Source organism: Onychostoma macrolepis, chromosome 02 (assembly GCF_012432095.1).
Source record: "Onychostoma macrolepis isolate SWU-2019 chromosome 02, ASM1243209v1, whole genome shotgun sequence".
Taxonomy (NCBI): Eukaryota; Metazoa; Chordata; class Actinopteri; order Cypriniformes; family Cyprinidae; genus Onychostoma; species Onychostoma macrolepis.
In genome coordinates this window covers 10,666,021-10,738,109 of record NC_081156.1, presented here as the reverse complement: position 1 = coordinate 10,738,109, position 72,089 = coordinate 10,666,021, and the positions used below count along the sequence as shown (strand labels likewise).

General features: G+C 41.1%; 3 protein-coding genes across 6 annotated transcripts in view; 2 read left to right on the top strand and 1 right to left on the bottom strand.

Moving 5' to 3' along the window:
* Nucleotides 1–7,391, top strand: part of LOC131552062 (gastrula zinc finger protein XlCGF7.1-like) — a 13,051-nt gene extending 5,660 nt beyond the window's left edge. Inside the window, exon 2 of the mRNA XM_058795499.1 lies at nucleotides 6,494–7,391. Coding sequence (XP_058651482.1) covers nucleotides 6,494–7,287 — 794 coding nt within the window. The 3' untranslated portion in view covers nucleotides 7,288–7,391. The remainder of the gene's footprint in view (nucleotides 1–6,493) is intronic.
* A 13,714-nt stretch (nucleotides 7,392–21,105) lies between these two features.
* On the top strand, nucleotides 21,106–25,226 carry LOC131552089 (gastrula zinc finger protein XlCGF49.1-like). The gene is made up of 2 exons (XM_058795591.1): nucleotides 21,106–21,447; nucleotides 24,439–25,226. The coding sequence occupies exons 1-2, from the start codon at nucleotides 21,369–21,371 to the stop codon at nucleotides 25,083–25,085; spliced, it is 726 nt and encodes a 241-aa protein (XP_058651574.1). The 5' UTR covers nucleotides 21,106–21,368; the 3' UTR covers nucleotides 25,086–25,226.
* A 9,730-nt stretch (nucleotides 25,227–34,956) lies between these two features.
* LOC131552074 (peroxiredoxin-6-like) lies at nucleotides 34,957–47,738 on the bottom strand. 4 transcript variants are annotated; one of them, XM_058795568.1, is made up of 5 exons: nucleotides 45,402–45,522; nucleotides 37,011–37,167; nucleotides 36,792–36,938; nucleotides 35,412–35,558; nucleotides 34,957–35,330 (listed from the first exon to the last, which is right to left on the bottom strand). In XM_058795568.1, exons 1-5 carry the CDS (start codon nucleotides 45,482–45,484, stop codon nucleotides 35,187–35,189), a joined length of 678 nt encoding a protein of 225 aa, XP_058651551.1. In that variant the 5' UTR covers nucleotides 45,485–45,522; the 3' UTR covers nucleotides 34,957–35,186. The 4 variants fall into 4 exon arrangements, with proteins under 4 accessions (XP_058651551.1, XP_058651560.1, XP_058651532.1 ...); XM_058795577.1 differs by lacking the exon at nucleotides 45,402–45,522 and adding an exon at nucleotides 47,190–47,738 and having other exon boundaries at nucleotides 34,957–35,558; XM_058795549.1 differs by having other exon boundaries at nucleotides 34,957–35,558.
* Between the last annotated feature and the right edge of the window lie 24,351 nt (nucleotides 47,739–72,089).

Sequence of the window (72,089 nt, the reverse complement as noted above, 5' to 3'; positions counted from 1 at the left end):
ACATATTGTATTTATGTTAAACCTAATCCATATGCAGCGTATAAGTTTATATAATCAATCAAGGAGTAAGCTGCTGCCTGGTGTTGTTTTTTCAGATATTTTTTATCTGTATGTGACAGTACAGCGCATGTCAAGCAGGGTGAATATATGTTCAGACATCCTGGATGCAACTTAATATTTACCGCCTTATTTCAAATTTTTCCCATGGTGAACTACTGTGGTATATCTCCAAAATAAACAGGTGAAACGTATCATTATCTAGACATGACAACCTGGAATCTTTCTCACACTGCTTGAGGATCCACATCATACAAAAAGTTTCATAGACCCCCTCTCAATCTGTCTCTCTGTTTGTGTGGTTAGGGTCTTAGCATGTATTTTGTTTAAAAACAGGAACTGATGATTTTAAGTGTTCATCTGCAAAATTCTCCATTGTCTTTCTGGATTTCCGTGACGCTTTTGGCTCATTGTCCCATGTTGTTATGCTTTATACATTGGATGAAATAAGACGTACCATGGCCGAATGTGTACGTGATTAAGGATGTCTACAATAACTCCTAGGTTCAAGTCATATGTGGAAGTGCCTTAACTGATCCTATACCACTCAAGATCAGTATTAAGACCGGCTGCCCTTGGAGCGCTATTAAAGTGTCATGAAACCCCTCTGTTACTGTCACAGTACTCTGGAGCCAGGGAAACGAGGAGATGAGGAAATCTTCAAACAACACAGTCTTTAATAAATCAACACACGTAGGAGTCACAGGAACACATGAAATGATGTTTAAGACTGGACACAGAGACAGGGAAGCAGCGGACTTAAAAACATTGGGGGAAACTAGATAATTAATGACACAAGGCTGGGGACTAATCAACTAATGAGGAGAACTAAACGAGAACAGGAAACAGACCAAATAAGGGCACGAGAGGAGGGGAAACACAAGACACAGAGAGACCAGGTCTGACACTACTCCCCCCTCCCGGAAGGTGAGTCCCGCACCTAGCAACATCCAACGGGGATGGGGGGTGGGCGCTCTGGAGGCCTCCAGGGCGGCACCCGCTCTAGGAGCCATGGCGGGTCAGGGGACTCGTGAGGCCATGGCGGATCCGGGAGCTTGGGCGGCCACGGCGGATCCGGGGACTCGGGAGGCCATGGCGGAGCAGGGAGCTTGGGTGGCCATGGCGGATCCGGGGACTCGGCGGGCCACAGAGGAGCAGGGAGCTTGGGCGGCCACGGCGGGTCAGGGGACTCGGGAGGCCATGGCGGGTCAGGGGATTCGGGAGGCCATGGCGGGTCCGCCTCCGAGGCCGCGGCTCCAGCCTCCGCCTCGGCCTCTTTGGCTGGAGCCCTACTACCCCCCCCAATTCCTTGGGGAAAGTAGGGGCTCTACCTGGGCGGCATTCTGAGAAGCGGCTCTTGGGGGTGCTCGGGAAATGGAGCCTCTCCTGGGCTCGACTCGGGAACTGGAGTGCACTTTTGTGGAGCTGGCACAGGAGGGCACTGCCGAGGAGAGGGCTCGGGCTTGGAAGGGGCAGCGACTGGCAGGCTTGCCATACTCTCTGCCGGTGGGCTTGCTTTGGTCGTAAACGGTGGCGGGCTTTCGTGGGACGCGGATGGCGGTGTATTTGCGTGGGCTGCGAACGGCGGCGGGTGAGGGAGATCTGCGGATGGCGGGTCTGCTTTGCCCGCAGACGGTGGCGTGAATTTCCCCGCAAACGGCGGGCTTGTCATGTTCTGATTGGTTGTTCTAGTCATGTGTCTTGTTCCTCATTGGTTATTGTCCTGTCATGTGGTTTTCAGTTCTGTTTGCTCATTGGTTGGTTCTTGTCATGTGACCCTTAAGCCCAATTTATACTTCTGCATCGAACCTACGCCGTAGCCTACGCAGAGACGCACAGGCCTACGTCATAGCCTACGCCGTACCTGACGTGCACCTCTCCAAAAATCTAACAGCGTGTCAATTCTACACGGACCGCAAGTGCTGTGATTGGTCTGCTAGAACCCCTCCCTCCATATGTACTTGAGTTTTGTGTGCGTTTATGAGCACTGTAATATAGTTTAATGTTACACTTTCTTATTTAACCCTCTGGGGTCGACAAACGCGTATACGCGTTTTGAGGCAGATTTTCCTGATAAGGCCGAAATGAGCTTGAATTTTTGATCGTACAGATAAGAGCAATACACCATTCGAATCTGTAAGGGGTCTACTTGTATTTGTATACACTCATAATAACAACTAAACTTTGTGCTTTTTGAAGAATAAAGAAAACAAACAGGGTGTGCTCTCTGTCTTCTCCGTCTCCGCGAACTGTTTTTAGAAACGCGTCACTAAAATGAACTGTAACTCAGCAAATACTCAACACAGAGACATGAGAAATATATCTATAGAAATAGTCTACTTTGAAATGAAGCAAGTCTTATCGAAAACAAACATTCTGTGATGGAGTAATCCGTATGAAACCAACACGATGTTCAGTCTGTCCCATCTGACTCATTATCTCTAATGTGATCCCGCCCTGAGCGGCTCGCGCAGTTCATATGTAAATAGCCGCGTGGGACGTGCGCACATGCAAACGCCCAACACAAACAAACAGGAGATCCTCATCGCAGCTACTGTTCGTTTCTGGAAGACGCGCCGAGTAAAAGCAGGATTTCCCTCCAAAGAAGAACACTATTTCATCCAGAAGAGGAGCTCAATCTGATGAGTAAGTAATGTTTCTTTTTTGCGTTAGTTAACGTTTTATTGTGACATAAACTTGAACAGATTTACTAACAGTTAGTTGGGTTTTTCCCAAACGACAACATGATGAATGCTACGCGTCTCAGAATGTTTAGACCATGTTTATTAGTAATACTCTGTTCACAAATAGATTTTAATAGCGTGCTAAACAATAAAAATTAGTTTCTGAGATATAAAATATCATTTTTTATAGTACAAAGTACATCCTTTTATTGTACAAAGCATGTTTGAGTCTGTGGCTACAGAATCATATCATAGGCTACTATAAAATCATACATACTAGACTGTATGACTACAAAATCATAGTTGGGTTTTTCCCAAACTATAATTCCTGACTATAATGTTTGAAATCGTGTAAAACATTTTTAATATGAGGGGCAATTGACTGTATTTAAATTTCTTGCGGCGCGATGATGTTTTCATGCTCTATATAAAACAATAAAAGTAATATGAGTGTACACTGTAACATGATGAATGCTACGAGTCTAAGTATGTTTAGTACATGTTTATTATTAATAGCCTACTCTGTTCAGAAATAGATTTTAATAACGTGCTAAACAATAATAATTTGTTTCTCAGATATAAGATTTCTTTCTCTTTTTTATGATAGTACAAAGCATGTGTGAGTCTATGGCTACAAAACCTATATATATATATATATATATATATATATATACAGATGTTCCTGATATTAACATGCTCACAAATGTTTTTTTGTTTGTATTTTATTGAATCAGATACCAGCACCAGATGTATCCTGATGTCTCTTCAAACTGTTTTCCTCTGAGAGCGCTGCACCAACATCAGATGTTCAACTACACTGATATTCTATGTTAAAACAAGCTCCTTTTCTACTGATTATGTTTTTTTTCTTCTTGAATCCATTGAAAGAAGTAGAAACACTTAAATAACACACGTAAATATCAGGTATGATTTACTTGTTTCACTTGTTGAACAGAATCTGCTGCAGGAATGACTCAAAGTCTGTTCACATCTCTGTGGTTAGATCAGTGTGCACAATAATGTGTCTTTGACCTTCATTATGTATGTTTTGATTATACTGTGTTGTAAATAAAATACAAATAATTTTAAAAACCCTTTTTTTCAATCTCCTCACATTCTCTCTTACCTGCCTCAAAGTCACAGTCACACTGATGGGCCATTAGGGGCCATTAGGGGAGGGCCCTTTGTCTCTCAGGTGAGACTCACTTAATATTCATGGCCATTGCCACTCCCTCGCATATAGACCCTCGATCACAAAACATGTCTTGAAAATTTTAAATCAATATATTGTTTTCTGTGAATGAGTAAGCAGAATGATTTTCACATAATTTTGAAGTAAATATTCTAGCCTACAAGACTGATTACTCAAAAGTCTTTATTTAGTGTGGGTTTTAAGGCCTTATTTCAGCTAAATTTTTTCCCCCCAAAACTTACTAACCACGCATAATATTTTTTTTCTAAAAAATGCAAACATGTACATCCATCTTGGTCACATATTATTGTAGCACAGTTTGTGCTGAATACAAAAAAATTACATGTTGGTCAATAGTATGTTTTAAGTCGCTGAAATAAGCACAAATATCAGGGCATGTCAAAACATCTCAAGGGCCCCAAAATGACCTCAGACCCCAGAGGGTTAAAATAAACAAAGCAAAGAACAAGTGTTTTATCATTTATTATACTACATAGCATTATACATCAGTAGTTGTCCGCGACAAACAATGTTGATCTGCCGTGGTACACGTCCTTGTGGAGATTGAAAGAATGCCATCTTCTCCGGTTCCGTTTTTGTAGTTTTAAATAATGATTTAATGATTTGATATTTATTTGCCGCCGTCACGGCTTCTCTGACGAGCCGCTTCTTCTTTGGCTTTGCCGTGGTACTGCGGGTTACACAAGCAAGATGCCCGTGGACACTGCAGACTAGCGGTCCGCATGTGTACTGCACATCGACGCGGACAACGACGCAGAAGTATACATGAAAACCGCACAGCTTGCGGCGTTGAGGCTACGGCATAGGTCCAATGCAGAAGTATAAATCAGCCTTTAGTGTTTGCTATAAGTAGCCCTCATGTTGCCATTGTAGTGGTGGGCAGAGCGAGGCTTCGTGAAACACTGAAACAATTCCACACCCGTCTCTACGGTGACACCTAGTGGTCATTTTTAAGTATTGCTCTGAAACAGCCTTGACAACGAATCAGTTCAGCGAATTGACGAATTATAAAATATATGTTGTGCTTGAGAATCCACCAAGTGAGTTGGGGGAGTTGTTAGTGTGCTCGACTGGCATGCTGTCAGAGCCTGTCACTCTAGGAATGAATCCTGGGTGAAGCATGCATATAATTATAATAAACATTGTGGCGGGGGTGAGGAATCACACACGACAAGCAGACTTAGAAAGTCAAGAAAAAAACCCTGGAGGGTGGATTTTATTTGTGACGTGATGTGAGTTTGTAGTGGGGTGCTCCGTGCTGTGCTCCAATTCACTCCTCTTGTGTCCTAGAAGTTGTGGGTCGGTGTCATGCTCCTGTGCTCGGGCAGACCAGTCACGCACTGTCTTCTGGTCAGAAAGGAGATAGAACAACATTAGTGACAGAGGCTTCCAGAGAACTCACCCAAATGTGCGTGTACAGCGGCTTTTAAAGGGCGGTGGTTGATGAGTTACAGGTGTGGCGGGTCTGCCGGTAATGCGGGGTGCAGGTGTCCTCCCTTTGTTACCAGGGCGACGCTGATGAAGGCTCGGGACACGTGTCACAACATTTAAAAGTTGTGTTTTTATTGTGCTGTTCTTGTTATGTGTTGTTACATCTGTCTGACAACTGAATGAACTCTTTGTGAATAAATATGTGTTATTTTGGTCATGAAAAATGAACATTAATAAAAGACATCAAGCCACAACGTCTGACATTTTTTACATATAAAGATTTTTATTGAAAAATATTAATTGTTCTGCTGGGTTATTATACTTTGAGTTAGGTTGAGACCGGTGCGATTGTGTGGTTTGTTCCCAACCATGTTTTTCTCGTTTTATTACACAGCATGTTACGCTTATTATTTAATTCCATTTTTATAATGCTGAAAATCAGAAAACAGCCATTAGAATGAATGTGTGTGTGAGAGGGGGAGAGAGAGAGTTGTTCTTTTTATATTTTTATTTAATTTTTTCTTCTCTCATTTATTACTCATTTATTGGTTCCTTTTTTACTTTGGTGGTGGTGTAAATATATTCTGTATTTTACACATCTAAAATGTCATGCCAATAAAGCAACTTGAACTTGAGAGAGATATACACAATATGCTTTGATCTCTTAAAATAGTTTATTCTTTTACTTATTTTTGATATTGTCCTAAAACCAATATCTCTTTCTTGCGTCCATGTAGAGCGACCAAAAACCCTGTGGTGGCGTGACACCTGATACCACGCACATGTGTACCACAGATGTCCCGGACGATTCAGTTCAAAAACGGTCATGAAAAGTTAAATTATGAATCTTGACACAGTCAATTTAAACAAAAGTCATATTTCATCCCGGAGGTCAACAGGTCTACCACGGTAATCCATCTATATTAAAAACAGATGGAGATCATTAAAAGGTCATAGGTTAATACCACAGAAAGGGGGAAAGGTCATTAATAAAATTTTGACATTTGCAATTGCCCTAATTACTACTCTTGGCTGTGTTGTGTTGTTACATGGGGGTAACTTTTATTTCTTACTTCAATTTTCTTGTCAATTGAATTGTTTATTTCAGACCTGATGGAAGTGGAAGAGGAAAGTGAAGCAGAGAGTGAAGTCAAACCAGAAAGTGAAGAACTGAGTGAATGGGAAGAGGAAAATGAAGAACTGAGTGACGTTGAAGAGGAAAGTAAAGAACTGCATGAAAAATCTTCTAAAAAGAATGTGTCACAAAAGAGAACTCGGAAAAATGGAGCTAGAAAGTCGTGCACCTGCTGTCAGTGTGGAAAGAGTTTCACATGTAAAGGAAGCCTGAAGGATCACATGAGAATTCACACTGGAGAGAGACCTTTCACATGCAAGTACTGTGGAAATGGATTTAAACAAAGAGCAAGCCTTACAGAACACATAAGAATCCACACCGGAGAGAAGCCGTTCAAGTGCACTCAGTGTGAGAGGAGTTTTCGACAAAAAGGAAGCCTTACGGGCCACATGAGAATCCACACTCAAGAGAAGCCTTTTACATGCCAGCAGTGCGGGAAGTGTTTTGCAGTCAGTGGAAGCTTACAGATTCACTTAAAAACTCACTCTAATCAGAAGCCGTTCATCTGTCCTCAGTGTGGGAAAGGTTTTAAATTTGCAGCAGAACTGAAACAACATGAGAACGTTCACAGTGAAGTGAAGCCGTATCACTGCCCTCCATGCGGGAGGAGTTTCAGGAAACTGAAAGATCTAAAAAGACATTTAAAGTCCTTCATACATAATAAATACAAGCCACTAGAGAAATTCATGCTCCAGAGTGACTCCTCAGCTCATGGTTTGCCTTCAGGAGTGAACGTGTCATTCACTAAAACACACTTCTTGCAGTGAAGTTCCTGCTGTTTTGGTAAAGGCTGTAGAAGGGGGATGAATGTATTAAACAAATAATTAAAACATGTCTATTGCTGTAAACAGATGCTTTAAAATTCAGGAGTAACAACACTTTTAAATGAATAAAATTACTTGTGTATGTTACCATTCAAATACAAGGTCTGTCTCTTATTTCTACACCTTAATGGTATCATATCGATCACAAGTGCAGTACGGAGTACCACAAGGCTCAGTACTAGGACCGTTTCTTTTCACCCTGTATATGTTACCCTTCAGAGATATCATCAGGAAACATGATGTTAGCTTTCACTGTTGTGCTGATACTCAGCTCTATATTTTCTCTTTACATCCTGATGAAACATACCAATTTGCACTCTAGTATTTGTAAAAACCAAATTTTTCCATCTTATAAATATATCTAAATAATGACCTATGCTCTTAATGTCAAATGCAGAAATGTTAATTCATCCATGTGTGTGTGTGTGTGTGTGTGTATATATATATATATATATATATGATTTTAACTGGCATAGTATCATAGAGCCACATGAAAATAAGTCTCTTATTAATTAACTATTAGTTTGGGGAAAATAATCAAATTTGATGTGAACTGCAGTGAATTTTATATATGTGTAGGTATGTTTATAGGAGTTTTGCAAAAATGTAGTTACAGAAACGTTATTCCAACGAGCCTAGGTTATTTTTGTTAGCATACAGGCAGATCTGTACTATAGACTGATTTATGACCTCAAGGTTAGATTATTGTAATGCTTTATTGGGTGGTTGTTCTGCACGCTTAATAAACAAACTCCAGCTGGTTCAAAATGCAGCAGCTAGAGTTCTTACTAGAACCAGGAAGTATGAGCATATTAGCCCGGTTCTGTCAACACTGCACTGGCTCCCTATCAAACATCGGATAGATTTTAAAATCTTGTTAATTACTTATAAAGCCCTGAACGGTTTAGCTCCTCAGTACTTGAGCGAGCTCTTATCCTTCACGTCCTAGTCCTTCACGTCCGCTGCGTTCTCAAAACTCCGGCCGTTTGATAATACCTAGAATATCAAAATCGACTGCGGGCGGCAGATCCTATTCCTATTTAGCACCCAAACTCTGAGAACAATCTACCTAACACTGTTCGGGAGGCAGACACACTCTGTCAGTTTAAATTGAGATTAAAGGATTAGTTCACTTTCAAATAAAAATTTCCTGATTTGTTTCCTGAAAAGCGTGACCTTTTCAATGTAACTACGTATTACATGACGTCATGAACGCGCATCAAAGAGCAAGGCGAGCATTTGTGTTTATAAAGCATACATTTTTATTTTGTTTTTAAAATGACCGATTGTTTTGCTAGATAATACCCTTATTCATCGTCTGGTATGGTTTATAGCCCTTTGAAGCTGCACTGAAACTGTAATTTTGACCTTCAACCGTTTGGAGTCCATTGAACTTCACTATATGGAGAAAAATCCTGGAATGTTTTCATCAAAAACCTTAATTTCTTTTCAACTGAAGAAAGAAATACATAAACATCGTGGATGACATGGGGGTGAGTAAATTATCAGGAAATTTTAATTTGAAAGTGAACTAATCCTTTAAAGACCCACCTCTTTAACCTGGCGTACACATACACTAATACACTTCTAATATTCAAATCCGTTAAAGGATTGTTAGGCTGTATTAGTTTTATTTTTTATTTTTTTCAGTTACTAACAAGCATTGTTCAATACTAAAGCCATATTTTCAAAACTGTTCATACAGTCTGCATTACCAACATGAATCTTGGCCAAACAGTTGATCTCGCCTCCAAAACTCCCTCAGACCAACAAAACACTTCATATATGTCTCAAAATAAGCTTGTTTCACCATAACACTGGCAAACATTCTCATGCAGAAAACATACATTTCATTCATAACACACTGATCTAAAAAACACTAACAATGACTATATACTTTTATCTGAATGATTTGTCACATATGTATTTCATTATCGGATAAGAATAACATCTTTTCATTTCATTGACTGTATTACAGCACAAAGAATGAATGTGAATGTTTTACATGCCAAAAACAAAAACCCTTGTGGTCAAATGAATTTATTCTTTCAATCAATCATTACACAATGGACAACAAAACAAAATACAGCTATCAATATGAAATATGATATTTTTCAAACTCAAATGCTGGAAAAACAAACAAACAACAACCAAAGGAAACTTAAGGGTGGAAATATCTTAAAAAAAAAAAAAAAAAAGGGCTAACACTTTAAAATAATGTTCAGTTGTAAGTCAATTATAAGTGATTAGTTAATGATGAACTAATCATTTACAAAACATTCATAAGCGATTAATTATATGTGATATGCTAACAATTTGTATGTTTTAATTCATTTAAAAGCTATTAGTTAATGATGAAGTAATCATTTACAAAACATGATTATGCGTTCATAATTAATAAGTGATATATTATTTTTTTCTGTTTTGTAGATTGTTATAAATCATTTACAAGTGATTAGATGATGATGAACTAATCAGATACAAAACATGACTATACGTTCACAAATGATTATTAAGTAATATGCTAACGATTTACAAATCTTTCGTAAGTTATCTTAAAAAATAGCATCATGAAATAATCAAGCAGATCCTTAGTAAATGGTAAATATTTACTAGTTAAGTTACTAGTTAATATATTATTAATCACTTATAAATCATTAAAATGTTAACGTACTATTATCTCAGTAAACATTTGTTAATCACGAACAAATGATGATCAAACCATTAGTAAATGATCGGTGTATAATGTAAGTTTCATTAAATTTGTAAGCTGATCTATTAAAAAGCACAAAAATGCAATTATGCTAAACCTATTATTATTATTATTATTTTAATAATAAATTATTTGCTGTCAAGTGAATAAACGTGTAAATGTGTAATAATAACAATAGTACAATGTTGACATTTCAATGAATAATAAGCAATTAATAATATATTAACTAGTAACTTATTAACCATTTACTAAAGCTCTGTTTGATTATTTCATGATATGCTACTTGTTTAAGATAACTTATGACAGATTTATAAATCGTTTGCATATGTTAATAATCATTTGTGAACGTGTAGTCATGTTTTGTAAATGATTTATAACTTAATCTACAAAACATAGATACAAATATTAACAAATCACTTATTAATAATTTATGAACACATAATCCTGATTTGTAAAAGATTAGTTAATCATTAACTAATCACTTATAAATGACTTACAACTGAACTTTCTTATAAATACTAAGAACTTCACATTTAGTCCTTTCGTTCCTGACAATTATGCCACAGGTTCTCATGAACATTGCATTGAATGTTTTCACTAGCAGTGCAGTGAGGGAAATACCTCCTTGCATGGCGGATCCATCCCCGGTGATCATACACCTTCCATCTCCAAGCAGAGAATAACTCAGAAAAGGAGGAACTGCATCATCATACGAGGCTGTGCTGCAAACCATTCATTCACAAGGTGACAGGTGTGGAAGGCAACATTGTCCCAAATGACGTCATGCCAGGCCTCAACAGCCTTCTCTCTTCTTGTTTTTCTACGTGAAGCTGCTTTGAAACAATTTGCGCTATAAAAAATTAAAGGTTACTTGACTTGAATAGTTCATTCAAAAATGAAAATGTGCTGTAAATGTGTTCACCCTCAGATCATCTGAGATCAGGATGAGTTTGTTTCTTCATCAGGTTTGTAGAAATGTAGCATTGCATCAGTGTCTCAGCAATGGATGCTCTGCAGTGAATGGGTGCCGTCAGAATGAGAGTCCAAACAGCTGATAAAAACATCACAATAATCCACACCACTCCAGTCCATCAGTTAACATCTGGAGAAGACCAAAGCTGTGTGTTTGCAAGAAACAAATCCATCAAGCCGTATAAACTGTCACTATAATGTCACGTGGAGCACCCGTGCACATATAAGGGCGTCTGCCATACATATCATCAGATCTGAGTTGTCTGAAGGAACATGTACAGGCATTCCCAAAGCATCTCGTTCCCTACTCACATCTGTAACCCGACACGTTCCCTTTCCTTTCCAGCCGGTGGCACTGTGGAGACGCTGCGTCATGCTGACCGCCGTCCGTCTGTGAGCAGAGAAGGCTTTTTATTTGCCGAGCACAATCTCCTTAGCATGAGCACCTAAGACAGGGGTGTCAAACTCAGCTCAGAGGCAAATCTGAAAACAGGGTTATCATTTGTTCACAACAGCAAAACAAGGTGAAGTCATCATAATTCTTGAGTTTCAATGTGAACATATTTCATAGAATCTGAATGTTGCGCCGCATTCTGTAGTCTTGTGTTCCATTCAGGTAAAACCACCTCTTTATTGCAATATGGGCAATACTGACATACTAAAATAATACACAATGATGACAGCACTTTAATGAAATCATCTGTCTGTTGACTGGTTCGCTGGATCTCAGTAGAAGTGGTGTCTAGTACGTCTTCGCTTGCAACACCAGAACACACAACACTTGTTTTTGAAGTTTGTATGCATATTGTTTGGCTCAGGCTAGTTACAGTTACTTACATAATAGGTTTAGCAATATATTTAATTAATTGTTATTTTTTAAATATCTGACATTGTGATTAATACTGTGGTACAGTTTTGTATTTCGATTCACTTCTTTGAGTCTGTAGAGTTTGATGCAGGTGATCTGGACTTTATCTTAAGTTAAACACGTGAATTATCAGCTGCTGCTGTAACCAGTTTGTTTTAATTCAGGTTCAGTGAAACAGTCTAAACGGTTCAACTGTGATACAGTTAATGACAAACCCATAAGAGATCAGTGTCTCTGATATAAGTACATGTGTTAAATAACATCTTTGTAAAAGTACTGCTAGAATATATTTAGACTGAACAATTATATTTGAGAATAATACAATGTACATCTGCCAAAACAGACTTGACAATATATCAGAAAAGATCAATACATCTTAAGAAAGCGACTGGTAATATATGAGCTTCCACAGCTCTCTGGTTTCAGGATATACTGTAACTTTGGCGAGAAAGAAGCTCTGGATTATTGTTCTTTGGCTCTTCTGTGTGATATTGTTTGTGGATCACCTGTCCTCCGTCTGTTCTGGATTACATCTGCTGGATTTCGGACTGTTTGGTTTGTGCTACTTTTAATAAAGCTGCGGTCTTGTAGTCCATACTTGACACAGACTCAAAGTAGTACACAATCTGTACCACGCTATTAACACCAATGTTAGGTATTTGACTTTAAATTAATTATTTTAATATATTGCTTAACCTATTTTGTAAGCGACTAGCCTGAGCCAAACAAAACACATACAAGATTTGGTCCCACTTTATATTAGGTGGCCTTTACTACTATGTAATTACATCAGAAAATATGTACAATGTACTTATTGTGTTCATATTTTATTGCAAAACACTTCTGCTGCTATTGAGATGGGTACGGGTATAAGGTTAGGGACAGATTTGGTGGTATGGTTAGGTTTAAGGGATTTTAATTAAATGTAATTACAGAAATTAATTACATATGTAATTATATGCAAGTATTTTTAAAATATAAGTACAATGTAAAAACATGCATGTACACAATAAGTGCATTAATATTAATATTTAATATTATTATTTATTATTTATAATATTATTTATATTAAATATTAATATATAGGCCACTTAATATAAAGTGGGAACCAAAATGTTGAACCATGTAATACATGTCAGTTCATGTGGTGTGGCAAGATAAGACATACTAGACAAAGCCTCTATAATACCTGGTGTGTGACAATACCCACAATAATAAAACTTATTAAACCTTAAATCAGCTACTTTTACCCAACAGTGGCCCCAGAAAGATAACTGGTGAATAAACGCACTAAATGAACTTATCAACAATAACAAAAAAGGCTTTGTAGCATAACAAGAGGGAAGGAGCATATACCTCACAAAGCGCAGAGATGTGAGTCTGTGTAGGGTGTATGTGTGAGTACTGAGATCAGGTGAGTATAATCAGACGTCCAGCGATGTGTGAGTATTCTGGGATATGGAGTCCGGCGGCCATGTTTGAAGTCTGAGGTGCGTGCTGTGAATTGTAGTTCACTGACCTGACAGTCCGTAGCGTTTGAAGCAGGTGATCTGGAACACCAAACCGCTGGTTTAACACATTTAAAAAGTCAAAGAAAGTTTGTGTTTTGAAGAAAAAGTCAGATCTGGTATCTAAATTAAACCACTTTTTTACTGATTAATGTGATAGAAAGGTGCTGAATATTACTGCTTCATGTACTCACTGGTTACTGTGTACATATTCAAGAGAAAGGCATAACTCAGCTGTTTTAATCAATCTAAAGTTTTTAGTCTGTCATTCATTACCAACATCTTAAAGAGAAAAGTCTTCCATGCATTCTATTGTTATTTGTCTCAGGACTCTGTTACATAAAAACCAATTGAGTGTGGACATTAATCCTACATGAAAGCTAAAAAAGATATTATACATTACATCTTAACACATTTGTTTATGTAAGCTATACAATATAGCCCATTTGTTTTTATTTTAATAAATAAATATTGCAGTGTGAAAATAATTATGTTGCATTTAAACTGCATAGAGAGATGGTAGGCAACCTTGTGTCAAAAATTTGATTAATTGCCGCCTCATAAAAATTCCACCCCTCACCCCCTCCCTCCCACCCATGACTGGACATCTGTTCGGACACCTGTGTGCGTCCACCCCCAACCGTCTAACCGGGGGCCGTGTGTTTTATCCAGTCCAGCGATCGAAAGGAATTTATGACATTTCTCTTATTGTTTGAGAATGTGTTTTTCGTGTGGGCCGTTGAAAACTGTTAAAAAACTATGTGCTTTTAAACTTTAAATTGTGAAATGGTGTTAAACGGGATCAAGGGAAGTCTTTATTAAACAAACAGAGGTAACGACATTAAACGGGTGGTCCAGCCAGAAAAGAAAATCTCTGCAGACTAGCATGTTTCTCACCGGTAGAGAGTCAATCTGTCTAATTACCAGAAAAATTTTGGATGTGATGTCTGAATGTGAGGATGAGATGGACATTAACGAGGTTCTCTGTCTGTGTACGTCTGTAACAGATCAAATGTGTATAATGGCATGGGTATGACAGGTATTACAAGGAGAAGGTGATTTATGAGGATATTTCCCCATGTCCCTATTTCAAAAGGCTAATAAATCATACAGAGTGAGTTTTTTTGAGAAAGTAAAAATGCTGAAAAACGACACTCACTTCTCCAGGTGAGTGTCGTAAAAACAAAGAGGGGGGAGGGAGGGGGGGGGGCATCCTTTGATCACTGAACTGTTTGTCTGACATTCTACCAAAGTTCAGAATGCCAGACCCTCACAAGCTCATCAGATTACAGCAATAAAACAACCGTTGTTGATTCTGATTCTGTATCACACTCTTGTTTCATCGTGCACCGAGACGAAATATTTGCATTCCATATGATGTTGTATGTTTAATTACATACACACACACATTTTATTAATGTAGTAGTCCGCAAGTTTTAAGATTGCCAAAAATCAAAGAGTGAATAAAGGAATAACTAAATTAAGTGTGAATAACTAAACAAAATAAACTAAAATAATACATCATTTTCCTGTGAGTTGATTGTTTAGAAGAAAACCTATAAATATTTCTGTCATGGCTAGTGGGTGTGGTTTAACTCGACGGCCCGACTTCATTCAGAGTGTCATCGATCAGTGATTTCACAGAACAGTGTCAGATAAACTGATCTTCTTTTCTTTTCTTTTCTTTTCTTTTCTTTTCTTTTCACCTGTATCAGTAACAAACACTATTTTTAAAACTGTAATGTTAAAAGATCCTGACAGCTGCCGATGCTATTGTTTTACCTGTGTCTGGTAGGCAACATTGTTTTAGACTTTTCACCTTTTAAAAAAAATTGTTTAACAATACACAAATGCCCGTCTTGACTTGATTTACCATTTCTGGAAAACACAGTCACTACATTGTGTCACTCTCTGTCGGAGATGTGGATCAGAGAAACAGTCTTTAATAAATCCAAAACAAGGGGTAATCCACACCATGAACAGCTGTGACACACGGACGTGATGTTATGAGACCCGACCAAGACAGACAGCACAGACTGGGACTCAACGGCTTGGGGAAGTGAGGACAATTAACACGACACACCTGAACCAAATGAACACAATCAAACCAGGGAGAAACTGGGTCACGGGGAGCACACTTCACTTGATCATGCCATTTGCAAACCAATATGTCTTTTCACATTTGAATGTTTTAAAGCATATTGTTTTTGATCAGTTTCAATGTCCCACACAGAAACACATTCCCAAATAACAAGATTGTGGTGTATTGCGTCACCGGAGGATGAACAGGTGTTCGGTTGGGTGGGAGGGGGGTGGGGAGGGAATTTTCATCAGGGGTCATCAGTCACATTTTTACACCCAGTACACTCTAAACTCTCTCACGGAGTATTTGAGCAGACTATGGTCCATAACTCCAGAGTGTGTGTGTGTGTGTGTGTGTGTGTTGGTTTTTGTGGTTTACGGGGACAACATTTGTATAATAACATGGGTATGACAGAGGTATTACAATTTGAAGGTGGTTTATGAGGACACTGTCTATGTCCCCGTAAATCAAAAGGCTTAAAAAACATACTAAATGGTGTTTTTTTTTTAAATCTATAAATACCTGTAGTCTCCTGTAAGGGGTAGGTTTAGGTGTAGGGTTGGTGTAGGACAATAGCACATACAGTAAGTACAGTATAAAAACCATTACGCCTATGGAGAGTCCACACAAGGATAGCAAACCAGACATGTGTGCGTGTGTGTGTGCGAGTGAGTGTGTGTGTGTGTGTGTGTGTGTGTGTGTGCATGTGTGTGTGCAGTGAGTGTGTGTGTGTGTGTGTGTGTGTGTGTGTGTGCATGTGTGTGTGTGCGAGTGAGTGTGTGTGTGTGTGTGTGTGTGTGTGTGTGTGCATGTGTGTGTGCGAGTGAGTGTGTGTGTGTGTGTGTGTGTGTGTGTGTGTGTGAAGCAGCAGCAGGATGAACAGCTGTCCGCTCCCGAGGTGCTGGAACTCATTTTATGAGCGCTCATCAATCACATTAACACACATAGTGCACATTTACTCTCGTGCATGCATTAATATCAACAATCAAGTCTAGTAAGTTTTAGCATATATTGTATTAATCTCAAATATAATTGTCAGAATATAGTTAAACAGTATTTTTACAACAATCCATGTTGAAGGAACAGCAAGCATCATAAACTAAAACCAGCTGATCATTCGTCTGTTTGCAAACTCAGGATAAATTCCAGATCTCCTGCTTCAGTGTCTACAGACTTAAAGAAGTGAACTGAAATACAAACATCCGTGCTGTATTAATCACTATATATCTTATTATAGCATTATTGACTGTGATCCAGTGAATCAGACGGATGATTTCATTGCTGTGTTTCAGGGTCACTGAAGGGGTGGACTGAATAAAACACAACAGAATGCTGCATCATTCAGACTCTATGAAATATATATGAACACTGAAACTCAAAGGTTATCATGACTTCAGATCTAAAGCGTGTGTGAAGCGTCTGTGGCTGGGTTGAGTATGAAACAGTCAGAAAGCTTCATCAGCCTGATTTATTGATCCTTTCAGAAAACCATCAACAGTCACTACATCCACAATATAACAAACACTACTGGAGTAAAAACTAGTAATGTTAAACATTTGTTAAAAACTGCTTGTTTGACGTCCTGTTCATTTGTCAGAGGTTTTGAGGCTCCGGGGCTTTTGTGAAAACTACAGATCATATTTACACTTTTCTGTATCCAGTTGGATTGAGTCCAGTGCATTATGGGTGTTGAAGTTTTCTCTGTTTAGTCAAATTGCATAGTCAAATAGTCAACAAATTGCTTAAATGCCTGTGGCTCAGTGGTAGAGCATTGCGTTAGCAGCACAAAAGGTTGTGGGTTCAATTCCCAAGGAACACACATACTGATTAAAAAAAACAAACAAAAAAAGTATATCCTGAATGCATTGTAAGTCACTTTTGCATCTGCTAAATGCATAAATGTAAATTAAAGCCCATCTTGCCAGCAGTAATTTCCCTATTTAAAACTATTCAGTCATGGTATTTAGGCAACTTTTCAGACCACAGTCACTGTTATTACAAATTAATAATCACTGCAATAGAGAGAAAAGAGAAAACACTCAGCCTTCACTAATGCAGACAGTCGTGGTATAAGAAAAACCAGATGAACTTGCACAACCAGTCAAGGCTGTCCATTACAAACTCAGCATCACCTGCTGCTCAGCCGGATTTAATTTCCTCATGCTTTCAACAGAATAAACTGAATTAATTTCACAATTAACAGATTTATGTTGATTCTACTGTAAGCGTTTTGAACGCAGCATTTTGAAAATGTTAAATAAAATCAATGATGCATGTAGTTTTGTATATAATAGAGCAGATGCTCTGAAGTGAGGCGAGTGTAAACAGACTGAGAGTGAATCTGCTGCTGATGTCTGTGTGAACGATGTCCTGATATCTGAGAGCCGTCCCTCGTTAAACCTAACGACACGCCGTCAGACACAACGACTCCTTCATTCACCGCATTACACCAGACCTCCGGCACTTCAATGAGATCTTACACGTACCCTCGGTGTTATAAACACAAGCATATCTGTTAAATATATACACTCAATAAAATATTTTGACCTAAATTTAAGATTGATGTATTTGAATTGCATATAATATTCCATCCATTTGGTGTTTTAAACTGCTACATTTAATGTGATGCATACATGAAACAGATTTCTGCCTGCAAAAAAATCATGGCAAGCTTTATTATTAACTATTTTCAACTATTTGATTTTATTTAAATACTCATATTTTCAGAATGTATTTAGGCTATTCAAATGGCATAAAATAAGTATAAATCTGTTCATTGTGAAGTCAATTACATTTATTGAGTTAAAAAGTATGAAGATAGTTGTGTAATAAGAAACATTAAGTTAGCTAAAATATATGAGATTGAAACAAACTGGATTTAGTACAAATGATGACACACGCAGAGAAATAATACAGGGCTGCTTTAATTTAAACACGTTTTGTTTTTGGTATAAACCCTTTGTTCAAATGACTTAGAATGATGTTTATGTTTACATTTATAATTTTCACTGATTTTTGCCTCCCTTATTTTACATATTTGTGCCAGTTTTCCCCCATTTTCTCCATCTTTTAACTCTAATGTGATTAAACACATGTAAATACAGCTCTGAACTCCTCAGACAGAGCGTCTCCTTCACAGAAGAGAAGAACAGCAGGATATCTGACGCTTCAGAAACTCAGAAACAAGGTGAGATGAGATGAGGGCAGTTCCTCTCAGTAAGTGTCTCTGGATCATCTCCAGATCTCTGGTTTCTGGCTGATCAAACTGTGATGGGCTGTAAGATCTCCTGCATGTGAGGATCCCTCCTTCCTTTAGAATAATGTAAGGAGTTATGTAGAAATGTATTGTTTTTGTGTTACCGCTTATACAGTTTGTTAAATGTCTCCTTATTGAGTGTTGTGCCACTCTGAATGTAAGGGTGATTCTTAGACTATGGGCACTTTTATGTTCTTTGGTCATATTTTAAAAAATACATATAATTTTGGACAAATTCCTCTTTCTTTGTCAAACTAACAATAAAACCACCTTAAAAACTTTTTACTACCTTTCTATTATGATTTTTTCATACTTTTCAACCTCCTTATAGGTGTCAAAATCACTGTTTTCTCCTTTCACCCAGACTTTTAAACTTCAACAATGAAAGTACAGTTTAAAAATATGACTTATCTGGTAACTAATGTACCTGAACCAGCTGACCTTCAAAGACCACATTGCAAAGACTGCTCGATCTTGCAGGTTTGCTCTACACAACATCAGAAAGATCAGGCCCTTCTTGTCCAGGGCCTTGTCATTTCTAGGCTGGACTACTGCAAAACTCATCTCTTTTGACACTACTTGACTTCACCCTACACTTAAAAAAATAAATAAAAAATCTTTCTCTTTATTTATTCGTTCCCTTGCTAGCTTGTAATTATTTGAACAATGCCTGAGACTTGGTGTTGCAAGCACTTCTTGCCTCTTCAAGTTGAATCGCTTTATGTATTCCCCAATTGTAAGTCGCTTTGGATAAAAGTGTCTGCAAAATGAATAAATGTAAATGTAAGGACTAGTAAAATAATTAAAATGCATTATAGTATTTAATGTGAGACCACTATCAATATTACTTTTTATACAAAATATAGCTGTCGCACAGTATTGGTGTCATTTCCAGCACAACACTGTACTGTCCCTTTAAGAAGTCTGTGTGAAAGATTGTTTCGGTGGTTTCTGTGGAAATGTTCAGTGACATCAGAGCACATGCTGGACATCATCAACAACAAATGAAGAAAAATCAAGTTAAATATTGCTTGATTAGTTAATATATTTATTCTACGTCATTTTCAAACATGCTGTACCTTCAAGGGTGTTTTTAAAAAGCTAAACATTTCAAGTTAAATAAGTAAGTTAGTATAAGCTAAGTATTAATTCAAAGCTAATTAGTGAAGCTATCTTCCATATTTTCACAAAAACTACAGAAATGTCATTTCCACCGCAGTCTCTCACACACTGCCTCTGTGCTGGAAATGACATTTATGGTTACAAAGTACAATTGATATGTTTAATGACTTTGTGAATTGAGTTTAATGAGTGTGATGAGTTCCACAACATCCTGTCATTTCCATCACCACACATTTTTTAAAAATATTTAAAAAATATTCTCATCACACATTAAAAATGTATCCACAATTTATGAGATCATGCTCTACTTAATATAAAAATTCAAGTTATTTATTTTCTAATAAGCTCTTACCCAAACCAATATTATATTTCAGAGTGTGACAGGTGTACAGTTCAGCATTTGGTGCTTAGAGCAGTTCATTTATCTCATTGACAAATGTATAATTATTGCACATTGTGGAAAAACTGGTAAAACTAGTTACAAAAATGATCTTAGACAATTCTTATTTATAAGTTATTCTATATTTAAATAACAGCTGTATATTGAGATGTGGTGGAAATGACATTTGTTCACTGCAGGTCAGAAAAATGTAAAATATTAACAATTTCTCTTGTAATCTAAGTTTGTCCTCTTACAGACCTTAAAACTAGACAAATTATTTAAACTTATGAGACTGTGTTACCTGACTTTTCAACAAGTTTTTTTATTCAACTTCACAAGGTTAAAAGTGCCCCTAGTTGAAGAAACGCCCGTAAATGATTCACAGCATTATCTCTTGGTTAGATTGTTTAGCTTTGCACAACTCCTTTTCATTGTTATTTCTTCATGTATTTTGAAGATGATCTTTCATGCAGTGTGTAACAGCTCTAAGTGAATGAAAACATCCTGCAAAGTTTTAAATCTGAAAGTGCACCGTGTATAAAGTTATTGTCTCTCAAAAGAAAGAGTCGACTCTGAATCTTTGAAACGAGTCTTTTTAAAATCGAATCCCAAGCCGTTTCAGATTGAAACGATGTTGAACATGTTGAATGTTCAAAATGAAACATTAGCATATTGCCCGCCCACTTGTTGCCACTAGGTGCCGCTGTTGGAGCGTTAAAAATAAACAAACACTGCTTTAAATGAAATCGGCCCAATCAGCGCAGATTAGCGTCACGCAGAGGAGGGGTCTGGAATGAATCATTGAGTGAATCGTTTGGGAGTCACTGAGCAAATAAGGGGAAAAATAAATGCATGTTATAAGAAAATGAAAGTGTTTTTTGACCTTGCATGCTTGTCAACCTGTTGTTGAGGACTCCCAAAATCAAAAAAGTACCTTTTATTACCCATAATAGGGGCACTTTAATAATGGATTCACTAGGATCTTGGCGATGGAGATTGAGATCTTCAGGAAGCCACTCCTGCAGCCCTCCAGCAATAAAAGCAGAAACCCCGCTGTCTGATCATTCAGAGGAGAGCAAAACAGGCAGAACAGCTGGATCTGAGTCACACTGCTGTGAAGATGGAGTTTGTTAAAGAGGAACGTGAAGACACTGTTCCAGAAACACGCGGAACCAGAGACGAAGAAACCGAACAGAAAGGTTTGTGTTTGATTCTTCATTAGAGTCTCAGCAGTTCAGCAGATCATCTGTGACTGCAGGCAGAAAATCACAGGAACTGGGGATTATTTATTTAGTCATTCATTCATTCATTCTTTATTTCATGGATCGTAACTTTGTGTTTGTTCACTCAGTACAACTACAGTAGCGCATAAATACGCGATCTCTAAAGCACGTTCATTCTTTTGCGCTTATTATGTGGCAGAATATGATCGAAGGTCAGTAGCAAATGCATTAACTGAGGAATACTGTGTGTGTGTGTGTGAGAGAGAGAGAGAGAGAGAGTAAAGAGCGTCTGTCTGCAGTAACGCGGCACAGTTTGCGTGTTTCTCAGCTTTCGTTACTTTCGCCTCAAACTCACCGCAGCGGCATTCATAACCAACACAACCGCAGATCACATTTCAATCCAGTTACATTCAGGTTTTATATATATAAGTATGAATTTATTGTAAAGAAATGAACGGAATAAAGATATTATATAAATAAATGATATGTATTATAATATATAATGAAGCAATTATACATTATGTAAGGATAATAAAGTATAAAAGTGCACTATATATGCCTAGTACAGTTAGCTAGTAGTTGCACTGGGAAAATAACATGTGGTGTAGTTTCTGCCCCAAGCACTCAATCATTTCTGACCGGCACATAACCAAACTAACATGTGCAGGGTCATTCTACAGAAACCTCCACTTTTGGGATGGCAAAATATCTTAATTATTATTATTTTTTTTACATTTAAACTTGGACCACATTATTAGATTACCTTTTGACTTTATGAATACATATAAATGATAGCTTAATTATTATTTCAAGACCATATGTATCATTTTTTTGTCACTGGTGTTACCTTCTTTAGCAATATTAAAAGTTTTTATGAAATATTATTTCTAAAAAAAAAAAATTCAGCACATGTAGTCAGAGTTACAGAAAAATAATGAAAATGCAAGAAATAAGGAGATTGTTTTATTTATTTAATGTGACAGACAAAAACAGTACAGTAACACCAGTGACATGCATTAGACCTGATACACTGATCGTCACTGGTGTTCTTCATAAGGAAGGTAACACCAGTGACAGTAACACCAGTGACAGTAACACCAGTGACAGTAACACCAGTGACAATTTTCATGAAAAATGCATTTTACAAAATGTCTGCTGCAAGGTATCAAGCCACATGTTGTCAATCATGGTATACTCACTAAATTAAGTAGTTTAATCCATTTGTATTATAGTTTTTTTTACATTTCCCTAACAATAAATAGGTCATACCAGTGACATCAACTAAAAGCTTCATATGAAATCATGAGATAAATGAGAGAATTTATCATAACTGAAAAGAAACAGTGGACTAAACATGGGCCTTTTTTCATAGATGTTTAGAAAATAGGAAGGAGGAAGTCGAGTGACGTCATCAGTGTGATTTTTATTTATTTATTATTTATTTATTCCAAAATAAAAGACTTTTGTTAAGCGGTAACACCAGTGACACAACTCCAGGGGACCACTATTTTCATTATATATTTTTTTGGCATTTTGTTTTATTATGCCATTTATATCATATATTTGATAGTTATGAATATACTTTTGTATTTTAAATGGTAGAAAATCCTGTTTTTGACCTCAAAATAAAGCACTTTCCTGCTGTACATGGCTGTGGGGACGAGCAGATTTGTGGTGTTTGGAATTCTATATAATTAATAAAAAAATAAAATAATGCCACATTGATGCCTCAGGAAGGTGTAATTGTTCAAATAACATATTACTTCATTTTAAAATATAAAAAAATTGTAACCCTAATGTGTATTTCAAATGTAATATTTCTTTAAAGTCTAGGGGCAGAAAAGTGGACGTTTCTGTAGAATGACCCAGCACTACCATAATGTACTTAAAGTGCTCTATTTTCGCACACTTGATGTACTAAAAATTATCCTTTAGTACTTAAGATCATCTAAGTGTACTCAACTGTGCTATTTTGAGACACCATGAATATGGACTAAAATGCGCTTTCAAAATATTATCTTTGTATTTAAAAAAATGTATTTAGTTACCACTTGTAGTACACTTGAACCCATCTTTCATACACTAGTACACTCAAGTGTACTACAAGTGGTAGCTAAATACATTTTTTAAATACAAAGATAGTATGTTAAAAGTGCATTTTAGTTAATATTCATGGTGTCCCAAAATAGCACAGTTGAGTACACTTAGATGATCTTAAGTTTATCTTAAGAAGTACTAAAGGATCATTTTTAATATATTAAGTACAAAATTAGTGTGCGAAAATGGAGCACTTTAAGTAGGCTACATTATGGAATATACATTATTACTTGTTTTTCACCTGGGTAAACCTTGAAGCTGGACAGCATCCATATTATGTTCTGTAACCACAAACATGCTTATTACAAATGTTATCAGAGGTTTTTACTGACCGATGAAGGCCATGATACTGATGTTGTCCAGGAGAGGGAGCCACAGGATAAAGACTCTTTTAAAGGGACAACGATCATTTACTCATGTCCTTCCTAACCTGAAATACTTTCTTCTGTGGAACATGAACACAACACATTCTGAGGAATCTTCATAAGAACAGTTATTTCCTATGACCTTCATTGTAAGGATAAATAATCCAGTGAAAGTCGATGGGAACTGAAACTGTTTGGTGACTAACATTCTTCAAAATATCTTCATTTACACTCGACAGAAGAAAGAAAACTCGTTCAGGATTGGAACGACATGTCAGCTAATGATGACAATGTTCATTTTTGGTTGAACTATCACTTCAAGTCTAGCATGTAGTCTTCAGTTATGACAGTTTGTTTGTTTGTGTAGTATTTTAGCATTACAGTTTTACTATGGTAAAAATATGTTTTAAATGTTTTTTTGTTATCTAAAACAACATTAAAAATTAGATTGTTAACATTTTAAAGCATGTAAAAAATGACATTTTCAACCACTTTTTTTTTCCAGACCTGAAGGAAGAGGAAAGTGAAGAAACGAGTGAAGATGAAACAGAAAGTGATGTACAGAGTGAATGGGAAGAGGAAAGTGAAGAACTGGGTGAAGCTGAAGAGGAAAGTGAAGAAGAACTGAATAAAAACTCTTCTAAAAAGAAAGTGTCTCAAAAAAGAAAGTCGTGCACCTGTCGTGAGTGTGGAAGGAGTTTCACGTGTAAAAGAAGCCTGATGGAGCACATGAGAATTCACACCGGAGAGACGCCTTTCTCCTGCAGTCACTGTGGAAAGATGTTTAAATACAAAGGAAGCCTGACAGATCACGTAAGAATCCACACCGGAGAGAAACCGTTCAAGTGCACTCACTGTGGAAGGAGATTCACACACAGAACAAGCCTTTCAGGACACGTGAAGATCCACACCGGAGAGAAACCTTTCACATGCCAGCAGTGCGGGAAGGGTTTTAGATCTAAATCAAGATACAATGATCACTTAAAAACTCACTCTGGTGTGAAGCCCTTCATCTGTCTTCAGTGCGGGAAAGGTTTTAGTTTGGCTTTACACCTGAGATCACACGAGATGGTTCACAGAGAAGTGAAGCCGTATCACTGCGCTCCATGCGGGAGGAGTTTCACCAAGTATCTGTTCTTAAAAGACATTTAAAGTCCTTCATACATAATAAATACAGGCCGCTAGAGAGATTCATGCTCCAGAGTGGCTCCTCAGCTCATGGATGGCCTTCAGGACTGAATGTGTCCTTCACTAAAACACACTCCCTGCAGTGAAGTTCCTACCATTTCAGTCGTAGATCAACGCATTAAATAATTAAAACATGTCTGTGACTGTAAAAGGATGCTTATCTTTAACATTTAGGACTAACACTTTTAAATGAATAAAACTACTTGTGTATGGTACCATTCAAGAACACAGTCTGGTTCTTATTTCTTCATGTATATCCTTAACAATTCAATGTAATGAATCAAAAGTGTTTGAAAGGAGAAGCATTGAAAACTGAGAATTCTCTTCTCTCTTAGTAATGTTAAGTGCCTAAAAGAGTGCTATGGTGTTTGTCAACTCTTACAATGTTGATGAAAACATCAGTACGATCTGATCAGTCTCGCTTCCCTGTCATTTTCTAGTACAGTGGTTCCCATCCATGTTCCTGGAGTCCCCAGCATGTCTCCTTAATCAAACACACCTGATTCAGCTCATCAGCGAAATGTCAAAATGTCAGTGATGTGCTCCGGGAACATGGTTGAGAGCCGCTGCTCTAGTAACTCTAAAGACCTTAATGAGCTTGCTCGGGTGTCTTTAGGGGCTTTCTAACCAGGTAATAATAGGAACACCGTTATAGGAACTAGCCACCAGGTCGGTACCCCGAGAAATACATTTTCCAGGTTGCGTTCGCAAGTGATGTAAACCGGCTGACAGCAACGTTAAGTATGGCATTTAACATCAACAGCTGGAGGACGGAGAAGTGTCTGTGTCTATTGTGACTGTTTGTGCACTGTTGGTGGTTTCTGCTGTTATGGGGCTGATAGTCTGTATGTAACAGTAGCTATGAGCAATATGTGTTCACACGTTAATGTGAAAAGACAAAACTTTTTTAATTAGCAAAAAAAAAAAAAACTTTTTTAGAAAATAGAAGTAACATATATAGCCTACAGTATGAATCTTTATTAACTATAAACATGTGTGGAGCAGAGTTTTACATATTCATTTTAATGAATAAAAACTTGACAAGATTTTAAAAAAGAGACAATTTTACAATATGCAGAAAATATAAGTTCTTATTATAATCGCAAGAAATATTACTGAGTCTTACTACAGTAAGAACAGAGAGAGGTGAAACACTAGAAACAGAATTGCTTAAGTCTGTTGTCTGTATCAGAAAGTTTTCAGCTGGGTGTTTTATAGATGGTGTGATTTTACAACCTGAATTGCAGAAATGTTGGGACATTTTTTGAATTTGAATAAAATGAAAACTAAAAGATTTTCAAATCACATGAGTCAATATTTTATTCACAATAGGACATAGAGAACATAAATGTTTAATCTGAGAAATTTTACTCTTTTATCCACTATATGAGCTCATTTCAAATTTAATGCCTGCTACAGGTCTCAAAAAAGTTGGCACGGGGGCAACAAGGGGCTGAAAAAGCAAGAAATTTGGAAAAGATTCAGCTGGGAGAACATCTAGCAACTAATTAAGTTAATTGACATCAGGTCAGTAACATGATTAGCTATAAAAGGGATGTCTTAGTGAGGCAGAGTCTCTCAGAAGTAAAGATGGGCAGAGGCTCTCCAATCTGTGAAAGAGAGCGTAAAAAGATTGTGGAATACTTTAAAAACAACGTTCCTCAATGTCAAATTGCAAAGGCTTTGCAAATCTCATCATCTACAGTGCATAACATCATCAAAAGATTCAGAGAAACTGGAGACATCTCTGTGCGTAAGGGACAAGGCTGAAGACCTTTGTTGGATGCCCGTGGTCTTTGGGCCCTCAGACAACACTGCATCACTCATCGGCATGATTCTGTCATTGACATTACTAAATGGGCCCAGGAATACTTCCAGAAACCACTGTCAGTAAACACTATCCACCGTGCCATCTGCAGATGCCAACTAAAGCTCTATCATGCAAAAAGGAAGCCATATGTGAACATGGTCCAGAAGCGCCGTCGTGTCCTGTGAGCCAAGGCTCATTTAAAATGGACTGTTTCAAAGTGGAAAAGTGTTCTATGGTCAGACGAGTCCAAATTTGACATTCTTGTTGGAAATCACGGACTCTGTGTCCTCCGGGCTAAAGAGGAGGGAGACCTTCCAGCGTGTTATCAGCGTTCAGTTCAAAAGCAGCGTCTCTGATGGTATGGGGGTGCATAAGTGCATACGGTATGGGCAGCTTGCATATTTTGGAAGGCACTGTGAATTCTGAAAAGTATAAAGGTTTTAGAGCAACATATGCTCCCCTCCAGACAACGTCTATTTCAGGGAAGGCCTTGCGTATTTCAGCAGGACGATGCAAAACCACATACTGCAGCTATTACAACAGCATGCCTTCGTAGTGGAAGAGTTCGGGTGCTGAATTGGCCTGCCTGCAGTCCAGATCTTTCAGCTATAGAGAACATTTGAAAAATATGTCAAAGACGACCACAAACTCTTCAGCAGCTGGAAACCTATATCAGGCAAGAATGGGACCAAATTCCAACACCAAAACTCCAGAAACTCATAACCTTCATGCCCAGACGTCTTCAAACTGTTTTGAAAAGAAGAGGAGATGCTACACCATGGTAAACATGCCCCCGTCCCAACTATTCTGAGACCTGTAGCAGGCATCAAATTTGAAATGAGCTCATTTTGTGCATAAAATTGTAAAATTTATCAGTTTAAACATTTATGTTATCTATGTTCTATTGTGAATGATATAGTTAATGACAGACCCATAAGAGTCTCTGATATAAATACATGTGTTAAATAACATCTTTGTAAAAATACAGTTAAAAAATATTTAGACTGAATAATTATATTTGAGAATATACAAGTAGTACAAGTAGCCTACACTGGAATACAAAATCTGTACCACGGCATTAAGCCCAATATTACGCATTTAACTTTTAATTAATGAATTTAATATATTGCTTAACTTATTATTTGAGTAACTAGCTTGAGCCAAAAATACACATACAAGATTTGGTCCCACTTAATATAAAATGGGACCCAGCATTTTGAAAATGTAATACATGTAAGTTCATGTGATGTGATGTGGCAAGATAAGCCATACTAGACGAGTGTTCTCAAACTCAATTCCTGGAGGGCCACAGCTCTGCAGAGTTTAGCTCCAATCAGCTCCAAATCACACCTGCTTGGATGTTTCTAGTAATCCTGAAGACCTTAATTAACTGGATCAGGTGCGTTTGATTAGGGTTGGAGCTAAACTCTGCAGAGCTGTGGCCCTCCAGGAATTGAGTTTGAGACCAATGTACTAGACGAAGTCTCTATAAAACTTGAAATTTGAACCGAAGCATCAGAGCTTGTGTTTAGAATAAGTGGGTGTGCCAGATGAAGCCTTGATTTGAGGCTTGTATTTTTAATATAGAAATCACGTGACCAACAAAGCCTCACAATAGGCACGTTCGACTTGAAACGATGCTGTGCAGAATGATCAGTGTATGACATCAGAGTACCACGACATTTACATTTAATCATTTAGCAGATGCTTTTATCCAAAGCGACCAACAAATGAGAACAATAGAAGCAATCAGACCATTGAGAGTGCAGCAGTATACAAGTACCATGACGAGCCTCAGTTAGTCTAGCACAATACATGTAGCTAGTTTTTTTTAGTTTTTTTTTTATATTAAATAAATAGAATAGGAAAGTGTTAATATTAGTTGGTCAGGTGCTGGTGAAAAAGATGTGTCTTTACTGCGAGAGTGATAAGAGAGCAGACGGATCCTTATGCTTTCGAATCGCTCTCGCGGTACTTTGATGTTATATACTGATCATTCTGCGCTGCGCAGCGCCGCTTCAAGTCGAACGCACCTTTTCTGTCCAATCACGTGAGCGGTTCACTTTGCATGTCGGAACGTTCGAACCCCCAGATCTTACTTTACGAAGTTTTCATTCGGACTTATTCAATTATATTTTTAAGTACCCAGTCATACAAGTAATATGAAGAATGCAAATTATATATTTGCCATATGCAATTCATATATGTGTAGATTATTGTTCTACTAGCCTACATCATATTGTTATTCATACTGGCATGAAATGCCACAGTTTAATGGGTAAATGAATTTATCAGAGACAGAAATTTAACAAACAAACACACAAAGCTAGGCTTTTATTTGTGCACGTAACATGAATTGATCTATGGAATGTGTGGTGGCTGCTTCGTCCGCAGAGCTTCTTTCACAGACTTTTGGCTGATTTATTTGACTAACCACCAGATAGCGCTGTTTTCGACACTCTCGAAGCTTCGTATCTTTTTTCCCGAAACAGTCAAAGGAAAGTCCCGATGCTTCATGGGGCTTCATTTGCCCATCACTAGCGTATACTTCACAAAGAGTGCAGAGATGATAGGGTGTAATATTTAAATAGTACAAAAAATATAAAATGTTTAAATAGGGTGTATGTGTGTGAATTGATATCAGGTGTTTGTAATCAGAAGACGGAAGACAGTAACTTGGGGGAGAAGAATTATTGAATAAAGTTGTTATTTTTTTTCTTTGCGTACAAAAAGTATTCTTGATTTGTGGCGGCATATATATGCAGATTAATTCTCTGCCAGCAGGAGGCGCTGTTGGAGTAGAGATCGAGGTTTCCCTGGTAACGCTGTACACAAAGCAGAGCTCCGCTCACAAACGCTGCTTTATCAGACACTACACGAAAGATGAAATGAAAATGACATCCATAATTTTCTGAAGACAGTCGGTTTCCTTCAGAAATACAGTGAAATAAAAACACCCGTACCGGGTTTCAATTTTGAAACGTGTAGTGCTCAACCAAGTGTTCTCCACCCGCCAACCATTGGAATTTCCGAAGGCGGGATTTATTTTAATGGGCCGCTTTGTGATGTCAGTAACACTGGAAAACAATGCTGTAGTCCAAACGAGCCGTTCGTTGTAGTTCTTGAAAAGGGATTTTTAAAAAACGAAATATCTCCCTTTGGAGTGGACTTCGAGATTTGTAACTTTGTAGATATTTTTATGCCCAAACATACACACTACACACTGACTAACATTCAAAAAGGGTCATCGGGAGCGGAGGATGAGCAGGTGTTCTCTAAGCGTGTTGTAGATGAACAGGTGTCCGAACAGATGTCCAGTTGGGTGGGGAGGGAATTTTTATGAGGGTCATCAATCACATCTGGACACACAGTACACTCTAAACTCTCTCACACAGTATTTGAGCAGTTTCAACACATTCCCAGACTATGGTCTGTAACTCCAGCAGCTGTCTGGACCGGATTCATATGGACTTATTTTATGAGCGCTCATCAATCACATTTCCACACACGCTGCTTATTTTCTCTCACGCGTGCATTAATATGAACAATTAAGTCTAGTATGTTTTAGCATATATTGTATTATTCTAAATATATTTTAACAGTATTTTTACAAAGATGTATGTTGAAGGTACAGTAAGTATAAACTAGAACCAGAGACAATGGGTTTGATCTCTTACGGGTTTGTCATTAGTTTTACATATCATGAATTCAAACAGCTTCACTGAATCTGAACCTAACCAGGGGCCTGTTTCATAAAACAAGTTTACCAAATAAGCCAGGCTTATTTCAGTTAGTCTGACTTATTTTGAACCAAATCAACTGACAATAAATCAGACTAACTGAACTAAACCTGACTTATTTGGTAAACTTGTTTTATGAAACAGCCCCCAGCTGATCATTCGTCTGTTTGCAAACTCAGGATAAATTCCAGGGGCCTGTTCCATAAAAGACACTAAGAAAAGCGGGGATTAAAGTCCAAAACCTGACTTGAAATAGCCTAACAAATCAATCGGGACTAAAGCGGTTTCATAAACGACAATTTAAGTTCACGCAATCTCACTAATTCGAGCCAGGTTCAGTGAGTCAGGATAATTTGATGTGGACGCTTATTCTTAAGCAGCCCTTAATGTCGATCATGGATCAAATCGATCCACCATGGCAAACAACGAATATTTGTGCTGTTTAATGCATTTGAGACATTATGTTTTCCTCAGTGTATAACTGACACGTCACAGGTATATTTTTCATCTGTAAATGTTAGAAAGTCATGCAAATATATCCATTTTGCCGTCAGGAGTGGGCTAGGCTTAGCGAGCGAACGAGCGCTGCTGCACGCATGCGCCACACAGACGGAGCAGAATAGAATAATAGCGCAAGAATTCAATACAATATACATTCTGCTAAAATATTTGTTGTTGGACATTAAATGTGACACATAGAATTTGAATCCTACTTATAAGTGTATTTTTCAAATGTAAGCTGGCTAATACAGCCATACTAGCTCAAAAGAGTTAAATGTGTGTTCCTCTTATCAGTTAAAATGTAGTCTGATTTCTATTATTTATTTAAATGTTTAATTCAGTGATTTTAACTTTTGATTTAGTGTTTTCAATGCTTTAAAGAGCCATTTTAGATTGCAATGTTTTAATGTTCTAATAACCATAAAAGGTGCAGCTGTCATAAATTCAGAGAGAAAGGCTGCATGGCTAGAAACCGCTGATCAACTAAACGCGCAAGTAGCAACTATGTTAAAATGTCATTAGACTATTTTGGGCACAATACATTAAATACAGTTGGTTGTAGCCTATTTTTTATTTATTTGATTATTTAAGGTGTATTTTCTGTATAGGCTACTTTTATTTTTGGACTAATAATAAAGTCAACTAATTGTATACATTCCTATTGGTCAGTGTTAGAGGAGCTCAGCTTAGCCGGACAGTTAGCCTGCTCCGGACCAGGTTAGTTTGCCAGCATAAGTTGCCACAGTGACTGAGCTTGAGCTATGGTAATTTTGCTTTCAGAAACCAAATCAAATGAAAATAAGTCAGAATTACTGAAATAAGCCTGGCTTATTTGGTAAACTAGTTTTATGGAACAGGCCTCTGATCTCCTGCTTCAGTGACTTAAAGAAGTGAACTGAAATACAAATACATGTACTGCATTAATCACTATTATATATATATATATATATATATATATATATATATATCATAAGCCAAACAAACACATACAAACAAACAAACAAACAAACAGTGTGTTTGACATGATTTAAGCACGATTGTTTGATATGTTTGATGCTCCTTTGATGTGTTTGAAACATTGCTAAAATACTGTGACGAGTCGGTTGCCTCCCCCTTATTGTCATCACCACCCCGTCCCTTATTCGCCGCCCGTCACCAGGCTCCCGGCGGGAGTGGGTGTGCGAGAGGAGGGGCGTGGAAACAGCGAGGGCTGGCGGCGTGTGATGAGGAACAGCTGGCCTGAATGGAGCATCATCACCGCCGCTGTTTAAATGCCGAGCGCGCCTCTCCTCGAGAGACCGGTCTCTTCCGCCGCGCATGCACGCTGCTGTCCTCGTGGGTCCAGGAAGGGAGCGTGGAGGGACTTCCGTGCCGCCAGAGACGTGAGCCGCCGGACCCGCGGTCCGGACGAAACCGCACCCGTGTTACGGCCGTTGGGCCAGGATGCCAGGCCGACCAAGTCCCGCCGAACGCCGTGGGCCAAGAGGAAGAGCCGCCGCCCCTCGCGCCCCGGACCCGAGCGGGAGCGCGTGCGGCCGCCGGACTCCGCCCCTTACCTGGACCCTCCCTTCCAGAACACTGCCCTCCTTCACAAGCCCCGCAGCACGACGAGGACACCAGACCCCCTGTTTATTTAATAAAAGCCTCTCCGAGGCCTGACGCCACACCCGCTGTGTCTGTCGTTTGCTCCTCCCGCCACAATACATGTTTTGTTTCTACAGTTATGAAATCACTGTTCAACTCTTATAGTTTAAAAACACAGTCTTGTATGTTTCCCCCAGTATGTTGTTTCACGTTTCAAGGGCTGTAAATGCCAGCACTGGGCAGGAGAGATTTTTCTGGACATCTTTTATGAAGGGCCACACACACACACACACACACACATGTTCGTTTTTGTGAAAAGTGGGGACATTCCATAGGTGTAATGGTTTTTATACTGTACTTACTGTATGTGCTATTGCTCTACACCAACCCTACACCTAAACCTACCCCTTACAGGAGACTGTGCATTTCAACTTTCCCCCCAAAAAAATTTATAAGCGTTTTGAAAAGTGGGGACATGGGTCAATGTCCTGAGATGTCACCTTCACCTTGTAATACCTGCCATACCCTCGTCATTATACACATCTATGTCCTCATTTGTCACAAAAACACACACACACACACACGGCGCAGATGCAGAAAATGGTAATATTGAAATAAAACCAAATATAATAGAACAGCAGTGTTAAAGGTCTGTTGAGCAGCGAAGCGAGTGTAAATGAAGGGTTTCAGGGTTTGCACTGATCAGAGCTGCTGCTGATGTCTGTGAACGATGTCCCTCGTTAAACCTAACGACACACCGTCACACACAACTCCTTCATTCACTTCATTACACCAGACCTCCGGCACTTCAACAAACTACATGTGATTTTACACGTACGCTCAGTGTTATAAACACAAGCATATTTATTAAATACACAATTAAATATTTAGTCCTAAACTTAAGATTTATGTATTTGAATTGCATAATATTCCATTCATTTGGAGTTTTTAACTGCTACATTTAATGTGATGCATATTTGTCAGTCATACATCAATGAAACATCCGATTTCTGCCTTCAAAAAATCATGGCAAGGTTTATTATTAACTATTTACAACTAGCCTATTTGATTTTATTTAAATACTCATATTTTGAAAATGCTTTTGTTCAAATTGTATAAAATAAGCATAAATCTGTTCAAAGTCAATTACATTTATTAAGTTAAAAAGTATGGAGATTGTTAAAATATGGCTAGCTGTGGAATAAGTAATATTAAATTAGGTAAAATGAATGAGATTGAAACAAACAAACAAACTGGATTTACTATGAATGATGACATACAGTACATGAAGAGAAATAATACAGGGCTGCTTTAATACATCCTAACCCTAACACGTTTTGTTTTTGGTATAAACCGTTTGTTCAAATGACTTATAATGATGTTCATGTTTACATTTATAATTTTCACGTTTTGCCTCCCTTATTCTAAATATTTGTGCCAGTTTTCCCCCATTTTCTCCATCTTTTAACTCTAATGTGATTAAACACATGTAAATACAGCTCTGAACTCCTCAGACAGAGCGTCTCCTTCACAGAAGAGAAGAACAGCAGGATATCTGACGCTCCAGAAACTCAGAAACAAGGTGAGATGAGATGAGGGCAGTTCCTCTCAGTAAGTGTCTCTGGATCATCTCCAGATCTCTTCCTTCATAATAATGTAAGGAGTTAGTATGTAGAAATAGATACAGTCTGTTAAAAGTATTCTTATTGTCTGAGTGCTGTGCCACTCTGTTATTATTAAGACATTATCTCTTTATAATGGATTCACTAGGATCTTGGCGATGGAGATTGAGATCTTCAGGAAGCCACTCCTGCAGCCCTCCAGCAATAAAAGCAGAAACCCCGCTGTCTGATCATTCAGAGGAGAGCAAAACAGGCAGAACAGCTGGATCTGAGTCACACTGCTGTGAAGATGGAGTTTGTTAAAGAGGAACGTGAAGACACTGTTCCAGAAACACGCGGAACCAGAGACGAAGAAACCGAACAGAAAGGTTTGTGTTTGATTCTTCATTAGAGTCTCAGCAGTTCAGCAGATCATCTGTGACTGCAGGCAGAAAATCACAGGAACTGGGGATTATTTATTTAGTCATTCATTCTTTATTTCATGTTTGTTTGCCGAAACACTCAGTAGCCTACAACTACAGTAGAGCGTAATTTCTAAAGCATGTTCAGAGCTCAAACAAATGAGCTCTGAACAAAAATGGGCCGAGGAACAAGAAGGTCACCTATGTCTTGGATGGCCTGAGGGTGACTAAATTAACAGCAAATGTTGATTTTTGGGTGAACTATCTCTTTAAGTCTATCTGGAATGCTAATTTACAGTGGATTAAAATAAAGCATTAAAAACGAAGCTGTGAGGACTTTGCCTCCTGATTTCCGCTCATCGCTGGTGTTTTTACAGACGGCTCGTCTCCAGTTCTCCGTCTGTAGTTCACTGCTGCTGTGTGTTGGGTTGTGGTGTGTAGCGCAGGTATTTCTTCCCAGACGGCAGGTCTTTGGTGTAGACTCCAGCGGGGAAGAGCGCCGCGGCCTCCGTCTCAGGGATGCTGGGAGGCACCATCACACTGTTTCCAGGCTTCAGAGCAGATCCACACACATTACACACAGACAGAAGAATCAACACAGCTCTCATCAATCTCCAAACAGACGTCCTCACCCTCCAGTCCACAGGCGTAGCCACACGGTTGTGCGCCGTTAACTGTAACGAGTCAATGACACGCAGAATCTCATCAAAGTTCCGTCCTGTTGTTGCAGGATAGAGAATGGAGAGCTTTAACTTCTTATCCGGGCCGATCACAAACACCTGAGTGAAGAACACACACGTTCAGAGCTCATTCAATGCTAGTTTATTGAATTTTATCAAACTTTTACAGAATGTAATGTTTATGTATTTTTAAAGTGTCAATAATTTAAAATATTAAGTCATCTATTCTATTTAAAATGGAGTTTTGACACTTCAGATGAATAATTTAAAAGTTGATAGAAAAACCAGAATCCCTGTAAAAGAGATTCATCTGAAAGGTAAAATTATTCTCTGACTTGCATACAGGCATGTAAATATTTTACATATTTAACTGCCCATATTTTGATTGAAGATATGTCATATGGCCATAACATGAATAGAAATTTAATGATTTTACTCAGTTAACCTTTTTTAATGTTTTAACCTTTTTTTAAGGTTTTAATGAAGCAAAGATGTCTGAAATGTACATCTAATTAATGGAAATATTAAATAATTGCAATACGTATTGGTAACACTTTATTTCGATAGTCCACTTTAGACATTCTACTAACAGTAAGTAACTTTGCAACTACATGTAAACTAGCAGTCATTAGAGTATTAGTAGGCTGTCTGCTTAATATCTTCTAACACTTTATTGTGATGGGTCCACAACATACTGACTATCAGAAACTTTGCAAGTATATGTCAACTTATTCTACTAACCCTAAACCTACCCTACTGAGAGTTAGTAGACATGTAGCTGCTAAGTTACTTAGAGTTAGTAGAATATCTAAAGTGGATTATCAAAATAAAGTGTTACCTAAGTATTAAATGTAAAACTAATACTAGTAACAACATGCCACTTAAGGGCTTCTGTGCCAATTCTAGCGGCCTATCTTACCCCAAGGGTCTAATTTTATCTTTTTACTTCAAATTACAAACTATAATTTTTATTCCACAAATCTAAAAACGTTGATGTGTCCACAGATCCCTCATTAACAGACAGACACAAAAAAACATTGATATCTAACATATAATACGTCACTATTTTCCACAATCTCACAAATGTTGATATTCAGATGAAATTAAAAATATCATCAACATTCATCAAAAGTGCTGAGATGAGATTTTTCAAGGTGAGGAAGAAAACCTTATCATGTTTTACCCTAATTAGTTTGATCTCTGGACAAACATGTTCTTTAAATGCTCACGTTAACTGACCCCGTGTTGAAAAAAAAAAAAAAAAGCCCAAAACTCTTTCCACACTAATTTCCAGCCCTATTTCAAACCCGTATTGATGAATTCTGCGCTTACACATCTCGCGGTGAGAGGCATCCCGCTGCGGTCCTTCTCCTCCGGGTCCAGCATGCCCAGTCTCTCCACCAGCTCCCGCCGGTCATCCGCTATGATGGGGAAGGGAAACTGGCTCCCAGGCTCTGCGTTATTGTAAGCCATGATGTCCTGAAATCAGCCGTCGAGACTCGTTACCAGCTGATCAACAGAAGCACACACTTCAGACTGACGGAGGCAAACCTTGCTCCAGCCGTGATGTTCCTCCAGGCTGTCGACGGAGAGCGCCATCAGCTTCACGTTACGCTTGATGAACTCAGGACTGAGCTGAGCGGCTCTGCCGAGTTCGGTGGTGCAGACGGGAGTGAAGTCTCGAGGATGAGAGAACAGGACGCCCCAGCTGATGGAGAAACACGCTTCACTCATGGAGTCACAATAACAGATGTTTCTGTGCTTTAAATGTTTCAGAATCCTACAACTAGTGGAGTAGACAAGACCACATAAACCGAGACCACATCGAGACCAGACCAGAGTGTGTCGAGACCAAAGTAAGCTGAGTCGAGACCAGGGGCCTCATTTATAAAATGTTGCGCAGAAACCATCCTAAAATTGATCTTACAATCATCTCTCAAATATGCGTACGTGTGATTCATAGAACGAGCGTATGCACAGAAAACACACGCATGCGTCTCTTTCAGATGTGAAATCTATGAATTGCATGATCTTGAACTTGTGCGCAAGTCAGCTCTCTGCTTGTAAACGACTCCTAGTTAATGTCATTAACATATAAAAGATCGCCAGTCATCATCCAAATCCTTTAATTTAGAACAGCGAGCTGCAAGAACAGCTTACATCTCCAAAAACCTGCAGTACTCCAACAAGAATAAGTACACATCTGCTCAGACCCTGACGTGATGCTAAGCACTTTTCCACGTCAAAGACAGATATGAGCGCTGACATGGATTTAAGCGCACGCACACTCTACGATCAAATCTGAGCGTACACACGCTTTATTAATGAAGCCCCAGCACTCCAAAATGGTCTGGAGACCGGTTTTGAGTTCAACACTACCTACAAACTTATAAAGGACCATTAATAATTATATGTCCGTGTTTTCAGTTGGGTCCTTCGATGTTTATTTGGTTTTTGTTTATATGTATTTATTTATTTGGAGGAAATGAGAGTGTGAAACGTCTCGGTTACGTATGTAACCATAGACATAAAATACGCAGACGCCTCATGACGTGCTGGAACGTAAACCAGCGTCGCCACCATATTGGTTGGGTCTCCTCACCTCAGTCAACGGAGAGCGAGCAACTATGCCTGTATTTTGTGCAGCTTACGGTTGCAATAACCGGCGCAGTATCGACACCAGATCGCATGGGATTACCTTTCACAAGTAAGATTGAACAATAATTTTGATTATTTTACCATTTATAATATTAAGTCATCGTAACTAACGTTACTTACGTGTAACGTTATTACAGCAGGAACTGGTCCTCTCTCATTATCTCTTGCTGTTTTTTTTTTTCTTCTTCACATTTTGAAAGTTTTCCCAGTGATACAGGCTTGAGGAGGCAATGGGAAGTTGCTATAAGACGGGAGGGTTTTGTTGCGACTGAGTCGTCAAAGCTCTGTAGTGAGCACTTCAAGCCTGATGATTTTGACAGGACGGGTCAAATTGTCAGGCTTAGAGATGGTGCGACCCCATCTGTCTGCAACTTCCCATGTCATCTCCAAAGAGTAGGTGTATTTTTACTCTACATGCTAACAGAGATGTCTATGATTCATATGTAAAACAAAAGTTAATATCACACTTTGCTAAACATGTTTTTTACCGTTAGTTCTTTCTGCATGTTTAGGAATTAGTGATGTATTGTGTATTACAATACACTGTGGGATACTAAAACCTTTTCAAGTGTTTTTAATGAACTTGTTTTAAAGTATTATGTTTCTTATATTTTAGCCTGTAGTGACAAGGAACACAAAAACGTCAAGGAGAGCTGAAGAGAGCCTACCAGTGGACCTTTCGCCGCATTTCCCTGAAAGTGAACCTCAGCCCAATGATGTGAGTAATTGTAGGCTATTTGATATGTCCCATACAGCTGTGAGCATCATGGCTCTGGTCATATCAAAATCTCTCCCTTGCTTTCTGCAACTCTTTTCAGACATACTCACATATACACTTTTTATATGTTATAAATAAATAAATAAATAAATACACATGTGAACACATACACACCCTCTTTCACTGACACTCTCTCTCTCACACACACACACACACGCACCTTTTCTCTCTTTCCCATACTCATGGTGCTGGCAGTCATATTACGGGTAAGAAATTAAGAATGTGTACCTGCACATATGCAGTGCTATGCACCAAACAACTGTGAATAGTATGATATAAACATCACTGAAAATATTTTCATCCTTCTTTCTACTAGGACCGCTCCTATGCATTGCCCAATTCTCCTACTGGTCTAAAGGCCAGACTCAGTGAAGCTTTGGCTAGAGTGGAGAGTCTAGAGCGGGAGAACCTGAGGGATTCTCTGCATCTTCCCCTGCCACATCCATATACATTGCAACGGTGTAGTACATGTTCTTTTTATTACACTTTTTAAACATACTGGTTAAAATACTTAAAACACTTCAGCCCAACATAATGTACAACAAACAGGGAACTGATGTAGAAGTTTTGAGCGTGTATGTGCTATTTTCGCTATTTTTTTTAAAGTCTTGGAAAAAAGAACAATCTTAGAAAAAAATGAAAAAGTGCCCAAAATAGGGATCCAAGGGTTGAAGCACTTAGATAGCTATTTATTTTCTTTTTGTAAAGGTGGATGCAATCAGTGGATGCCAAGCCTGGGCTCAACACAATGATGTTGGACATGTTGCAGAGAAGACATGAAGAAGACCCTGCTAAATATGGCTCTGTGGCCCTTATGTTGGATGCCATGGCCATCAAAAAACATGTCCAGTACAATCCCTTTACCTAGAAAATGTCTGGATATGTGGATATGGGGAATGGCATGGATGAGACTGATGTAGCCACGGAGGTGCTTGTTTTTATGGTGGTAGGCATACAAGGTCATTGGAAAGCTCCAGTTGCCTACTATCTCACAAAGTCTCTGTCACCAGACACACAGAAGGTCCTGGTTGTCCATGCTCTGGAGGAATTGCATGCACGTGGCATAAGAGTGGTCTGCATGACAATGGATGGGCATGCCTCCAATGTCAACATGTGCAACCAGCTCGGGTGTCAGCTAAAGGGAAACCCCCATGAGCCGTTAAAAACCTTCTTTGAACATCCTATCACCTATCACAACTATCACCTCATGAAGTAACCCACCCCGTAAAGTAAACGGCACATCAGACACCAGTGCGTATCTTTTTATAGCCTACAGCCATATCACCCTGCAGCCCAAGACCGGTTGCCCATGGAAGCTAAGCAGGGCTGAGCCTGGTCAGTACCTGGATGGGAGACCTCCTGGGAAAACTAGGTAGCTGTTGGTAGAGGTGTTAGTGAGACCAGCAGGGGGTGCTCACCCTGTGGTCTGTGTGGGTCCTAACACCCCAGTATAGTGATGGGGACACTATACTGTCAAAAGAGCACCGTCTTTCGGATGAGATGTTAAAACCGAGGTCCTGACTCTCTGTGGTCATTAAAAATCCCATGACACTCATCGTAAAGAGTAGGGGTGTAACCCCGGTGTCCTGGCCAAATTCCCGCCACTGGCCCTTGTCAATCATGGCCTCCTAATAATCCCCATCCACTTGATTGGCTCTATCTCTCTCTCTTTCCTCCGTCTGATGGTCCGTTGTGGTGTCTCACCAAGTGGGTCAGGCAACGTGGCAGCACAAGATGAAACCGTGTCCCTATCAGCTGCAGACATGCACTCTGCTTTAATGGCAGAGGAAGAGCTCCTGTCCCCATTTGCAAACATTTCTGCAGTCATATGTGACCACAGTTACCTGCCCACCTGCTTTGGTGGTCTTGTGGACAATGCCCTTGTCTACATTTCAGGGTTTGTTGTCAGAAAAATTCTGAAAAAACTGTCCTGTGAGGTGTGCCGTGCAAGCCTTGTCACAGCTGCTGTACCCTCATCCTTTGACCAGAGCTACCACCTGCTTGAACTTAAAAACAATGGTGGGCTGATGATCCCCTCAGAGGGAACAGTGAAGGTGGTCAGAGCAGCAGAGCGTGTGATTCGACAAAACTCAAAAGAAAAAGGTGTCAGTGTGTCCTTCGTCAACCGTTTCGTTCGGGCGGAGATTGGTTCAGAGGATGTGTTCTTACTCAGGGAGCACATTGCAGAAACCCAATTCGGAATTGAGAACCATCATTTCATGCTTGTGTCATTTGTGGTGTCTGTATTTCACAAAGTAAGGCTACACCACATCGCAAAATTAACTACCCTGGAGTTACAGAGTGCCAGCATATGCAAGAAGCTGTGCAAAACAGTTCTTTTCCAAGGGTTTTAGGTCCCCAGCCCCAGTTGCAAGCCTGACAGGGTGGTGTAAGATGCAGGAATGACCTGGAATTATAACGCTTACTTTTCCAGGCCTTCAAAAAAAATTTACTGAACTGGTACAGTATATATGGGAGCTTGTGTGTGAGTGTGAGAGTGTGAGTGTGTGTGTGTGAGTGTGTGTGTGTGTGTGTGAGAGTGTGTGTGAGAGAGTGTGTGTGAGAGAGTGTGTGTGTGTGTGTGTCGTGTGTGTGTGTGTGTGTGCATGCGTGTGTGTGTGTGTGTGTGTGTGTGGTTCAGGTAAACCCTATGCTGTGGACAGTGTTGGGAAAGTTAGTTTTAAAAGTAATGCATTACAATATTGTATTACTCCCTAAAAAAGTAACTAATTACATTACTTAGTTACTTTTTATTGAAGGTTACTTTTTAAATCTGTTCAGGGCTTACTTGTTTGCTTTTAATACAAAAAGTTATATTTTTGGCAAATATAAAAGCCCTTTCACACCAAAAGCCTCAGGCTGAAGGAAAAGTGAATTCATGTCTAACAGTAAAACGTAGAAGAAGAAAGTTCAGATATGTTCAGCGATTAACAAAAAAAAAAAAAAAAATGTTTATTAGGATTTGTTCAAACATCAAAATAAACTAAAATAAATAAATAAAATAAAAATCAAAGACATATTGCAAAACATTGAGACATCTGCAATCAAACAAAAACTAAACAAATAAAATACAATAAAATACAAATTTAGAAGAACAAATGTTAGTTTATCGTGAGTCATTTTTGCTTAGTATGGTTGAATTGGATCATCAAAGGTCAGCAGCAAATAAAATGGTATTAAATACATAAAGGATATTTGTATAATTTAACATATTTAATTATTGCAGGTTTGTATAATATTCTGAGTTTGCATTTGTCTGTTTTCATTGATTGTGAGGAACACTGAATCATGTTCACACACAACGCTCTGCTCTTACTCCTGATTTCTCTCAACACCAGAGCTGTCCGTCAATGTCCGTCAATACATGAGTAAGTAACTGCTGTTACTTATCTGAAAAATAACTCAGATATTTTCTTGTAAATTAAAAGTAATGCATTACTTTACTAGTTACTTGAAAAAGTAATCTGATTACGTAACTCGTGTTACTTGTGATGTGTTACCCCCAACACTGGCTCTGGACTAAATGTCTTCACAAGGATAGTAAAACCAGTTAATAAATCACAAGTGTGTCTGAGCAGCACAGATGAAGTGTGTTCAGTGATTTCAGTCCTGCAGACTCTTCTATTGAATGTGCTGCAGTGATGGAGAGGTTTGACAGTAAATGAAGCGGTTCCTCACTGTAACGCTGCTCTTTACTACAGTTACCAGGTCAGACCATCACTCAACCATCGACCATCGCCGAGAAACTGAATGATCTGTGCTTTTGAGGTTTTTCTGTCTGTTTGCCAGTGTTCACATTCATCTCTGATTCAGCCTGACATTCAGAGAATCTTTTACCAACCAATCAATGACCTTGGATCAGTTATTGAATTTCTGAGCACCTCTGGCCATCAAAACGCTCAAAGTCACTGATAAAATGTCTTCAGCAAATGGAGGATATTGACCCTCGTCTCATTTTCTGTGGTCCGTTAGTCGTCAGAGCTGGTAAACTTCTATAGAGGTGAATTGAAACTACAACAAATATAAGTTCCCTATCAGTCAGTCACGTTCGACGTAACGTCAGTGTGACTGACTAATGGGATCTCGCCCGAGAGCCCAATCACCTTCGAGTGTTAACAAAACAAGCCAATGACAGTTGGCGTGCGTGTTTCGCACATCAGCTTTTCGCTTCGGAGCCGAGCCTTCTAGGATGTAACCCTCGTTCCCTGAAGGAGGGAACGGAGACGTAACGTCCCGTCGCCACAGTTGCTGTACCGCCCCTGTACGGCCGAGGCACACAGTCTCAGCTCCTCAGTGAAAAACTGATGTGTGTTTGCACTCTCCTTTTATACCCGCACTGCCAACTGTCATTGGCTTGTTTTGTTAACACTTACGCTGCCTATTGCAGCTGACGTACAGCGCGGCCGCCATCTTGGATGGGTCTCCAATGCGCCCCCCCGTATTTATTTCTACTGAGGAAGGTGTATCCCCAACAGTGATGGGAATAACGGCGTTATAAATAAACGGCGTTACTAACGGCGTTATTTTTTTCAGTAATGAGTAATCAAACGAATTACTGTTTCCCCCGTTACAACGCCGTTACCGTTACTGACAATAAAATGTGGCGTTACTATATTATATTATTAGAATTTAATTGTTCAGTTCATCTGAATGGATGCGCAGCTGTATTTGACGTACTGTAAACTCTAGTGTGAAGCGCACGACTCGCCGTCGCTTTCTCTCACATACACGCATGCAAAGAAAGATACAGAGCAAGAGAGTCTTTCATAACATGCAGAATTGAGGCGCTACATGTAAACGATATTCTTTGTTGTATTTTCCTGTCAAAATAACGGAGTTCCTTTGGAATTCTTCAGCTTTTAAGAACTGCCGGGTTCTCTGGTAGTGGGCGGAACTAATGTGCAAGCGACAATCTCATTGGCTGGCGCTCGCATATTATCGTCCCTGTTTTGATTTCAGCAAATCAATTCGAGCGAACGCAGACAACGTGATTAATATTCATGAACCCAGCAGCTCATTAATCCTTAGTGCGTTTTATATTGATGACAAATATGCATTCATACCTGGTTATTTTAATTACTAAAGTTCTATCATCATATAATATTAAATTATCATAATATTATATTATAATGCTTGACTGACTGATACTAAGTGTCAGTAGATAAATAGTGTAGATTAATGTACAATGTTTTATAATAATAATTTATTCTTTTTAGTGTCCATTTCATTAATTTAACATATTTAATATTGGGGGCATCCAAAGTTATTTGACATTTGAAATTTTTTTAAAAAGTAATGCAATAGTTACTTTCCCTGGTAATTAGTTACTTTTATAATGATGTAACTCAGTTACTAACTCAGTTACTATTTGTGAGAAGTAACTAGTAACTATAACTAATTACTTTTTTAAAGTAACGTGCCCTACACTGATCCCCAACTACAATAATCATTGTAACTCCCCAAAGTTTTACCGGATTTTCACACGGTTTGGTTTGTTACAAACGTTAGAGATTTAGTTATGATACAGGACGCTGTTACACATTGAAAAATACATGCTTTCATGCTAAAAGACTTTGTATTATGCTCTTTAACAAAGACATATGGTAAGCTATGGCATATTGATAAATGTATAAATGAATGAATTTTATAATTTAATAAAGAAACAAGTTTGATTGTTCATTTGGAATTTATTTCTCACACACTTACTGTATGTGCTATTGACCTACACCAACCCTACACCTAAACCTACCCCTTACAGAGACACACACACACACACACACACACAACCCTACACCTAAACCTACCCCTTACAGGAGACTTTCTGCTATTTCAGATTTTCAATACACTCCACTCTGTATGATTTATAAGCGTTTTGAAAAGTGGGGACATGGGTCAATGTCCTGAGATGTCACCTTCACCTTGTAATACCTGTCATACCTTTGTCATTATACAAATCTATGTCCTGACTTTTCACAAAAACGCGCACACACACTCACTCTCTCTCTCTCACACACACACACACATACACACACACACCGCACGCACGCACACACACACATACACGACACACACACACACACACACACTCAGTGAAAGAGTGTTTAGCTGACTCTGGTCTTTATGTGTGTCAGACTCTGTCAGCGTTTTCATGAAGCTGAAGAGGTAAAAATGGTGCCTGACCTACAAACACAACCACGATTTAGACAAAGACAGCAGCTTTGGACACGTACAAACTTTGCATGTTGACCATTGTGAGGACTTTATGAGAGAGACTCGCTTATAGCCAAGCCACACACTCATATCTTATATCCAAGACATTCGTTTCAGTTCATTTCCTTACACAGTTAAACAACACTGAAGAATAATAAGAACACAGAGGACGAGAGAAAGGAGAGGGATATTGTTAGATGTATCTGCAGGAAGTGGACATTGAGAATAAAACCACTGTATCTATGAAGAGCAACACAAATAACACACAACACACTCTCACATCACAACACACTTACGAATCTCCCAGAAAATCATGCAGTTTCATTTTGCCAAAAGTGGAATCGGCTTCGAAGTTGGGAAAGACGTCTCCTAACAGCATCCTGCAGCATCTGTCTGTCTCTCTGTGTCTGTGTTGCATGCTGGGAAGTGTGGTTTGGTGTGTGAGAAGGTGTGTGTGAGAAGGAGTTTTCTTCTCCATACGTATGGTGATTTACTGCAGTGTTTCCCCTCACTCACTGTTACATTAGTGTTTATTTCACTGCTTTCAGATTTTTGCAGATGTTGGTCTTGTCAGGAGAGTTTGTGTCTGTATCACTTCTGTAACACTAAAAAACATGGTTACTGTACTTTTACAGTACTTAGCACTTTTATAAGGGAAAAAAATATGACTCTTGTTCAGTATTAGGATTTTTCTATAAAGATATTGTAATGATGACTTATTATTGTACTAATTTTGACATTTAGGCAATTTCTAAAGTATAGTTTTGTTAAATCTTGAGTATTAAAGTCATGTGAGAGATTTCAGGCCAAAATAACGTGACTGAAAAGTAAATTGGAAGTGAAGGTTTAGCGTGTCCCCAGCCTATTTATACCTTTTTTATGAGATGGCCGTACATACAGTAGGGTTGTCCGTGTTTGAGAAGTAGTTTGGGTGTATGGAGTAGCCTGATGAGTGTGAGATTTTGTCCCAGTCTACGCCTGATTGTATTTAATACTTCTGCGTCTCATTTTTGCTTTCAGTAATGTGTGTTTAGGGTGTTTTGTGTTTAGTTCATGTTGACTGTTTTATCGTAGTGTCATGTGTGTGAATCTGAATCACTCATCATCTGTACACGTTTAGGTTTTATGGATGGGTCGCTTACAATGAACTCTATTGATTTCTATTGTACCACCTGTATTACATTTTAAGGTACGAAGCAGATTTTGGAATTTCAAGTAGTTTGGTATATTAACATTACATCACTTGAAATATATTTGTAAGTTATAAAATATACAGACATCAATATCATTCCACAAAACTGGAAACATTGGGCCTCATTTATAAAATGTTGCACAGAAACCATCCAAAATTTGATCTTACGATCATCTCTCAAATATGCGAACGTGATTAATAGAATGAACGTATGCACAGAAAACGCATCTTTCAGATGTGCTCTGCTTGTAAACGACTCCTAATTAATGTCATTAAGATATAAAAGATCACCAGTCATCATCCAAATCCTTTCATTTAGAACAGAGAGCTGGAAGAACAGCTTACATCTCCAAAAACCTGCAGAACTCCAACAAGACAAAGTACACGTCTGCTCAGATCCTGACGTGACGCTGAGCACTTCTCCACGTCAGTTTTTACAGATATGAGCGCCGGTGAGGATTCAAGCGGACACACACTCTAAGATCAAATCTGTGTACACACGCTTTATAAACGAAGCCCAAAATCACAGTATTTTTGTGATGATTTTCTGGCAACCACAGCTGATGATTTTAATCATAAATGTAACAGTATTTTTTGACGCTGTGTACAGTAGTGTGTCTGTGTGAATCATAATGTCAAAGTGCTGCACTTCAGTCTGTAATTACTTGTGTTTTTGGTTATGTGGGAATATTAGTTCAGGGTTATGTATTATAAAACTCTTTTGGCAGATTCTGGTCCTGTCACGGTTCTTAAATCCTATGCCTCTTTCTCGTCTCGTGCTTGTTGTTTATGTGTGTGTGAGAGTGTGTGGGCGTGCCGACTAATCAGCGCTGATCAACGATCCAATCATCAGCACCAGCTGCAGCTCATCACACCACCTTTAAATACTCACCACTTTCTCCTCTCCTTTGTCAGATCGTTGTTTGTGAGTCTCCGGTTGTGTTGCCCCCGTCTTCATTTCCAGCCTGGTGTTTTCGTCGTTCCTGTTTCGTGTTCCTGTGGATTCACTCTGGATTTGTCACGTACCATCAGCACTTCTCTTCACGGCACTCATCTGACCATCGAAGTCCCTGCACCACTATCCTGTTTCTCTCTGAACTGTGTCTATCATCATTTATCTGATTTAATAAACGGAGAGTATACTTGCAACTTGTTTCCGCGTTTCTATCATAACAGAATGATCTGACCACCTGATGGAAGCAGCGAGTAGCTCTACCGGATCGCTGGAAGGAGTCGTGAACAGCAACCTACTTCGTATGGATTCCCAGGAGAAGAATCTCAACGATACAGCTCGCGTTGTTCAGGCTCTAGTGGTGCAGGTGTCCGAGCTCACCCAACAGCTCCAACATCTGCAAGGTTCCACTGCGCCCCCCGCACCGCCGGTTTCCCTACCACCACCAGAGAACCTCTACCAGGCGGAGCCCCGCCTACCAGTTCCAGAGTGCAGGTGAACCCAACTACTGTCAAGCATTCCTAACACGATGTTCCATGCATTTTTCTCTCCAACCCAGAACATTTAATAATGAGCGAGCCAAGGTCGCCTTTGTGCTAACACTACTGACTGGGAAAGCGGCACTCTGGGGAACGGCGGTGTGGGAAAATCAAGATCCGTGCTGTTCCTCGTTCCAGGATCTCTCCGCAGAGATGAGATGGGTGTTCGATCGGGCCGTTGCTGGTAGAGAGGCAGCAAGGATGTTGGCCGATTTACAACAGAGAGAAAGGTCCGTATCGGATTTTTCGATCGAGTTTCGGACCCTAGCGGCGGAGAGTCAATGGAACGAGGAAGCGCAGTGGGACATGTTCCTGCATGGGCTGGCTGACCGCGTCCAAAAGGAGATCTATGCCATGGACCTTCCCACATCTCTCAACGACCTGATCGCTCTGGCATTAAGAGTGGACGCACGGTTGTCACGAATGGATCGCCACTCACAGCCCAGTCGTCCCACCGGAGGGAGCGAGGGCCAACGGTTTGGAGGCGGGGACACGGTCAGCCCTGTCTACGATCACGAGCCTATGCAGGTGGGGCGAGCTCGGCTTTCCCGGGAGGAGAAGGAGAGGCGGAGGTCCCAGGGCCTCTGCATGTACTGTGGAGGAGCGGGTCATTTTGCCTACAACTGTCCGTTAAAAGGGGTCAGCCCGATAGTAAGTATGAGGCTACTGTCGGGTGGGATCTCCGCCGAGAAGACCTCATCCACATCTACTCTCCTTCCGGTAAGACTGAGATGGTCAACTCACCTTCACGACTGTCAAGCACTTCTGGATTCTGGGGCAGAAGGTAATTTCATGGATTACACATTTGCACGCAAACTCCAAGTTCCCCTCAGACCCCTCACACACAAGATCGCAGTACACGCTCTCAACGGCCAAGAACTCCCCACCATCTCATTCATCACAGAGGACATCACCCTCATCACATTAGGCAATCACACCGAGACTATTTCCTTTTACATACTGGACACCCCCCTTGCACCCATCGTCCTTGGTCACCCCTGGCTCACCCGTCACAACCCTAAAGTGGACTGGCAATTAAAATCTGTGTCGGCATGGAGCAGTCATTGTCATAAGTCTTGTCTAGTGTCTGCCTGTCCGTCTGTTTCTGTCCCTGTGTTTCAGGAGGAGGCAGTGGATTTATCTAACGTGCCCACGGAGTACCTGGACCTGAAGGAGGTGTTCAGTAAGTCTCGGGCTGCTTCTCTTCCCCCGCATCGTCCCTATGACTGTGCCATAGAGTTACTGCCAGGTACATCTCCGCCTAAAGGCAAGTTATATTCACTCTCTGCTCCAGAGAGGGAGGCTATGGAGAAATATATTTCTGATTCTCTAGCAGCAGGGTTCATCCGTCCTTCCTCTTCTCCAGCGGGGGCGGGGTTCTTTTTTGTGGGGAAGAAGGACGGGTCTCTGCGACCTTGTATTGACTACCGGGGGTTGAACAACATTTACATTTACATTTAGTCATTTAGCAGACGCTTTTATCCAAAGCGACGTGCAATATGAGAACAATAGAAGCAATGAGACCATCGAGAGTGCAGCAGTATACAAGTGCCATGCCAAGTTTCAGTTAGCCCAGCACAGTACACGTAGCTAGGGTTTTTTTTTTTTTTTTTTTAAATAGATAGAATAGGTAAGTGTTAGTATTAGTTGGTCAGGTGCTGGCGAAAAAGATGCGTCTTTAGATGTTTTTTGAAAATGGATAAAGATTCAGCTGTTCGAATTGTGATTGGGAGGTCATTCCACCAGCTGGGTACAGTCCAGGAAAAAGTCTGTGAGAGGGATTTGGTACCTCTTTGTGATGGCACCACAAGGCGTCGTTCACTTGCAGAACGCAAGCTTCTGGAGGGTGCATAAGTTTGAACTAGTGAGTTTAGATATATTGGTGCAGTGCTAGTTGTCGTCTTGTAGGCAAACATCAGTGCCTTGAATTTGATGCGAGCGGCTATTGGTAGCCAGTGTAACCTGATAAAGAGAGGGTAACGTGAGCTTTCTTTGGTTCATTAAAGACCACTCTGGCTGCTGCATTCTGGATCAGTTGCAGAGGCTTGATAGCACATGTGGGAAGGCCCGCCAAGAGAGCATTACAATAGTCCAGTCTGGAGAGAACAAGACCTTGGACGAGGAGTTGTGCGGCATGCTCGGACAGGAAGGGTCTAATCTTCCTAATGTTGTATAAGGCGAATCTGCAGGAACGGGCCGTTGTAGCAATATGGTCTGTGAAGCTTAACTGATCATCGATCACAACTCCAAGGTTCCTGGCCATCCTGGAAGGAGTTATGGTTGACGAACCCAGCTGTATAGAGAAGTTGTGGTGAAGTGATGGATTGGCTGAGACCACGAGCAGTTCTGTCTTGGCAAGGTTGAGCTGAAGGTGATGGTCTTTCATCCATTTAGAGATGTCACTCAGACAGGCTGCAATGCGGGCAGCTACCGTCGGATCATCTGGTTGGAATGAGAAGTAGAGTTGAGTATCATCAGCATAGCAGTGATAAGAAAAGCCATGCTTCTGAATGACCGATCCTAATGACGACATGTAGATGGAGAAGAGAAGTGGTCCAAGCACAGAGCCTTGAGGAACCCCAGTAGCAAGAATTTGTGACTTTGAAACCTCACCCTCCAAGACACCCTGAAGGACCTATCTGAGAGGTAAGATTCAAACCACAGGAGCGCGGTTCGGAGATGCCCATCCTTCTGAGAGTGGACAGGAGGATCTGATGGTTAACTGTGTCAAAAGCTGCAGACAGGTCCAGTAGGATGAGTACAGAGGATTTGGAAACCGCTCTTGCCAGTCTCAGGGCCTCTGTAACTGAGAGTAGGGCAGTCTCAGTAAAGTGGCCGCTTCTGAAACCAGATTGGTAGTTGTCCAGAAGATTGTTCTGCGCAAGAAACAAAGAGAGTTGGTTGAACACAGCTCGCTCTAGAGTCTTTGCAATGAATGGAAGAAGGGATACCGGTCTGTAGTGTTCTAAAAGTGCTGGATTTAGAGAGGGTTTTTTAAGCAGTGGGGTTACCCGAGCCTGCTTAAATGCTGTTGGAAATGTACCAGTGTGAAGAGAGGTGTTGATAATGTGAGTAAGCGCAGGTATGACCGAAGAAGAAATGGCCTGAAGGAGGTGAGTGGGGATAGAATCTAGCGGACAAGTAGTGGGATGATTGGAAAGGATGAGTTTTGAAACTTCCGTCTCTGAGAGAGGAGAGAAGGAGGTGAGAGAGTGTGTGTTAGTCAGTATGAAGTTATCAGTTTGTGGTTTGAGGAATTGGTCACTGATGGTTCTTGTTTTATTTGTGAAGAAAACTGCAAAGTCATCAGCTGTAAGAGTTGATGAAGGAGGAGGGGGAGGAGGACAGAGAAGAGAAGAGAAAGTTTTGAAAAGTGTGCGAGAGTCAGAAGAGTTGTTGATTTTGTTGTGGTAGTATGTCGATTTAGCCAAGGAGACGTTTGCAGAGAAGGAAGAGAGGAGTGACTGATACGCACTAAGGTCAGCAGAGTTTTTTGATTTGTGCCATTTCCTCTCTGCAGCCCTTAGTTTAGCGCGATGTTCACGGAGAACATCAGACAGCCAGGGGGCAGAGGGGGTAGAGCGTGCTGGTCTGGATGAAAGGGGGCAAAAGTTGTCCAAGCAAGATGTTAGAGTGGTGCAAAGAGTGTCAGTAGCAGTGTTTGTGTCCAGTGCTGAAAACTGAGAGGGTGAAGGAAGTGCAGTTGTAACCATTGAGGAAAGGCAAGAGGGAGAGAGCGCGCGTAGGTTACGGCGGAAGGTCACCTGTGGGGGAGTATGTGCTGTGTCCGGAGTTAGTGTGAGGTTAGAAGTGATGAGGAAGTGGTCTGAGGTGTGCAGTGGAGTAACAAGTGTGTTGTCAGTGGAGCCGTAGCGTGTGTAGATGAGGTCCAGTTGGTTACCTGATTTATGAGTAGCCATAGTAGTCACTCGCTTGAGGTCAAATGAAGTGAGAAGAGTGTTGAAGTCAGCAGCCTGGGGTTTTTCTAGGTGGATGTTGAAGTCACCGAGAAGTACCAGAGGAGTACCATCCTCCGGAAAGTTGGACAGTAATACATCCAGCTCTTCCAAGAAGTTACCCAGTTGACCTGGGGGACGATACACAACTACAAAGTAGATTTTAACAGGGTAGGTAATAGTAATTGCATGAGATTCAAATGAGCTGTTGCCTGTAAGAGATGGTAGAAGCTCAAATTTCCATTCGTTTGAAATAAGGAGGCTCAGACCTCCACCCCTCCCAAGTGTGCGAGGGTGTGGGAAAAAGTGAAGTTAGTGGAGAGTGCTGCAGGAGTGGCAGTGTCCTCAGGTTTGATCCAAGTCTCAGTTAGGGCCATGAGGTTGAGACCGGAATGAGTAGCAATAGAAGGAATAAAGTCCGCTTTGTTTACAGCAGACTGGCAGTTCCAGAGACCAATTGGAATAGAGAGTAAAGTATTAGAAGACCGAGGGACAGGCCGTAGGTTAGTAGGATTGGCCTGTTTCCAACATACAGTGCGTGCCTTCCGAGTGTTAGTAGTAATAGTGGCGATTTGAAAGCACATAGTGTGTACAGTTGACTGAATGAATAAGTGTGAACAATTAGTATAAAAGTAAAGCAAGGGGAGAAGGTAATACTCAAGTGCCTTGTCGGTGTTCTTGCTCGGTGGAGTCGCGCAAGGTAGAGTCGATCGTCTTTACACTCGTCGGTCTTCACACGAGGAGGTCTTCACACGGGGGCTGCCGCGACCGCTGCCGCGGTAAACAATCTAATTTTATACTTGCCTAAATTATTCCTTATAGAAGTCAGCTGACCACGCCTTACTACTTAGCCAAGCGAAACTGGGAAATTCCCGCGATACCCACGACAACAAACGCGACTCGGTAAAACACAGTATATACCTCGGTAAAACACAGTATATGCAAAACAAACTTTCCTATCAACAACAACTGGCTGAAATCTAATGAGAAAACAAGACAAAACACTAACAAACTGCTGTTCTCTTCTGCTGCTCAACATCACGGTAAAGAGGGTTACATCGTGTCGATTGAGGGAGTGCGTATGGATCCTGAGAAGATTAAGGCTGTGGTGGAATGGCCAAGCCCAGATTCCCATAAGGCCCTACAGAGGTTTCTGGGGTTTGCCAATTTCTACCGGCGTTTCATTCGCAATTTCAGCCAACTAGCCGCGCCTCTGACCGCCTTGACCTCCCCCAGAACGACGTTCAGGTGGTCAGACGCAGCCCAGGCTGCGTTTACCAAACTGAAAGGCTGCTTTGTTTCAGCCCCCATCCTTATTACCCCTAATCCTTCACGTCAGTTCGTGGTGGAGGTCGATGCGTCAGAGGTGGGGGTAGGTGCAGTGCTATCCCAGCGCTCTCCCTCAGACGACAAGATGCACCCTTGCGCGTTTTTATCTCATCGTCTATCCCCAGCCGAATGCAATTATGACATTGGTAACAGAGAGTTGTTGGCAGTAAAGTTAGCATTGGAGGAGTGGCGCCACTGGTTAGAAGGGTCGGGGGTACCTTTTATCGTCTGGACCGATCATAAGAACTTGGAATATATTAGAACGGCTAAAAGATTAAACTCCAGGCAGGCTCGGTGGGCTCTTTTTTTTCGGTCGTTTTGATTTTACTCTCTCGTACCGCCCGGGTTCCAAAAACATCAAACCCGATTCTTTATCGCGTATTTTTGACCGTTCCGAGCGCCCGTCTACTCCCGAGTGCATTTTACCTGAGACACTATTTGTCTCTACGCTCACATGGGAGGTCGAATCGAAGGTCAAAGCGGCCTTAGAAGGGGTAATGCCTCCGGCCCGTTGCTCACCGAACCGTTTATTTGTGCCTGAGGAGTTACGGTCCAGCGTTATGCAGTGGGGACATTGTTCCAATGTGGCTTGTCATCCAGGAGTCAGTCGTACTAAATTTTTAGTCAAGCAACGATTCTGGTGGCCTCTCATGGCTCGTGACGTTCACAGTTTTGTCTTGGCTTGCTCAGTCTGTGCCACTGGTAAGTCTTCCAATCGACCCCCAGATGGGTTACTTCAACCGCTGCCGGTGCCTTCGAGACCCTGGTCCCATATCGCTCTAGATTTTGTCACCGCCCTCCCACCCTCCCAGGGTCACACGGTAGTTTTGACCGTGGTGGACCGGTTCTCAAAGGCAACCCATTCGTTGATTGTCGTTAACCACGTCTTTCGGTTACATGGCCTCCTGATGGACGTGGTTTCCGACAGAGGACCCCAATTTGTGTCCAAATTTTGGCGAGAGTTTTGTAAGTTACTGGGGGCGACTGTCAGCCTGTCCTCAGGGTTCCACCCCCAGAGCAATGGTCAAACTGAGCGAGCCAACCAAGATTTAGAAAGAACGCTGCGATGTGTGGTATCCAAGAATCCTTCCTCGTGGAGCCAACAACTTTCTATGGTGGAGTACGCCCACAATACGTTGCCAGTGTCATCCACGGGCCTATCCCCGTTTGAGTGTAGCGTAGGTTACCAGCCACCAATTTTTCCTAGTCTGGAATCCGAGGTCGCGGTCCCCTCCGCCCACGCCTTCGTCCAGAGGTGTCACCGCACTTGGGCTAGAGCCCGTGAGACTCTACTCCAAGTGGGGTCACGCACCAAGGCCAAAGCCGACCGCCACCGGTCTAGGCCTCCCGTATACGTCGCTGGTCAAAAAGTGTGGCTTTCTACCAAGAACATTCCTCTCCACTCCATGTCTAATAAACTTGCACCCAAATTCATTGGCCCGTTCACTGTCACCAAGATCATTAGTCCGGTGGCAGTCCGCCTCAACCTTCCCCCAGTGTACAGGAGAATTCATCCCGTCTTTCATGTATCTAAAATAAAGCCCGTTTTTCATTCACGCATTAATCCGCCGGCCCCGGTTTCCCCCCCCCGCCTCGACTCGTAGACGGGGAACCTATTTATTCGGTCAATCGTATTCTGGACTCAAGACGGAGGGGATGCGGATTTCAGTACTTGGTGGACTGGGAAGGTTACGGTCCGGAGGAGAGAATTTGGGTACCGGCTAGAGACATCCTGGACCACACCCTTATTGATGATTACAATCGACAGGTAAGGGAGCCTGGGAACGCCAGGAGGCGTTTCGTAGAGGATGGCACTCCACTCTTAGTCTTTGGTGATTTCAACATTCACCTAGACAAGCCTTATGCTACAGACTTCCATTCACTCCTAGCTTCATTTGATCTCAAACGCCTTACCACTACTAGCACGCACAAATCAGGCAACCAACTTGACTTAATTTACACACGCAATTGTACTGCAGATAACATTCTGGTAAAACCACTACATACTTCGGACCATTTCTTCATTACATTTACATTACACTTTGCTTCTCCTGTGCCACCAATCCCCCTACCAGTTACTTTTAGACGAAACCTGTGCTCCCTTTCTCCTTCCCATCTCTCCTCTGTAGTATCCTCCTCTCTTCCTTCACCCACCCATTTCTCATCTCTGGATGTAAACGCAGCTACTGAGACTTTATGCTCTACCTTAACCTCTTGTCTAGACGACATTTGTCCTCTCTCCTCTAGGCCAGCACGGGCCACTCCTTCCAACCCCTGGTTATCCGAGGTTCTTCGTGAACATCGGACTACACTCAGAGCGGCAGAGAGAAAATGGCGCAAATCAAACGATCTGTCGGACCTCAGTAGGTACCAGTCTATGCTCACTTCCACACTGCCAAATCCTCACATTTCCGCAACAAGATCGACAGCGCTCCAGACATGCGTAATCTTTTCAGAACATTTAATTCTCTCCTCTGTCCCCCTCCACCACCTCTATTACAGCTGATGACTTTGCCACTTTCTTTACAGACAAAACTAGATCAATCAGTGGTCAGTTTTCACCTCCACGCACACAGGACCCTCACCCTACCACATCCACTGCTAAAACTCCCATCTTCTCTTTCTGTCCCCTCACTGAAGCTGAAGTATCCAAGCTTCTCCTCTCCAACCATCCTACAACATGTCCTCTTGACCCAATCCCCTCACACCTTCTCCAAGCAATCTCACCCACACTCTTACCTGCACTCACACACATCATCAACACATCCCTCCTCACAGGCAACTTCCCCATTGCGTTCAAACAGGCTCGGGTAACCCCACTGCTCAAAAAACCTACATTAAACACTTCTCTTATAGAAAACTACAGACCTGTCTCTCTCCTTCCGTTCATAGCAAAAACACTTGAACGAGTTGTCTTCAACCAAGTCTCACTGTTTCTTTCACAGAACGACAAACTGGATGCTAAACAGTCAGGTTTCAGGAGTGGCCATTCAACTGAGACTGCGCTTCTCTCGGTCACTGAAGCCCTGCGAATTGCAAAAGCCCATTCCAAATCATCAGTCCTCATTCTGCTGGATCTATCTGCCGCTTTTGACACTGTCAGTCATCAGATACTCCTGTCCACCCTCTCATCACTGGGCATCACTGGCATTCCACTTCGCTGGTTTGAATCCTATCTCACTGGTAGGTCTTTCAGGGTGGCCTGGGGAGGGGAGGTATCCAAAGCACATACACTGGTCACTGGGGTTCCTCAGGGATCAGTTCTTGGACCCCTCCTCTTCTCCACATACACTACATCACTGGGTCCCATCATACAGGCACATGGATTCTCATACCATTGCTACGCTGATGACACACAGCTCTACCTCTCTTTTCAACCAGATGATCCAACGGTAGCTGCAAGGATCTCAGGTTGCCTGGCGGACATCTCGGCATGGATGAAAGAACATCACCTGCAGCTCAACCTGGCAAAGACTGAGCTTCTTGTCCTCCCGGCCACTCCGACTCTACAGCATGACTTCACGATCCAGTTAGGTTCATCAACAATAACCCCATCAACTTCGGTCAGAAATCTTGGTGTAATCTTTGATGATCAGCTGACCTTCAAAGACCACATTGCAAAGACTGCTCGATCTTGCAGGTTTGCACTACACACCATCAGAAAGATCAGGCCCTTTCTGACAGAGCATGCTGCACAACTTCTTGTCCAGGCCCTTGTTGGTGTTGCAAGCACTTCGTCTGTCTGATTGCCTCTTCAAGATGAATCGCTTTATGTATTCCCCAATTGTAAGTCGCTTTGGATAAAAGCGTCTGCAAAATGACTAAATCTAATCTAAATCTAATAAAGCAATTATAAGTAAGCTTACTAACAAAGCAAAGGTTTATGAACAATGCTTTGACATGCTCTTTCAAATAAAAAAAGTTTAATTTATAAAAGAAAATTTGATTTTTGTGAAAAAGGTCATTTTAGGTAGAAATGGCTGGTTAAGCTAAAATGGGCCACAATTTTCAGCTAAAATGGGCTGCATACACACACACACACCTTTAGACAGAAATTGAGGGTGAAAATAGGTTTATAGGCCTAGATACATTAGGGGTGGCCGGAGCACACACACACACACACGTTCGTTTTTGTGAAAAGTGGGGACATCCCATAGGTGTAATGGTTTTTATACTGTACTTACTGTATGTGCTATTGCCCTACACCAACCCTACACCTAAACCTACCCCTTACAGGAGACTGTGCATTTCAACTTTCCCCAAAAAAACCTCATTCTGAGTGATTTATAAGCGTTTTGAAAAGTGGGGACAAGATACATTACAGAGCAAATATGGAAATATTACGGAATATTTGGATTTGTGCTGAATGAGAGAGGTAGGATCCACGAGCACAAAGCCCCATTTTGCAAACAGTTGAGTGCACAAGCCTTTAAAGTATACTCCCTTGTCAGTCTATGTGAGAGACCCGTTCAGAATCAGCACATGGTCACTGTCTAGGGGGCTTTGTTTTCAAGTGCAACTCATGGCATTCGCTGTTCTTCTGCTGGCGGATATCAAGCAGCGTTGCATTACTGCGGGCGCCGCCTTCTGGATTGGGGGTGAATTGCCTGTATTCGTCGTAAGGCCTCATGCACCGAACCGAGATGTCCGTACTGTGACGGTTCGGTACGAATACATGTACCGTGCCACCCCTACTAGATATGTATCCATACAAAATCTTAACAGTCTTTTAAAAAATTGCAAAGTATGGCAGGAGGATAAGCAAAGAAAGGAAACAGAGAGACGAGAAGAGAAAAGGAAAGAGAGGAAGATGTCAGTAAAATGGGCTGCATAGGCCTACACACATACATACACACACACACATTTTACACAGAAAGTGAGGGTGAAAATAAGCTTATAGGCCTACTGATATGTATCCATACAAAATCTTAATTAATAAGAATATCATTAGATCTCATGCATAGCTTATTTGATGGTATTACAAGTAATTTGCCAAAACGTGGCCCATCTTAGCTGACTTCACCCTCCAGATGTCCAGATATCTTTGCTAATCATCATTTACATCATCAATTATAAACTCTTCTTTCAGCTTCTACAGAAGAACATGAACACACTCAGTGAGTTTTTCTGCTGGTTTTCTTACTGACTTACATTGTAGGAAGTGGTTCCTGGTCCTGGGAACAATGTTGGTGAATGTTTCTGTGGAAATCAACAGACATGAACAGTGTGATTCTCATCATCCTGCATCCATTCCTAACACATTTCTAATATGATGTTCTCCATGATATGAGATGATGATGGACTGGTTTCTGAGAGCAGATGAATCTCCAGGACTTTACCTCTGTCTGAGATCTTCTTGAGCTCCTCTTTGCAGAAATCCTCCAGTTTGTCTCTCAGCTGATGAACAGATTCTCTCAGATCATCAAAAGAGACGAGAGAACTGAAGAGATCATCATTTACGTCTGTAGATTCAGGAGGAGCTGAGAGAGACTGGAAACTCTGCAGAAAACAGAAATCAAAACTTATTAACCTGCTCCAACATCAGATTTGACTGATCTTTAGTAACTCAATCCAACACTTTCACAGCATCAGCTTCATTCTTCTCATATTCATTAAATCACATTAGAGCTTCAGATTCTAGTATTTGACACTTACACTATATGTGAACTTTCTAGGAAAGAGTGTGTATGATAAAACATCTGCTAAGAACATAAATGTCCATCTAACAGCTCAAACACATCAATGGAGTCTCATTGTAGGGTTCAGTAGGTTTGCTCAGGAAAAGCAGCTCAAAGGCTATGATTATATTGACCATTATTTATAACTTTAGAGCGGTTAGAGACACTGAAACTTCACAAGGACCCTTAAGACACGCTCAGGTTTGGTTTTATTTCAATAGGGTTGGGTACCGAAACCCGGTACCAATATGGCACCGGTACCTATGTATACTATGTACTTGAATAACACAGATAAACTATACATTGTCGTAGTCGAGTGTTTATTGTATTTGTTTTATAATTCAAAATGTTTATATCTTCTGTTTACTCCATTACAGCTATAGCAATGCCTTTGTCCATATTGGGGACTTCCTGGAGCTTCAGGAGTTACGCTACTTCTGTGACTAGATATGTGGATTTTTTGTGCAAGGGCGCCCTCTCGCGTCCAGTATGAATGAAAAAGACATCATGTGTTTAGTACTAATGGCCAATCCAATTATTAATTGGTAATTTTTATTTATTTTTTATAAGTATCGGTTCAGGCACCGTTTAGGCACCAGTACTGTTTTAAAAGTATCAATTTGGCACCGGTATCGAAAAAAAACCAAACGATAACCAACCCTATTCAATACACTGAAGCATTGCTAATATACAGCCTCACTTCATGTTTGGGGTCTTCATGATCAAATTCATCAATGTGTTACAGGCAAATAAAATCAGTTTCAGCATATTTCAAGATCACCTGATCCAATTTTGATGAACATTACTCAGAATTGGTACTATTGAGTCACTGATTTTACCATGATTTAATAAATCAGAAGAAAAGATAAAAGCTGAAATGTTGGTGAAGTTTTGATCTGTTGGTGGCGCTAGTGGTGTTTGACAGATAAATATATCTTCCAGAAGAAAGAGCTGCGAGAAATGATTTCTAGGAGATTTCCAGAGCTGAAAGCCATTTGTAAGCAGCATCTCTTTCAGAAGAAGATGATCAGATTAGAGTCTGACTGATGATTATATAATAACACACTCATGAAATGTTTCTCTGTGAGTCTCGTGTCACAGCAGGATCTGCTCAAGTCCACTATGATCCTGTTCTTCTAGATGTGTGTTACCTGCAGGAACTGGATGTGATCCTGTGTGTGTGAAAGCTGCTCCAGCTCAGCGTCTCTCCTCCTCAGATCATTGATCTCCTGCTCCAGTCGCTCCAGTCGTCCTTCAGCTCGACTCACTGCTTGCTTTTCCTGATCTCTGATCAGCCGTATCAGCTCAGAGCGGCTTCTCTCAATGGAGCGGATGAGCTCAGTAAAGATCCTCTCACTGTCCTCCACTGCTGCCTGTGCAGAGCGCTGTTAGGACACACAGTGATTCAGGCTTCAGTGAGTCTGAACTGAGACTGAGACAAACTTCTCTTCTTCTCCAGACTCACCTTCTGAGACTCCACAGCCTCTCTCAGCTGCTGGAGATCTTTCTCTCTCTGCTGGATTCTCTGCTGGAGCGTCTTCTGCGTCTCCTTCGGCTGCTTCTGCAGGACAAACAGATGATAGTGAATCTCACAGAAAACTACTGGCACTAAATCATCATGTGAACAGATGAATCCAGTTAAAGTAGGTTGAGACAGTTTAAATGTTATTTATCTGAACTGATAACCAGTGGCTGTAGGTTCAGTCTCCAGTAGTGATGACTGATCATTTACCAGCATAGTACATGAATTAAGGCCTGTTTCAAACTACAAATTTATGTATTATGAAAGTTAATCTGACACAGACATAGAGCTTCACACTGACAGTGTTGCTATGTTTTGTGTAATTAACAGTGTTGGGCAAGCTACTTGGAAAAAAAAGCGAACGGTTACTCTTCTTTAAATGAAGCTTAACTACACTAAAGCTACAGCCCTGGGAAATGTAGCAAGCTAAGCTACAGCAACATGGCAAAAGTAGTTTACTACATTCAAGCTATTTAAAAATTTGTAAAAAAAAATTCTATTGAACCAACATAATACCAAGTAAATGCTCTCTCAGTGATCAATAAAACTGTCTGTCAAGCAGATAGACAGGCATGTTCAGTTTAACTGTTTATTCAACAGCTGTTCCAAACCAATTTGGCAACATAATCAGTATCAAATACAGGGCCGGATTGACCTCAAATTGTGACATAGGCAAAATAAATTTTTGCTGTCGGCCGGAAACCTCTTATTGGTAATTGGTATTGTGGCTTTATTGTATACAGATACATTTATATAAATGGTAACACTTCACAATAAGGTTCAGTAGTTAACATTAGTTAACTAGTGTAGTTAACATGAACTAAGAATGAACAATACTTCTGCAGCATTTATCTTAATGTTAATTTCAACATTTACTAACGCATTATTAAAATCCAAAGTTGTTTGTCAACATTTGTTAATGCACTGTGAACTAACATGAACTACCAATGAACGACTGTATTTTCATTAACTAACATTAACAAAGATAAATACTGTAACAAACGTATTTTAATGAAATCATATTGTATAGTGTTACCATATAGATGTTTAGGCCTACAGATAGGCTATATTTATTTGCATCATTGCATGTGTCATTAGATATTAATATAAACATTTCACCAAAATCAAGTTCAAATACGAGGCTTTTGACCAGCGAAGGTTTTTTTTTTGTTTGTTTGTGTCCCGTTTTCCCCAGTTTTCTGTCGCTATGTGGGCGTTCAATTTTTTTCTGTTATTTGGCCAAAGTATCATATTATGAAAGATTCAGCGCTTCGCACAAGCTTTGGCTGTGGCTTGACAACAAATGCTAGAGAAACTCTTCTCCGCTCCTCAAAAACAAAAAACAAACAAACAAACAAACAAAAAAAGCATTAGCCTTTATGAATAGTGTTTTTTTGAGTAAAGAAACCGCTGTACTTATTCAATCAACAGTTCTTTATTTACCCTCAGACAGCAAACAAGCTGAGATGCTCCAAAATGCACGCCGCACTTCATTGACGAGAGAGGCGGGTGGAATAATGAGGTTTGACTGACAGTTTGAGGAGCCAATGGCGTTACGAGCTTTAGTGGCTGTGGCGTCACTTACTGATCCAGGATCAGTGATCTGTGGCTGTTATATTTCTAATTTGAGCTTGAGTTTCAGAATGCTTTCTTTGGAAAATGTAACATTAGCTTTTGTTGACGCTACCGTGCTACTTGATCAAAAAAAGAGCTTAGCTACCGAAAAGCTATTTGATTCAGAAAGCAGTGACGCTACCACCACGCTACTGAGAAATGTAGTTAAACTAGTAGCGTCACTACTTGTAGCGACGCTACTGCCCATCACTGGTAATTAAGCTGCGGCTCTGCATAGAAGATGAATGGACTATTGGATCATTACACTGAGTATTACAGTTTTTCTCAATCAATTTGACACATTTCTCCAAACTCAGGGCACTGTTCTCAAAACAGTTAACACAGTGATCGGAACACTTTGTAATTGTTCTAAACAGATTGTAAGTTTTCATTTCATACAAATGACAAATCATGCAAATAATTTTCTTAAAACGATGTGCACAAAACTCTCAAATGTTTTCACAATAGTTCTGTCAGGACCACTATCGTCAAAGATGATTGACAATTAGCATACAGTTTGGATTGGCAGTATGCTTCTGTTCTGGGCAAGAACTCCCTGTGCATCCATGCAGCCTAACATGGATGAGAGCAGGGAGAGCAGTGATAACCCCCCAGGGTAAACAGAACCGACATAAAATGTTTTGCAGATATCATTAAAGTTCAATATTTCAATGTAACATTTTAGAAATTAGTCTGATTCAAGGAGAATCAGAAGCTGAATCATGATTGACAGAGGAGGAGCTGGGGATGGAGGAGGGTAATTAGCTATTGAGCAACACAAAGCTGGTGATAATACTGAAGGACCTTATATATGAGTGCTGTGATAGGTGTTGCATCCCTATAGCTAGATGTAAGAGTCAGCTGATGCAATCTTGACTAAAGTGACCTGCCAGAACTAACGCTGATGCTAGATTTAATACAACCAACACTTTAAAATATCTGAACAAACGTTTTACACAAATGTACCATTTGTCCAAACACAACAAACAAAATTCTGTAATTTGTCATTCGATCAAATTAACATATTTTCAATTGGCCCTAAACTAATAATTACTCGGTTAATCATACACGCAACACAGGAAACGCAGTTTTCCTAATCGTTTACACATTTATCACAATTGCTTTAGAGTAATAATAAAAGGGAAAGTATACAAAGAGCAAGAACGAATATGGAAAAAAAAAAAAATAAAAAAATAATAAAATATAGTTAAAATAAATGAAAATAAAAGGGTTGGGGGGAAGAAAGAGGTGTAAGTCTATAAGGTGGTGGAGTTGGTAGAGAAAGGGGTGTAATGAGAGAAAAGAAGAAGAGAGGAACAGGTAGAAAGAGATGAGTAGAGAGGAAGATGTGAGAAAAGAGGAGAGGAGAAGGAGAGGGAGAAGAGATGAGGTTACTGTGTCAAAACACTTATAAAGTGTTATATGCTATGATTGTTGATAGTACAGATTTTTAGTCCTCCTGGGACAACTTCTGTTCCCTTTCAGTCGGTCACTCCGAGTCACGTCGGATGACCGACGAATTGGGATCTCGCCAGAGAGACCAATCCACTTCGAGTGTAACTAAACGAGCCAATGGACATTGGCATGCGATCATTGCATCCAGCTGCCGCTGATCACAGCGTGAGTATAAGAGGCAGCAGGTGCACCGCATTAATTCATCCTTTCGCTTCGGAGCCGAGCGGCGGTGAATCACTGCTGCTCTCCTATCCTGCGAGTGAGAAGAGAGAGCGAGTGCGGGTGTTACAGCGCAGCAGCGGTGGTCACGGTCTCATGGGAAGAAGAGGAGAGTGATTCCCATGAAGACAGTCACACTAGGAGTGTGTGGTGGCCAGCTCCCCTGCGTGCTTCAGCACTTATTAAAGAGCAAATTTCTCTAAAAGAGCTACACGGGTGATCGCGTCTTTTTAAAGATGTCTTATCACCCGTGCGTTTCTGGGTGTGGTCGGTTTCTGGCGCCTCAGGAAGGTCACGATCGCTGCCTCATGTGTCTGGGCATTCAGCACGCTGAGGCAGCTTTCGTGGATGGTTCATGTTCTTCTTGTGGGGACATGACCATCTCAGAGTTGCGTAATAGACTCCACTATGTCAAACATGGTGGAGTCCCTCTGCTGCGATCCAGCATTTGTTCCCGGGGCGACGCTGGATCCAGTGGAGTCAGAGGTGATTTGAGGATTACGGTGAGGGCTTCCCCAAGAGGAGTTCCTCACCCCTCAAGCACTCCGCAGCCGGTGGGGTTGCAGTTGGAGCAGGCTGGGACCTCTGCAGAGCGGGGTATACCACCCGTTTCCTTTGGTGCGCCCCCTGACGACCAGATGTCGATTGCTGCATTGGAGGGTGAGTCGCTCTCTGGGGATGACGACTCAGCTGCGTTGCCCCCTTCGGGTGTGGTAGCGTTGTCCGAGCCAGACCCAGAGATGACGGCTATGCTTTCCCAGGCTGCCGAGAATGTCGGGCTCGTGTGGAATCCTCCACCGCGTCCCGACCCTTCGAGGCTGGATGAGTGGTTTCTCGGAGGGGGTCGCGCCATTCTGGTGCCATTCTTTCCGGAAGTGCATGAGGAGCTTACAAGATCGTGGAAGGCACCTTTCACTGCCCGAAACAAATCTTGTGGCTCCTCCGCTCTCACCACCCTCGATGGTGGGGCTGCTTTGGGGTATGCGGGCATCCCCTTGGTGGAGCGGTCTAACAGCCGCTACCACTTTGTGGGGTGACCCGTGTCTCCCCTCGCGGGCCTGTAAGAATTCGTCAGGTCTAACTGGCAGTGCTTATAGAGCCTGTGGGGAGGTGGCTTCTGCCCTTCATGCCATGGCGTTACTGCAGGTCCACCAGGCCAAAGCCCTGAAAGACCTGCACGAGGGTGGTCATGACCTGGCAGTTCTACATGAGCTGCGTGCTGCGATGGACCTCGCGCTTCGAGCGATGAAGATGACCACACAGTCTCTGGGTCGTGCGATGTCCACGCTAGTGGTCCAGGAGCCCCATCTCTGGCTGTGTCTTGTTGACATGAAGGAGCAGGAGAAGGTACAGTTCCTGAATGCTCCCGTGTCGCAGACCGGCCTTTTCGGCAACGCTGTCGAAAGCTTTGCCCAGCAGTTCTCGGCAGCCCAGAAGCAGACTGAGGCGATCAAACACATCATGCGCCAGAGGAAACCTGCTGCTTCCACTCCGGCTGCAGCCCCTCAGCCTGCTCGTCACCGTGGGCGCCCCCCTGCCGCTCCCGCAGCCGCAGCAGCAGCAGCTTTCCACCAGGCAGCGTCGTGGAGCCGGTCGCAGGCAGGCGCCCAGCCCGTCCAGGCCCCAAACATGGCGCAAGTGCAAGAGGCCCTGAGACGGGTGACCCAGGGATGGAGGAGACTGCTCGTCGGGAGATGGTGACCGCACCACTCCCTACCCCGGAGGAGGGCCGGGTGGAGAATCTTTTGTTTCGTCTTGTTTTTGTTCCGCCGCTGGCCCAGCAGCCAGCGGTACCCAAAACATCAATAAAAGAGCGGTTTCCTCAATCTCTGTGTCTCAAGAGGAGGAGAGTGGTGAACCGTGCATCACGGGATCACTTCCCTCCTCCTCTCTCACCAGCAGGCAGCAGTGGGTTGCCCAAGAGCACCCCTCCTGCCCATTCGTGGAAGCAGGTAAGGGTGGTAGTACTCGAGTCCCCGCTTCAAGGCGTCACACGCCGGGCTGTCACAAGCCTCAAGCCGGGTTCCTGTGTTTCCTCCCTCACGAGGAGGAATCAGGTGAGTGTTACACTGCACACCCAGACCCCGGGCCGGGTCCCTGTGTTCCACCTCGCTGCCCCACCACGGGTACGTCAGTGGCCCCGTTGGTCCCGCTGGTACGGTCAACCACCCAATAAAGCATTACAATAGTCTAACCTTGAGGTCATAAACGCATGAATTAGTATTTCTGCATTTGGTGTTGAGAGCATAGGTCGCAATTTAGATATGTTTTTGAGATGGAAAAATGCAGTTTTACAGATGCTAGAAACATGGCTTTCAAATGAAAGATTGCTATCAAACAGCACACATAGGTTCCTGACTGATGAAGAAGAATTGCCAGAGCAGCAGTCAAGTTTTAGATAGTGTTCTAGGTTATTACATGTGGGGTTTTTCGGTTCGATAATTAACACCTCTGTTTTTTCAGAATTTAGCAGTAAGAAATTACTTGTCATCCAGTTTTTTATATTGACTATGCATTCCATTAGTTCCTCAATTTGGAGTGTTTCACCGGGCCGCGAAGAAATATAGAGCTGAGTATCATCAGCATAACAGTGAAAGCTAACACCATGTCTCCTGATAATATCTGCCAAGGGTAACATGTAAAGCGTGAAAAGTAACGGCCCTAGTACTGAACCTTGAGGTACTCCATACTGCACTTATGATATCTCTTCATTCACTGCTACGAACTGATGGCGGTCAGATAAGTATGATTTGAACCATGCTAAGGCACTTCCACTAATGCCAACAGTTTTCTAGTCTATTCAAAAGAATGTTGTGATCGATAGTGTCGAATGCAGCACTAAGATCCAGTAGAACTAATAAAGAGATACAACCACGATCAGATGATAGAAGCAGGTCATTTGTCATCTAATGAGAGCAGTCTCAGTACTATGATACGGTCTAAATCCTGACTGGAATTCCTCACAGATACCATTTTTCTCTAAGAAGGAATATAATTGTGAGGATACTACCTTTTCTAGTGTCTTTGACAGAAAAGGGAGATTCGAGATCGGTCTGTAATTAACTAGATCTTTGGGGTCAAGTTGTGTTTTTTTATGAGAGGCTTAATAACAGCCAATTTGAAGGTTTTGGGGTCATATCCTAATGACAATGATGAATTAATAATAGCCAAAAGAGGATCTATGACTTCTGGAAGCAGCTCTTTTAGTAGTTTAGATGGAATCGGGTCTAACATACATGTTGTTGGTTTAGATGATTTAACAAATTTATACAATTCTTCCTCTTCTACAGTAGAGAATGAGTGGAATTGTTCCTCAGGGGATCTATAGTGCACTATCTGATGCGATACTGTAGCTGACGGCTGCATGGTTACAATTTTATCTCTGATCTCAGATCTAGCAGTTTTTAATGCTTTTCTGTAGGATAGGGTACTTTCCCGCCAAGCTATACGAAATACCTCTAGTTTTGTTTTCCTCCAGCTGCTCTCCATTTTCCAGACTGCTCTCTTTAGGGCACGAGTGTGCTCATTATACCACGGTGTTGGACTCTTATCCTTAATCTTCCTTAAGCGTAAAGGAGCAACCGTATCTAAAGTGCTAGAGAAGAGAGAGTCCACAGTTTCTGTTACATCATCAAGTTGTTCTGAGCTATTGGATATGCTGAGGAACTGAGATAAGTCAGGAAGAATATTTATAAAGCAGTCTTTTGTGGTAGAAGTGATACCATATTTGTAACAAGGAGTTGGCTTCACAGCTTTAGCTATATGGAATATATAGGAGACTAGATAATGATCTGAGATATCAATTTCAATGCCACTGACATCAATTCCATGTGACAGTATTAAATCTAGACAACCTGGTCTCACAGAATTCCGTGTAATGACCACAGACCCTTAACTCTGAATCTGTGGTGGCATCACGGAATCGCCGAAAATTCTGTGATGGGCTCACAGAAGTGATACCAATGCAAGTCAGTGACAGGCATCAGCCGTGGTCCACGCACTGGAAGCGCGGAGCTGCACGGGACCAGCGGAGACGCATGAGGGCTGGATGGGACCAGCGGAGACACAGGAGGGCTGGACGGGACCAGCAGAGACGCAGGAGGGCTCTTGCGAGGAGCAGGCACTGGCGGGCACTTGCGAGGAGCAGGCACTGGCGGGCACTTGCGAGGAGCAGGCACTGGTGGGCACTTGCGAGGAGCAGGCACTGGCGGGCACTTGCGAGGAGCAGGCACTGGAGGGCACTTGCGATTCTCTGACGGGCTTGCCATATTCACTGACGGTGGGCTTGCCATATTCACTGATGGCGGGCTTGTCATATTCACTGACAGCGGGCTTGTCATATTCACTGACGGCGGGCTTGCCATACTCTCTGACGGCGGGCTTGCCCTATTCATAGTTGGCAGGCTTGCCATATTCACAGTCGGCGGGCTCGCGTGGGCCGCAAACGGCGGCGGATTCGGGAGAGTGCCGTGGACGGGACTCCTACTCGGGATCGGAGACTCTCCAGATACCTGATGACCGCCTCTTTCCAATCCAGGGTGGAGTTGTCTGGGAGCTCCATTTGATGGTGGTAAGAGATCCTGAGCCGGAACAGTGTCTTGAGACTTCCATCATCAAGGGGACTGGAGAGGGCGAGCGGCACGAATGCCCTCGTGTAAGTGATTGGCTCGGGGTTTGCCCGAGCCAAGGCGATGAACTGGGCTCGTTCGTCCATGTTTGTCGGTCCGATCTTTTGTAACGGTGCGTGTCAGGCAGGAAGGCACTGGAGATGACTGGCAATTTCGTGAGAGGTAACATTTAATAAAATATTCGAGAGAACAGAAAAACACATACCTAAACATAACTAAGATCGGACAAAACTTCGATAGAACTGAATGCTTATAAAAAATAGGAAACAAAGTAGTAAACAAGATGATTAATACAAAACAGATGGGGATAATAAACGATGATTAACTAACAAGAACCGGAACTAAACCAAATAAGGGCAAATAGGAATTTAGAAGGGCAGACACGTGACAGATGTAAGGTGCTGTACTATTTATTTCAAAATTTTGCTATCAATTGCTTCAAAAGCAGACATAGTCACTTCTTTTTTAAATTGCGGTCGAATCTGTGTGACCTCTGCAAAACTAGATATGCCAATCTTCTTCCTGATATTATTGATCTTCTCAGAAAAGAAGGAAGCAAACTCATTGCATTTACTGTCGGAGAGCATTTCACTGGGAATCTGACTTGGGGGGTTTGTCAGTCTCTCCACAGTAGCAAAAAGAGTGCGAGAGTTGTTTAAGTTACTGTTTATAAGGTTTGAGAAGAAGGTCTGTCTAGCTGTGGCTAGTTCCACATTGAAAGCATGAAGGCTGTCTTTATAGATGCTATAGTGAATTTCAAGTCTTCCGCCACATCCGCTCAGCTTTTCTGCATTGTCTTTTCATACTCTGAACTGCTGTTGATTTTCTCCATGGTGATTTTTGTTTGCCATTCTTCTTGCAGACCCTTGCCGGAGCAATATCATCAATAACATTCTTAACTTTTGAGTTAAATGAATCCAGGAGAAGATCAACAGAGTCTGCAGAAATGCGTGGTGTTAAAGATATAGCCTTCATAAATAGCGCTCTAGTGTTCTCATTAATGCATCTCTTTCTGACAGAGACAGATCTAGATTCAGTGGTAACAGAGATGTTGTCTGTTATATCTTCTGTTTTATTGACAAATGGTAGGTTTAGGGGCAGGGTTGGGTTACGTGCTCATAAGTGTGTAATGTAATATAAATAAAACTGTTGTGGCTGTTTACATTGAAAAATCATACCCCAAGGCAAGGCAAGACTAGGGAAACTAACTGGGCTCTGTAGGGCAGCGATAAATGCATACAATATTCGGCAGAGAGGGAGAGAAAGTCCAAGGCTTATAAAGAATGTCAGATTGGATACAGCTGTGTGCGTGTGATCAGGTGAGCGTGTGATTAGTGAGATGGCTGATGGGAAATGGTGGTGTGAAAGTCAATATGATGGCAGGGCGACCTCTTGTGGCAGTCGGACAGAAGAGCAGGCCCAGGATTCGTAACAGGTATCACTTCTGTGAGCCCATCACAGAATTTTCTGCGATTCCGTGATGCCACCACAGATTCGGAGTTAAGGGTCCGTGGTCATTACACAGAATTCTGTGAGGTTGATCTAGAGTATGATTTCGACAATGAGTAGGTCCTGACACGTGTTGTTTAACACCAATAGAGTTTAGAATGTCTATAAATGCTGATCCCAACAAATCTTTTTCATTATCAACATGGATATTAAAATCACCAACAATTAGGACTTTATCTGCAGCCAGCACTAACTCCGATAGAAAATCAGCAAATTCTTTAACAAAGTCTGTATGGTGCCCTGGTGGCCTTTATACAGTAGCCAGTACAAACATCACAGGGGATTTATCATTAACACTTGTTTCTTTGGATAACGTTATATGAAGCACCATTACTTAGAACGAATTATACTTGGAACCCGACCTCTGAGAGATACTGAAAATATTGCTATAAATTGTAGCAACACCTCCCCCTTTACCTTTTGGACGCGGTTCATGTTTGTAACAGTAATCTTGGGGTGTAGACTCGTTTAAAGCAATGTAATCATCTGGTTTTAGCCAGGTTTCTGTCAAACAAAGCACATCTAGTTTATGGTCAGTGATCATATAATTTACAAAAAGTGCTTTATAGAAAGGGATCTAATATTCAATAAGCCAAGCTTAACCATGTGTTTATCTGTATTATATCTGTTTTTTTATTTGTTGAACATCAATTCAATTTTTACTGTTACTTTGGTTTGGATGTTTTCTGTATTTTCTAGTTCGGGGAACAGACACAGTCTCTATAGAGTGATATCTAGGTGAAAGAGTCTCTATGTGCTGGGAATTAACTGACTTCTGTGACGTGAGGTGGCTAGCAGACGGTTGATTTAGCCAGTCTGTCTGCTTCCTGACCTGGGCCCCAGTTAGTCAAGTACAAACTCTAAGACTATGTGCCATATTTCTAGAGAGAAGAGCAGCACCACCCCAGGAGGGATGAACACCATCTCTTTTCAACAGGTCAGGTCTGCCCCCAAATTTTTTCCAATTGTCTATAAAGCCTATGTTATATGGCGGGCACCACTTAGACATCCAGCCATTGAGTGATGACAGTCTGCTATGAATCTCATCGCTATGGTACTGTCATGAAGTAGACTAGGGACAGATGTTAATAATGCAAATACAAAATCTTTATTCAACAGAATGAGTTGAAGAGCAAACAGAGTGAATAGCAGGTAAGGAGATCTTCTGAAACGGACTTGCAGATGAACGGAGAACTAATGGAAATGTCTTTGCTTACAGATACTTGGAATAAGCTGGAGAGCACACACCTCAGTGATGGCTGTACTGGAGAATGGGGGATGACAATGGAGGAGACAGACGTTGGAGAGGAGAACAGGAGGTGAGTATAACAGGTAAGTTTCTCGTAGATCCAGCGCTTAGGAAAGCCAGGAGAGTCCACTATGCTGAGACGAGACCAGACAATGAGTGAGACTGAGGTGTGTGCTTATATACTGTGGTTAAGTGGCTGTGGTGATGGGGAACAGGTGCAGGTGATTAGTACTCAGGTGAGGGTGCTCTTTGTGATGACGTCGTGGGAGAGCCTGGCCTTTCCATGACAGGTAAGCAGGGAGCGGACCAGAGCATATTACAGTGTCTGACATCGTACTTGCAAGTTCACACACCTCTTTAACATTATTTTTAGTGATCTCTAACTGGCGAAGTCGAACATCATTAGCGCCGACGTGGATAACAATCTTACTGAATTTTCGTTTAGCATTAGCCAGCACTTTTAAATTTGCCAAGATGTCAGGCGCTCTGGCTCCTGGTAAACAATGGACTATGGTGGCTGGTGTCTCTATTTTCACGTTCTGTACAATAGAATTGCCAATAACTAGAGCACTTTCATCAGGTTTCTCAGTGGGTGCGTCACCGAGTGGGGAGAACCTGTTTGATGTTTTGATCGGAACGGAAGAGTGGTGTTTTGACCCGTGACTAGGCCGCCTCACAGTCACCCAGTTGCCCTGCTGCACGGGCTCAACCGAAACCGAACAATGTACAGGACTCCCTGAGCTAGTCGCATCCAAAGCAGTATCTACAGCGCTCACATTCTTACTATCCTCAACTAAAGTCTGGATGCGTGTCTCTAGTTCTAAAACCTTCTCTGTCAGCCTAACTATTTCCCTGCATTTATCACATGTGAATCCCTCGCTGCTGACAGACAGATAAACTATACATGTGGCAAACAGTGCAAACAACAATAGCAGGAGAAGAAGCCATTACTCACCGTGATTGATGAATGATACCAACTGTTGTTGCACTGTTGTTTGATGAACTCGTGAAAAACGGAGCGAGATAGAAATGAAAATGAGCGAGAGAAAAAGAAAAGAAAACAATAATAGGCGCGAATAGAAAGCGAATGGAACCACGAGTGACAAGCTAACTGGCTAACGAATGCTAACACGCTGCACTCG

Excerpts from the sequence above, each read along its gene's own strand:
- LOC131552074 (XM_058795549.1), bottom strand. The coding sequence starts at position 45,484 with ATGCTGTTAGGAGACGTCTTTCCCAACTTCGAAGCCGATTCCACTTTT. Across the intron at positions 37,168-45,401 it reads CATGATTTTCTGGGAGATTC|CTGGGGCGTCCTGTTCTCTC; the intron begins GTAAGTGTGTTG and ends TTTCTCCATCAG. Across the intron at positions 35,559-36,791 it reads TGCCTCTCACCGCGAGATGT|GTGTTTGTGATCGGCCCGGA; the intron begins GTAAGCGCAGAA and ends TTCTTCACTCAG.
- LOC131552089 (XM_058795591.1), top strand. The coding sequence starts at position 21,369 with ATGGAGTTTGTTAAAGAGGAACGTGAAGACACTGTTCCAGAAACACGC. Across the intron at positions 21,448-24,438 it reads CGAAGAAACCGAACAGAAAG|ACCTGAAGGAAGAGGAAAGT; the intron begins GTTTGTGTTTGA and ends TTTTTTTTCCAG.